Source organism: Peromyscus leucopus, chromosome 4, assembly GCF_004664715.2.
Source record: "Peromyscus leucopus breed LL Stock chromosome 4, UCI_PerLeu_2.1, whole genome shotgun sequence".
NCBI classification, from domain to species: Eukaryota; Metazoa; Chordata; class Mammalia; order Rodentia; family Cricetidae; genus Peromyscus; species Peromyscus leucopus.
In genome coordinates this window covers 113,373,778-113,445,068 of record NC_051066.1, presented here as the reverse complement: position 1 = coordinate 113,445,068, position 71,291 = coordinate 113,373,778, and the positions used below count along the sequence as shown (strand labels likewise).

At 44.9% G+C, this 71,291-nt stretch overlaps 2 protein-coding genes across 4 annotated transcripts in view; one reads left to right on the top strand and one right to left on the bottom strand.

The window, feature by feature from the left end:
* Nucleotides 1-16,677: 16,677 nt before the first annotated feature.
* Nucleotides 16,678-51,994, top strand: Jag1 (jagged canonical Notch ligand 1). Its single transcript, XM_028883592.2, has 26 exons — nt 16,678-17,258; nt 17,685-17,990; nt 26,388-26,439; nt 31,437-31,691; nt 33,235-33,295; nt 36,897-37,027; nt 37,369-37,488; nt 38,317-38,430; nt 39,592-39,705; nt 40,324-40,437; nt 41,103-41,149; nt 41,447-41,620; nt 42,083-42,233; nt 43,120-43,284; nt 43,718-43,831; nt 44,354-44,467; nt 44,561-44,674; nt 44,841-44,957; nt 45,430-45,457; nt 45,908-45,993; nt 47,074-47,187; nt 47,780-47,889; nt 47,980-48,213; nt 48,422-48,553; nt 48,713-48,863; nt 49,729-51,994. The coding sequence occupies exons 1-26, from the start codon at nt 17,178-17,180 to the stop codon at nt 50,184-50,186; spliced, it is 3,657 nt and encodes a 1,218-aa protein (XP_028739425.1). The 5' UTR covers nt 16,678-17,177; the 3' UTR covers nt 50,187-51,994.
* An 11,141-nt stretch (nt 51,995-63,135) lies between these two features.
* LOC114702977 (SLX4 interacting protein) overlaps nt 63,136-71,291 on the bottom strand; it is a 167,319-nt gene continuing 159,163 nt past the window's right edge. For 2 of the 3 annotated variants that reach the window (XM_037205253.1, XM_028883594.2), the window contains 2 exons: nt 67,397-67,497; nt 63,136-65,904 (listed from right to left, as the gene is read on the bottom strand). In XM_037205253.1, the coding sequence (XP_037061148.1) occupies nt 65,160-65,904; nt 67,397-67,497 (846 nt within the window). In that variant the 3' untranslated portion in view covers nt 63,136-65,159. The remainder of the gene's footprint in view (nt 65,905-67,396; nt 67,498-71,291) is intronic. The other variant, XM_028883600.2, reaches the window with a different exon arrangement.

The following is a 71,291-nucleotide window of genomic DNA, read 5'->3' as shown; positions in this document are numbered from 1 at the left end:
AACTTAAGAAAACAATAGGCAGGACCAGGAAGGAATGGGAATTATTTGTCTGTTTTTAATAGAATCCTGCCTTGAAATTGCAGCTTTGTGCTAGGGGAAAAAAAAAAATCACAGTTTTCTTTAAAGTTACACATGAACAGTTTCTGGCTTCAAAAGACAGAGATCAAAATAAACTCCAGCTGTTGCCTAAGAACCGCCCTTCTGTAGGACAGAAGAACCCAATGTAGGTACTGCAGGACTGGTGAGTTCCCAGCGTAGAGCTGGAGAGGTAAGAGCAATGTGCAATTGAGGCTTCTCAGTACCCAAGGACTTGCAAATTCCAATTGGAGCTAAGATGTGCTTGCTTATACCTAACACTGAGCTGCTTTGTTTTCTCCACATGGCCATCCATAGACATAGCCTCCAGTCACCAAAAAGCAACAACCTATCCTTATCTCTCTCCCCTTTGGTAACCAAACCTCAAAAAACTCAACTGCAGAACCTAAAAAGGACAGTGACAAAAGTGGCTTTGTTGGAACAGATCATTCAGATGGCAGGCTGCTCCTTGAAAAGATACCTGTACATGTTTCAAGTTCTATTTTGGGGGCCTATGAGGTGGGTCCCTAACTAAATCCAACAGAATTTCATCTCAGAAGATGGAGGTGGGTCCCTAACTAAATCCAAAAGAATTTCATCTCAGAAAATGGAGAAGAAACAAAGGGATTCCTTGCTTGAAATGTCTGAAGACTCGAACTTCAAAGGAAGATCAACAGTGTGACAACAAGGTTGTCAAGAATGTCAGTAGGAAGGGAATGTCTTTCTTCCAAAATGTCCCCCAGGTACAAAACAACAGCAAAAGCAGAAAAGATGAGGAAAGAAAAAGCTTCACTGTAACATAGACTTTACATTTGCAAAGTCTTAATGATACATCTGACCCTTCATACACGGCTTACCCCTTCGTATCTCATGTACTCAGGTAAGACGTAAGAAGCAGTGGACCTTCTGGAAAGGACATGGACATTATATATTCTATTTCCCACCAAGTTGTCTCTAAAACAATGCTTGAGTCCTATCAAAGGGAAGCTACATCTTAGAATAGGACATCAACTAACATCACCTAGAGAATTTATTAAAGTTTAATCCCCTCCCCCAAAGAGAAACAGTGGTCCATCTTCAAGAATCTACAGCTGAGGGAGCTAGTAGGAAAGGGGAGACTAGGCTGGGACCCTTGAGAGTGAGGACCTCTAAGCAGCAGCAGTGGCGGCGGCGGCGGCAGCGGCGGCGGCGGCGGCGGCGGCCCCAGGATAGGCCTTTTGCCAAGCATATTCCTGGGCCCTACCTAAGATTTGCTGAGTCAGACTCTTTGAGGGTCACCAATCCATGTACCAAATTCTCAAGGTGATTCCTGCTTAAGCTCTAATGCTTTGCAAAAAGATAAAAGGATTTTATGGAACTATCTAGCAGCTCTCTGAGAGACCAGCACTGGAAGGACTTTGTAAATTATAGGAAGACCACTTGAAAGAGGGCTGGTTGAAGAGACTGGGTATCTTGGTCCTCAGAGTGAAATGAGAGGTTAGTAACTGCCTCCTGTGCCTTAGTCTGGAGACAGAAAGCCCACAAGGATGCATGACCTTTGATCTCTGGAAAAACAATGGACTCTTCCTGCCACCCTTTTCATTTTTCCTGTGGCAGTGAAAAGAATGGGCTCAAGGGCCTAAAGCAGGACTCAAGTAAGCAGAGACTCTTCACTGGCCTCCTTGCTGGAGACAATCTCTTGACTTTACCTCAGCTGCCCCCTCATTAGGATCTGCCTCACAACACACATACCAGGGTCCTCTTTCTCCTCATCCAACTCACTTCTGTTTCCTAGGTGCACTCAGTCAAGCCCAGAAATTAATTTTCATTGCCAAATCTAACCCCACCCCCATCCTTTCCCCTGTAGAAGCATGTCTCTGATACTCCTGTTCTAGATACTTCCATTTCAATTCAAAATTAACCCAGTAAATCTTTTCATTGGACAATTATTGTATATATAAAACCTACTGCCCAAGCTTCTGGTTGAACTCTCTATCTATCTATCTATCTATCTATCTATCCATGCCATATATGCAGCAGACTCTTTTCTCCATCAAGAGTCTCAGAGCTCAAATGCACCAATCATTATGAGGTTTATAAGAATTCCTTTTGGTTTATTTTCTTGGCTATTTTTCTGTATTTTCTTAGTTTCTGCCTATGTGCTCTTTGAGGTCAAAGGAGAACATTAGGTGTTCTAGTTTATCTTTCTGCACTTTATCACTTTGAGGCAGGGTCTCTTAATGGAACCCAGAGGTAGGCTGGCAGATGCCAAGCCCCAGTGATTCTCATGTGTCCAGGTCCTACAGCAGTGGGGTTGCAGGCACATCCGGCTACACCCAGCTGTCTGACACAGGTGTTGGGATCTTACCACAGGTCATCAAGCTTTAGAGGTAAACACTCATACAGTGACCTAGCTTTCTAGACCCTATTAACTTCTGTTCATTCTAAATAAACTTCACTCATTTCCCTTAACTGAGATTGATTTATAGGTCTCTATAGCATACTACTAACAACCACCATTAAGCTGATAAGGGGCATCTCAAACATGTAGAGAGCTTATGTGCCAAGAATCAAGTTAAGTTCTTTATTCACATTACTTGGTTTTGCTATCCACCATAAAAGGATGAGACTATCATTGTATCCATTGTGCAGATGGGAAAACAAAGGATAGGGAAATTATGGAGCTAATCAATGGTAGATCTGGAGTTTCCACTCAGGTCCAGTAAAATATTATTCTTGTAGAACAATTGTAAGATGCTTTTGCACATGGAACATGTCCTTCTAAAGTGTCTCTCATTTGTTCTCATACCCCTAATATTCATTCCCATCCTACACATACAAGAATGAGCGAGGCATTTTCTCAGTCCCTATCTTGGTACAATTCCACATCCCAGTGTGTTTATAAGTCCTAAAGCTTCTCTCATCCTACACTCCTGGGTGAGACACATTTTGGAGGGTCCCTTGTGTAAGAGAAGGTGCTGGTAAGGTCATCCTTCTTCTCACTTGTTTTGTGCAGCCAAGTGCCAGGAGTTTCCACTGTGGCTACACATTGAAAGATGTGAAACATCCTCAGTGCTAAGGCTACAACCTGGACCAATTAAATCAGGATCTCTTGGGTGGGGCTGAGGCATCAGCAATTTTTAGAGTTCCCCAGGTGATTTTATTGTGTAGCTAAGGTTGTCTGTGATGACTACAGGTTTAATGTTCCTGGTACAATTCTGATACATTTTTTTACATACCCTATAATTACAAAGTTCACATGGTTTTCTCCATCTGCCTCCTGGGCCATCTAACATAAGGTAGAAGTTTAAAAAATATTACCCACCAAATGATAAAGATTTTTCATGGGGTTCATATAGTAATCTTCCTTATAAGGAACTCACCTTTAATTAGTCACTGGAGACCATTTATTCTCTGAATACTGCTTGGGTCCTGAAACAAGCCAAAAGGAATGTATTTTGTGTATGAAACTTCCTATGGTGTTTTGTTTTGCTGAAACTGTAGGAACTAGGGAACTCTTATAGGGAACTTCTTCCAAGTCTGCAAGGATGTGGCAGGAGAGTCTAAGAATGTGTTGCTAATGACACATATCAGTGATTCTGGAATATAAAGGATATATTTAATGCTAACAGTATCCTATATCCACATTTTCAAAAATTAAAGAGTTCAGGTGGAAGCCAGCATAACAACGAGCTGGTCTGTACTCATAATCCCACTACTCTAGAGACTGAGGCAGGGAGATCTGGAGTTTGAAGTCAGTCTGGATTACATAATGAGTTTGAGATTAACCTGAACTATACATCCAGACCCTGTCCAAATAAAAACAAAAACATCACTAAAACCCTAAAAGAACTCAGTTGCTCACCTATAAGACCTTACCCAGTGGGTAATAGCAAGTTTGAAAGATATGGAGTTCCCCTCAAGCCATCTCCAGTTTACCTCTGCTCCCTGACTCTCTTTTCAGAAATGAATGCACAGAAAAAAAAAATCCCAAGTGTCATTTTTCTCAGAAAACTTTAGCACTGTTGAGCAAGGGTGAGGACTCATAGCTTCTAGATTAGAGAAGACTTGGTATCTTGAATAGAGTGTCAAATCCTGTAACATTTCTCATCTCCTTTCTATAATACACGAATTAAGCCCAGGTTTACCTTGGCAGACAGTACTTCAGGGAGAGAAAGGGAGGGGGGAATAGGAGCATGAGAGGATTTTCATCTGGATTTAATGAAATGAGTAGCTTTCAGGTTGACACAGGGGCTGAGCTGGGACAGGGGACTGTCCCTGCAGCTGTCCAATGAAGGACAGAAGAACGAAATTGCTAGAGCTCTGTTAGTGGTATGTGTGCTGAGGATTGATCTCAAAACATTTCAATCTTTTGGGGTGGGGAAGGAGCTGCTCTCAAAGTCATATTATCTGTCCACAAGAGTGGTGTTTGAGGTGGGAGAGGTGGACTCAAAGCCACCAGCAAGCAAGAGTCCATGCAGACCTCAACAGATAGAGCTAGAAGGGGTCTAGGGAAAGAGCTTTTCTAGCTTTCCTCAAACCTTGACTTCAACATTCTCTTGGGTGGCTCTTGTTCATGGTAAATCCTCACTGAGGTCCCCAAAGTGAAATGTGCCCAGTGGTCAGAGGCCAAAAGAGCTCAGAAATAGCACTAATAATGTTGCTAGGATGAATGCTAAATGGTGTAGCCATTGGGAAAACAGTTTGTCATTTTCTTACATAGGGATCAAATAATTTCACTTCTTGATACTCATCTATGAGAAATAAAAATGTATGTTTAAGCAAAAATATGTGCATAAGTGTTGCTAGCACCTGTATTCATTAAAAATAAAGAATTAAATGCAAAGATTTCCCAATTGGGGATAGACAAACTGTGGTATTAGCATATCATTTAGAAATTTAAAAGGATAAAACTTACTAACAAATGCAAAAAAATATGTGAATCATAAGTACATTCTGCTGAGTCAAATAGTCTGACTCAAAAGACCACCAATTTTGTGTTCTATTCATAGGACAGTCTAGAAAAGGTAGAGCTATAGAATCTAGAGGGCAGGACTGTTACCTAGGAGCAACATGAGGTAATTGGGCATGATGGGAACGTCTTGTGTCTAGACTGCATTTGTCAAAACTCACAGAACACTACACCAAGAATTTCAGATGGGTCTGGTAGCAAAGGACTATTCTAGCAACTTGAGAGGCTGAAGCAGAAGGTCCTGCCTGAAGTACAGTGTGGATTCAAAGCTAGCCTGGGCAGTTTAGTGAGACCTTGTCATAAGAAGTTTTAAAAAAAAGGGACTAGAGAGCAGGATCTAGGTTTATGCAATCAGGTAATGCCATTCCACAGTACTCAAGTTCCATTCCCAGTACCCATGTTGGGTGGCTATAACCAACTGTATCTCCAGCTCACAGACATCTGTCTGGACTCTGAGGGAAACTGCCCTCACATATGTACACACACACACAAACACACACACATTTTAAAGATAACAATTTTTTAAAAGACTTGGAATGTAGCTCAATAGTAAAACACTTGCTTATAGCACACATGAGGCTTTTGGTTCATTCAGCCAAAAGGTTGATTCAGCAGTACAGGAAAAATAACTACAATGGAAAGATTTATAGGCTTTCTTGTTTGTTTGTTTGTTTGGCTGGTTATTTTTTGAGACAAAGTCTCACTATGTATCCCCAACTGGAGTTCTTGAAGGAACACCAAAATAGCCTCCAACTCACCTTGAGCTACATGTATGTGCCTCCTAAGTGTTGCAATTAAAGGCCTTAACCACCAAACCCAGCTCAATGAGGAAAAATATTAACATATAAAATTGGAAAATAAACCAGCAACAGGTTGGAAATTAGAAAAGATATAAAAAAAGAGTTTTAAAGGTTGTAGCCCTTACAGTGTTTTCACTCGAATTCCAGACCCCAGTTTGGTTTTGATGGTAATTAGGAGGATAAAGTAGATTCCTTTTGCATGTCTCTGAAGTGAACAGAGACTCACCTTCTCCCCTTTTCCCTGAAGATCATGATAGCACGTGCACAAGCAGGGTTTCTCACTCTAATGGTCTCAGCTCCATGAAGATTATATGGTCCTGGAGCACCTTTATGAATTCATTCTTTTGATATGAAATCTCTTTCTGTTCCCTGTTCAAACTGAAAAAAAAAAAAAAAAAGAAAGAAAGGCAAATTATCTTGTGTGTGTGATCTGATTAAAGTACTATTTAGGACCTCTGTTTTCTGCCAATGGACATCCAGGGTCTGCACTGGTGCTAATAGGATTGAGAACACCACTTTTACAAGCATGATCTCAGTATCACTGAGGAACTTGTGAAAAATGCAGAATCTAACCTTGAGCCTGCCCTCCTCCCATAGAATAAGAATCTGCATTTTAATAAGGTGTCCACAGGGTTTACCTGCAGATTAGAGTCTAAGAATTCTTGCTCTAGATTTAATTGTCCACTCTAATTGCATAATAATCTACAGCCTTCATAGCTACTATGAAAAAATAAGGCCATTGACTCTCACTCAACCTACCATGACATTTACCCCACTGAGTATTAGCTATGTAACTCTATGGAAGCAAGTAGGTATACAACGGTATGTCCTTTCTGAACCTCAGCTTCCTGTCTGTAACATGGGTATAGTTATAGTGTTGCTGTGGGGTTAAATTAAGCAAGAAAACAACACTATTATACTTCACAACTGACCCAGGGTTACATGCCTCAGTTGTCTCACTTTATTCCTCAATGAACCCAGACTGCTGAAAACTGGTTGGGAGAACACTGAAGCCAAATCCCCAATCAGGTGAGCCATTTGAATGATTTAAATGATCCAGGATGCGCATGGCCAGAGGGAGAGGCAAATGGCCTTGGCAATTGTCCACTTCGGGAATTAGTAGATTGGCAACTTTCAGAGTTTGGTCTTTACAGTAAGACCTTGTTAGCAACGTAAATTCTAGGATGCTACCTCAGACTACTAGAAATTCTGTACTTAAGCTTCATAATCACAAGCTTTCCTGATGACACTTCTACATGCTAGGAGGGCATTATCAATAATGGCAAACCACTGAATTGTCTGCTTTTATTTAAGGTCTTTTAAAAAGAAGCAATACTTAGAAAGATTTACTGAATTCCTAAGCCAGTCCTTCTGCTTCTAGGTTACTGGTTTTAAGTGTCAGTATTAAAACACATTGGTGTGTAAAAACATGTCTACTTTTGTTATGATGTATATTGCCAGCCATCTACAACAGATTCATTCAACAGCTGGTAATCGTGTTTCTGTTATATGTCAGGCACTGGTCCAGACTCCACTAACAGAATAAAACTCACTTAAGTGATACAATCATCACTTGTAATTGGTTTGTTAATCAAAAACACTGGCTAAAAATGGAATCATGAAAGATGATACACAAATGCTTCACTTCAACAGAAAACACGCAAATTGATATTTGTCTGCCCATTTTTTTAAGGTAAGATAATTTTTTTATTTACATTGGTAGGATTGCATGTAGTCACATAGATAACACATCATTTTTTTTAGTATTCGTTCCTTAAATTGCAATGAAAGTTAGACCCATAGAAAACAGTCAGAATGCAAACTCTGATCTCTATTTTTAAGACATTTTCAAGTCAGTTAAAGTTGTCTTGGTCACGTTTATTCAACAAGAATCTACTTTTAGCTACTCATATTTGTTTTCCTCAAGTTATATTTGATTTAGTATGCATGGAAGCAACAGCTCTCTTTTGGCACACTTATTCCATTAGTTTATGTAACATTGCCTGGAATGATGTAATTACAATAACAAGTACAGGTTGGGAACCCACCCAACCGATGATTGGAAAGTTTACCATCCTACCCCTCTTTATAAGTGAATTGCACAAGAACATGAGAACTCAGTCTATTGACTGCAAGAGTTCTCCATGCTGTGGAAGAACACACAGCATGTATTACAGGAAGGACAGAGAGCTTTGGTCAATCACCTGATTAGTTTAAAACTTTGGTTACAAAAAGTTTAAGTCAAGATTTGTTGCAGGGAGGCCTGAAAATAACTTAGAGACACTGAGCAGAGCAAGTCTATAGTAATGACATTTTAACTCTTATTCCAGTTTGCTGAGTCAAGTAGAGGCTGCTGAGCTCAGTTTGGTTACCCTAAGCTGCATGTAGCTCTCAGAGGCTTATTAGTGACAATGATCTTTCTTTGGAAGGTTAAGAGCTGACACTTTGCAGCTCTGCTTGGTTTTGTTTGTTTGTTTCTTTCTTTTTTCAAATTTCACCCACAGAGGAAGGATCTGTTTCCACAGTAATGCTACCCAACAAACCAGCTCTAAACTTAGCTTAAAAGAACCAGTTGTTAATTCTCACAAGAGTATAGGTTGACTGGAAGTTCTGCTGACCAAGATCCATTCAGCTGACCTCAGCTGAGTTTATTCATTTGTCTACAACTATCTTTTAGTTGAGAGAGAGAATGGCTGGTCATGGATGAGCTTTCTGTAGAAAGAGCAGTACAGTCAACCTAATTCTGGACATCTGTGCTCAATGTATGCTAGATTAGGACTTCTTAAACATTAATGTGCATACAAATCACACAAGGATCTTATATAATTGCAGGTTCTGATTTAGAGAGTTCTGGAATAAAGACCTGAGATTTCCAAGATTCTGTGTTGTTGTTGTTGTTGTTGTTTTTGGTTTTGTTTTGTTTTGTTTGTTTGTTTGTTTCAGACAGGGTTAGAAACTAATTAGGTAGCCTGGACTAGCCTTGAACTCTTAATCTCTTTCTTGAGTCCCACAAAGCAGGGATTATAAGTAGATGTCAGGTATATGCCAATAGTGTTGATTCTAAGACTGCATTTAGAGGAGCAAGGATAGAGTATGATAAAGCTTGCTGCTAGATACTCTTTGTCTGTGGACCTGATTCCTGAAATTCCCCAGCACGACCTCCCAGCCACGGAAGAGAATTTCTTGCTCTCCTCTTCTTTTTACAATAGTCCAGAGAAACCTCTGTCTGATTACCTTTGATGGCAAGGACTCACTGTATAGTGGCTGGTTACAGAAACAAATTTTGTCTTTCTATTGAGTTAAAAGTCAAATTCCATGCAACCTCCATCCACCAATCCCAATACGCCATTTGCAGCATTTCAAGTTGTCTCCTTATTTGTCAGTCTGTCTAATATAGTAGGGGGCCTCCTTTCCCCTCTTTCCTAGTTGGACACTTTCCTAAGTCCTACAGCTGCTCTACTTAAAGGTCTTCACATTAGGACCTTATGTTGCCCTTTCCCAGGCATGGCCCAGTAGGTTAGTATTACACTTAGACATGGTATCCAGTATATATCCAAAAGAATTGAAAATGGGGTTAAAATAAAGATACTTTTATACCCCCCCCAAATAGAATTATTCAAAACAGTCAAATTGTAGACACAACTCAATTGTCCATCTCAAGAGAATGCAGCCGGACGATGGTGGCACACACCTTTAAACCCAGCACTCGGAAGGCAGAGCCAGGCGAATCTCTGTGAGTTCAAGGCTAGCCTGGTCTCCAAAGCGAGTTCCAGGAAAGGAGCTAAGCTACACAGAGAAACCTTGTCTTGAAAAACCAAAAAAAAAAAAAAAAAAAAAATGCATTTTTTTTAAAAAAGCATAATTCAAACACGCAATGGAATCAGCATTAAATTATAGAGAACAAGGGCTAGAGAGATGATTCAGTGAGTAAAGTGCAATTATGAGGACCTGAATTCAGAGCCTCATTACCCAGGTAAGGCCTAGATGTAGTGATACATGCCAATAACACCAACACTGTGTAGGAAGACAGAGGAATCCCCAGACATGGAGAAATGGATAGCCAATCTTGTTAAATCATGAATTAACCATTCAGTAAGAGATACTCTGTCTCAAAAATAAACTAGAGAGAGATGTATTAAGGCACCCAATATCAACTCCAGCCTCTGAATGTGTACATATGGGAACATGGAATTGCATGTGTGCTCTCTCTCTCTCTCTCTCTCTCTCTCTCTCTCTCTCTCTCTCTCTCTCTCTCACACACACACACACACACACACACACACACACACACACTTTCTTTTAAAAAATGGAAATTAATTTTTCTTTGTTTTACAATAATTACAAGAATGGAACCCCGTGTCTTTGTGTATGCTAAGCAGACATTCTACTGATGAGCTAGCTACACCCCAGTAGAGGAGAAGAATCCTAACACATACTGCAATGTGCATGGACCTTGGGGACATTTGCTAAGTGAAATCAGAGATAAACGCTGTATGCAGCCACTTTATGTGAAGTACCTAGAGACAGAGAGTTAAATGGTTGTTGCCAGGTGCCCAGGGGAAGAGGAAAGACAAAGGGAGTTATTTAATGGGTTGACTTTCAGTTTTGCAACATGGAAAGCTTTTAGAGATTATTGCACAACATCAATGCTCTAAACACCATCGAACTTAAAAATAGCTCAGTATAGTAAACTTGGTTATGAGTACTTTACTACAGTTTAAAAAACAAAAATCTAGCTCCCAGACCAGAGATGAGTCTTCCAGAAATATTAAAAGGCTAGTAAAAAATATGCAGGTACTATGGGTGTTGCTTGCTTAACTGCCAACCCCCTATATTTTTAGTAATGCAGCTCAGACCGTGGGCAAATTGCACTATTAAAGCATGTTACATGTGTGGTCTAGTAAAAAAAGAAGCCTCTAGTTCCTCTTCACAGAAATAGTTGATTTCTCTAGTTTCTAATTGGCTTTAAGAAAAATATTGTTACTTTAGTGCATAAAATAATAATCTTTTGGAAAGTAATTTCCTTTTCTGTTGTCATTTAATTTTTTTTCTATGCTTTAACTTTATTGACCAAGGAAATAGGAATTTTGCCACTGTCCTGAAATAATTTCTGAATGATACTTATAAAAAAAAATCTATGTATCAGCAAAGCTATATTATGGCTAGCACTGACATAATGACTAGACATTTATAATAGGTCAATATTCCTATGCTTGCTACTATTTGTTTAACCATCCTTAAGCACTCTTGTAATAAAACAACCATAAAAATGATTTACCTTCCAAATGAAAAAATTAAACATAAATGTTACAATCATCCAATTTTGATATTCTTAGTAACTTCTAAATCGGAGCATATATCAGTTAAAGAGACCATTGGCTTGAGAACAGAAGTGTCAAACACAGACACAGAGTTGTAATTTATTGAGAAACATTAACCCAAACATGAAACACTGTGACCATTGGCAGGTGTAATCATTTTTCTTTGACACTCAAATTTACATGTTTTGGAAATTTTCCCAGATAACTCAATATATTCGAGTCTCTTGTTCTCAAGTTCCAACAACTTCCCTCTCTCCCTAACTCCCTTAGATGTCGAGGTAGATTTCATTCTGTACTTCTTTGGGAAAACTGCCTGCAATCAAGGTGAAAACACTCTCCTAGCATGCACTGGGCTATGGCAATGTTCAAATGCTACCTGCTTCTGAAAGTGTAATTTTCTTTAGGTTCCTTTTAGGAAGTGCAAGGTTTGTAAGAGCATTTAAATTGGCAAGTCGCACCTATGGCTCAGTGTGTGAGCAAAGGACTCCAGAATTTCTATGAACCAAGTCGTCGAGTCACTCAGGTGTCATCCACAGTCCAGGCATCTCCTTACATCAGTGCCACCGAGAGGACCAGTGAACATTTCTAGATGTTTTGTGAACATACAACTTGACAGCAACAGGATATTTTCCCCTCAAAGACCCAATTTTAAGAAATAAAAAGTATACTTTATAAGCAGGACCATTTCTCCCCATAGCTCCAAAAGTGATAAACTATCACTAAGAACATTGGGTCCTAAGGAATGAAGTAGAGACACCAGTCCCATGCTGCCTAAGTTTTGCGTCTTAGGTTTAGAGTGATTTTCTGTGATTGGTTTGTTAAAAAAAAAAAATGTGGAAACATAACTCTGTTCACCTTGACAATGAGGGTGAAGTGCAACTAGGCCAGGGCAGGCAAAATTATGATATCCACCTAAAGCCAGACCAAAACAAAGTTTCGAATAGCCTCATACTAAATTAGTCTTGATAATGTAACAGACTTACAGTTTGGGTTTTCAAAAGAAAATTAATTCAGCTTTTTTGTGTATATGAAATGAAGCTTTGGAAAAATATGTTTGTGCTTAATTTATGCTTGAGGGGGTAAGCTCATGGCTTATTTATGATTGCTGTGGAAACTATTTTACTTTAACCTGACTTTTAATATTTCATGTGTGGTCCACCCTTAAGTGGTAGGGGGTTTTCTATGCAGAATTCCTTGTAGTGAGGAAGAATGAGAATAATCCAGGAAGACAATCTTATATGGAGACATTGTACTTACCTGGAGAACTGACTGGAAGAATTTCTAGGAGCCTTGACCAGGAGTCTGAAGCAGTAACCCATTATAGGACAAGAGGATCTTCCAGGACATATAAGTCTTCTTTGTCTCTATTGAAAAGGGACAGAGAGATATTATATCCATAGACTAGGACTTGAAAAGATGCATTGACTTTTCTGCAAACAGAGAGAGAGAGAACCTTGAGAGATAGCTCAGCTGTTAAGATCACTTGTTGCTCTTTCAGAGTACCCGAGTTCAGTTCGTGGAATCCACAGTGTGGCTGACAGACATTCATAACTCTAGTTCCAGGGTATCTGATGCCATTTTATAACCTCTTCAGGCACTAGGCATGCATGTAGTACACACACACACACACAGAGGTTAACCAGACATACACATAAAACTTTTTTTTTTTTTTTTTTTTTTTTTTTTTTTTTGGTTTTTCGAGACAGGGTTTCTCTGTGTAGCTTTGCGCCTTTCCTGGAGCTCACTTGGTAGCCCAGGCTGGCCTCGAACTCACAGAGATCCGCCTGGCTCTGCCTCCCGAGTGCTGGGATTAAAGGTGTGCGCCACCACCGCCCGGCTAATAAAACATATTTTAAAAACAAGATAAAAGATTTTAAAGGGTGCATTATATATTCCTCCTCTTTAATTCGGACTATTTACTGCAATGAAGAAAAGAATTAGAAAGACAAGTAATCAGGGAAAAGAGCCATGGACTTGGGTTACTAACTCCATGTATACCACCTCTAAACCTTGAACATGAATGCTTTGCTCTACTCTGCTGAAGTCCAGGATTTGGGTGGTTTCTGCCATGTTCTTGGAACTTTGGATAACAACAGGTATATCAATAACTATTTCCTCAATGTTTTATAATGGATATTTCAAGGAGAAATTTGGAGGAATTTTACAGTGAACAAGTCTATTCCCTAGATTCATTGGTCCCCTTCTCCCACCCCCTCTCTTTTCATTCTTCTGTCTTGCTGAGATAGAATCTCAGGACATGCTGGCCTTGAACTCAAAGTCATCCTCCTCATTCCCAAGTGCTAGGCTCTAAGACTTTATTACTTTCTTTAGGCAGTATAGCTAGCCACCTAGCCATTCTCTACTTTTTATGCATTTAAAGTTACATTGTAGGTCTCATTTCAAATATCCCTAAATGCTTTTGTACTGATATAAGTAATGGGGGGGGGGACTCTCAATCTTTCAATCTCTCTCTCTCTTTTTTTAAACAAATAATGAATGGCACTGGTTTCAAATGTGCTTGTTAGTGAAAGTTGATAATGCGCACACCTGTGTCACCCAACTCCCTATTAAGACACAGATAGTAGCCTTATCTCACGCCCAGGAAAGCATCAAGCACATCAAATCTCCAACCACCCACCACCCTTCCCATACTTCATTTTTCACCTGAGACTAGTTTTTCCTGTTCTAGAGCTTTGTGTGAAGGAACTCATACATGTTGTACTTGTGGTGCCGGGCTTATTTCCCTTCACGTGTTGTTCTTTAGATCATCCCTGCTGCTGCATGCAACAGTTACTTCTCAATAAATATTGATTAGCTGATTCTTATTAGTGTTGACTAAGGATTTCAGTTGATTAAACGGTTTAAAATACAATCATTATAACTTGAACGTCTCTTGGTAAGTCCTATGGGAAGTCAGTACTCTTCCTTGATGATTCAATAAAGGTGGGGTACATTTTGTGGAACAGAAATTGAGGCATCATCTTTAAAAAATTACAGAAGCTATCCAAACCCATGCAACGGGTCCTAGGGTAACTGGCTCTGAGCCCCTCCTTTCTCTCAGGGGTAAGGGTAATGGCTAAGTGGCATTTTTCATGGGAATGTTTTCTGGACTATTCATTTACAATTGGAAAACAAAGCCCGAAGGCAGGCTATGGCTTGGCAAGGGGAAATGTCCATATCTAAATTCTGTTTAGTAGTAGTTCCCCATTCTCTATGTTGGGGGCGGGTGATCAAGGAACTAGAGGACAAAGCTTCCACCCAGAGTCCATTGCAGTAAACGTAACTAGCTTCTTGGGGGACTCCCGGCTCACTGGAAGAGCCCCAAGTGAAATTTTTCAAAAGAATCCCCTGTAAGTCACAACTGTCTTCCTCAAATATGCCTTCCCAGGCTCAGAAATGACTAGGGGCTCTGTGCTATTTGCTGTGAGAGTTTGGTATTTATTAGTGATTTGACATTCCTGTTAAGTTATATGGGTGCTTTTCACTACTCAAAACTACTCTATTTCCTATTAAAGAAGGGAGCTAAACTCACCAGTGCCCAAGTACTGATCTCAGCTTTCATGAAGCTGAAATTGTTACTAGGAGGACAATTGTAATCCCAGGTAGCTCTTCAATGTAACTCAGGTGGCTGGCTCAAAAATTCTCAAGTAAATGCCTAACTCTACAGCCTCTTTCCAGGTGGCATGGACTATTGGATACAGCTTTAAACTTGAAGACAGCTTTAGACCTTAGAACCTCAAGGACTGTATACTCTAAGACCACTCCAGCCTTTATGGGCTGTGCCACTTTTTTTTCACACCACCAGCCCTTTGCTTTAAAACCATCATTGAGCATCCTAACTTGGTGAATAGAGGTGAAAGTGAGGAGTCGAGTGAGAAGTGGGGACTATTGTTTCTGGAAACTTTAGTTGGTAAAACCTGCATTGGGTTAAGATTGGCAACTGGATGCTTTGCGTTAGTGATAATTGGTGGGAAAGGGGCTGGGGGTATTGAGGAGTGCTCAGCTGGCTGCCGCCTGGGCCAGGTGTTTCTATGACCAGTTGCAAACTCATTCTGATTTTGGCTATGTGCTTCCCAATTATGTATTAAGTTCCCCAGGAATGATCAAGATGGGGCTCACTGCCATTAAGAAATCACCGTTTTCCGGTGATTAAAACGCCCAAGATTGCTAAACTATCTTTGGTAGCCTTGAACCAATGTACTGATCAGCTTTCTTGACCCCACCAAAAGGTATCTGGTACTGTCTATACTGGGCCTCTTTAAATGTAGATCGCCACAAATATCTATTTTTATGTTATCATTAATTCAGCATGTTGGAAAGTATTTTTCCCTTGACCCATCAATGCCCTTTGTCTAACAGGAGGCGGGTTAGAGGGCGAGACTGATCCAGGAAAAGCCACACTTTTCTTCATGGCAGGCCCAATGCAAGGTATGAAACTCCATTCGTCCCTCAAGTCCTTTAATGGAAATCTGTATTCCTAAAGAGTTCCGTTTAGACAGAGCTGGAAAGAGGCTGGCAGAGACTTTAGCCAGACTGCGGGTTCCCTTTGACCTTGATTATGACCAGGAGTGTCGCTGCTAATTGCAAGGCCTAACTCAAGGTGGAAAATGGCATCGGTTTCCTCATCACCCAGGAGAAGCCAAGTTCTGTGGCCCGCGACAGCGGTGAGGTTCTTTTCAGGCGGCTCCTCGCCACCCAGAGAGCAACACGGAGGCCGCCTACAGGTGCAATCCCGCCACTGCGCGGGAACCGGAGGCTGGCACAGCCCTCGGCGACTCTGCAAGCCCTTCCCGAAGCCCGAGCAGAGCCCCCCCGGGTGCCCGCCGCCCTCTCCCCCTGCTTCCCCACGCCTCTGCCCTGGCGCGGTCTGGAAAGGAAGCTGGGAGCCCTCCGAGGCTCCACGGACTGAGATTTGGGAAGGGATGGCGCGCGGCCGAGGCTTTCCCTCGAATTTGCGGCAAGTCTGGCTCCGGGAAAGTTTTTCAAAGTTCCCAGCAGCGTCTGCCTAGGTCGCCTCTGCGGGGCGAGCAGACGGCGACAAGCGAGCCAGTCTCGCCGCCGCCAGCACAGAACTCTGGGCTCGCTCGCTGGGAGCGGCCCGGGTTCCCGGCGGGCAGGCCCTCCTCCCCGGGCGAAAGCCGCAGCTGACGCAGGCGGCTCGGAAGGCGGAAGCCGCCCGCCCCAACTGCTCCGGCCGCACCGCGGCGCCTACACCTGGGGCTTGCCTGGGAGCTCAGGCCGCGCACCGAGGGGGCGGTCTGTCAGAGGCACTCCGGGCGTCCCAGAGCCACCGGCTCCTCCACGTTCCCTCCGGGTCCTTCCTTCCTCTCGGCCCGAGGTCCCCAGGGCAGTGTTTTGCGTGTGGGGTCCCCCGGACGGCAACGCCACCCGGTACATCCCGCAGCCCCCCAACCCCTTCTAAGTTCCTCCCCTCCCCATCAACCGGGAGGAAAGGGGCGTGCCCGCTAGGGGACACGCCCCTTATGAATATTAACAATCGCGCATGCGCCTTGTTCCGCGTGCTGGGTAGAGGTGGCCAGCCTGAGTCGCGGCTCCCAGACGGGCTCTCCGGGTCCCTCTCTCCGAGAGCCAGGCGGGCACGCGTCATTGTGTTACCTGCAGCCGGCCGGCGAGCTAGGCTCAGGTTTTTTTTTTTTTTCCCCTCCCTCCCCCGCGTTCCATGCAGCTGATCTGAAAGGGAATAAAAGGCTGCGCATAATCATAATAATAAAAGAAGGGGAGCGCGAGAGAAGGAAAGAAAGCCGAGAGGTGGAAGAGGAGGGGGAGCGCCTCAAAGAAGCAATCAGAATAATAAAAGGAGGCCAGCCTCTTTGCCTTCTGGAACGCGCTGTTCTTGAAAGGGCTTTTGAAAAGTGGTGTTGTTTTCCAGTCGTGCATGCTCCAATCCACGGAGTATATTAGAGCCGGGACGCGGCGGCCGCGGGGGCAGCGGCGACGGCAGCCTCGGCGGGAGCACCAGCGCTAGCAGCGGCGGCGGCGTCCGGAGTGCCCGCGGCGGGCGGCGCAGCGATGCGGTCCCCACGGACGCGCGGCCGGCCCGGGCGCCCCCTGAGCCTTCTGCTCGCCCTGCTCTGTGCCCTGCGAGCCAAGGTAGGAGTCTCTCTCGCTCTTTTTCCCCGGACTCTTCACCCTTCCCTCGTGGCGTCCTGGACGCGGGCGGCTGTGGCTCCTAGAGCAGGCTCCCGAGTCCTTGGGCACCGGGCTCCCTGACCCTGACTTTTCATCCAAGAGGCTGCAGTGGGTCTGGGAACGCCGGCTCCCCAGATAAACTCCAGGCGGAGTGCGTTCATTACGCTCTTGGCCCCTCGGGGCAGTTCTCCCAGTTTTTTCCCTTCGCACTTAGTTTTTATGCCCCTGAATCAGGTCAAGCCCTGAACCTAGTTTTGGAAAATTATTTTCACTTGCCGCCGAGGAGTCTTCGCGGCTTGGGAGTGGGGGTGGGGGTCGCAGGGAGTCTCCACCTCCACCTCGAGAGAAAAACTTTCTCATGAATTGACCCTCCTTCCTCGCCGGCAGGTGTGCGGGGCCTCGGGTCAGTTTGAGCTGGAGATCCTGTCCATGCAGAACGTGAACGGAGAACTGCAGAATGGGAACTGCTGCGGCGGCGCCCGGAACCCCGGCGACCGCAAGTGCATCCGCGACGAGTGTGACACGTACTTCAAAGTGTGCCTCAAGGAGTATCAGTCCCGCGTCACAGCCGGCGGACCCTGCAGCTTCGGCTCAGGGTCCACTCCTGTCATTGGAGGCAACACCTTCAATCTCAAGGCCAGCCGTGGCAACGACCGTAATCGCATCGTGCTGCCTTTCAGTTTCGCCTGGCCGGTGAGTGAACGACTCCCGGACGGAGTCGAACGCGGGCGGAGCTCTGTATTCCCTTGAGAAGGATTTAATAGCCCCTGGCTTGAAAGTTGGCGCTAAGTGGAGAGGCTTTTGAGGTGGCGAGTCTGAGAGCTCATGCTATAGCCAGACCTTGAACAAGATGGGCCCGGCAGGTCTTCCATCCTCGATGGTGTTTGCTTAGAAGCGTACTGAAGTGGGGACACTGAAGAGGATTGGAAGGAGGGGAATGCCCAAGGATGCTAGTTTTATACTTGCTACTTGCAATAGCCACCCCCAACCAGGAGGTAGTTGTATATGATCTCTTTGCTTAACTAATTAAAACTCAGAGCGCCTGGAAGGCCACTGCGCACAGTCTGCCCTGCGAACGCTGTCCAAGTTGGCACCCTCCCCTTTCCCGTGAGCCGCCCCGAGGGCGGGTGTGTCCTTCCTGCAGGGTGTGGGGGAGCCGGTTTCCCGCGACTTCAGGGGAGATTTTGGTGTGTTGAAGGGCGCTCTCCCAGCCTGGGATGGCGGCTGCAGGGGTGTCTCCGGCTGATGTCCAGGCTTTAGTCTGTGAACCCCCGCCCCCTGCCGGCCCCTTCCTCCCGTCCCAGCTCGGCATAGCCTTGGCTGCCTTGCTCCCAGCGGTTCCCCAGCTCTGGAACAGCTGTGTTTGCAAACTTCTCCGGGAAGGGCGGGAACACACTCGTCAGGAGGGCACACAGCCTCCGCAAACCCTTCCGGGACTGTGGCAAGGCTTAGAAGGGGAGGCCCGCTGGAAGTAGTGTTTTCGGGTGCAAGTCCATGCACCCTCATCTCCCTTCTGGGCCCTCGGAACAGCTTGAGGCCGGCGTATAGCTGGCCGACTCTGTAGCAAAGCCCTTGCAACATCCCAAAATGGGTGGAAGGAAGATGGGTGCGATTGCAGAAGGGGAGGAAAGGGAAATGGTGGGGGTGTGCCCGTTGTCCAGGAGGCGTGACTCGCTGCCAGGACTGGTGCTTGGCCAAGCTTGAGCTCCGAGGGTGGGTGGTAAGAAGGGGGAGCTCTGTGCCCCGGAGGATTGCTTTCCGCCACGTGCTCTGATGGGGTGCGCTCTGCTGCCTCCTATCCGCGGGTTTGGGCTGTGATTTGAAACTCAGAAGAGGGGCGGGAGAGGAGCCTGTCTGGCTCAGTCTGTGTGTGAAGCTGAGCTAACAGGCTCTTAAAGTCTGCGTTTACAGGAGTTGGCCTTTGCTGTGGGTTGCGATAAGACATTTATCAAAAACATGCTATTAAAAGGGTCTTATTTTGGCAGGGGACTGCTGCTGTAGGTGAAGTTCTCTTCAGATCTGCGGGCTGTGTCTGTTGTGGGATTTCACTTTTACAAAGAATGTTTGTCTTGTTTGTTAATCCCCTATTAGGGAGAACTTTAAGCTAAAGAGGTTGGCCACCTCTAAATCTGGCTGGGTCCAAGCTTAGGGTGAATACTGGCTGCCCTTGAACTGTGTTTGGAGTTTAGGAGGAAGGGGCCTGCAGGTGGTTCCACCCTCCCTAGGATCAGTCCGACCCCCTCGCTTTTCACAAGACCATAAAAGGAATCTTATTAGTGATGTGGAAAAAACGGCAGGCCCGGCTGAGGTTTATTTTGGAGAGAGGGGTCAGAGGGAGGATGGCTTGGATGAAAACAGACAGGCTTGTTCCACTGGCTAGCTGGGGAAAAGTGACCTAGACGTGTGGCTGTGCTTTCGACACCTGGCAGAGTCCTTCACAGACAAGAAGCTGAAATGGTGGGAGTGGCTAGCAGGTTGCCGCCACTGACTTGCTAGTATTCTCCGGTGCCTTCAGGCCCCACGGGTCACCAACCGCGAAACAGACCCGGCTTTTCTAGAAAGAGGGAGACCCACTGGGTCAGCACTGAGAATGTGGTTCTTTTGAAGCTGGGCCAAGTGCATGCATCACTCATAAACAAGTCTCCACCCTGCTGCCCCAAAAAAGGCCTCCTGTGAAATACAAGCTTTACTTCCCAAGAGAAACTGAAGTTTGGGTGTATTGTTTTAGTTTATTTCCCTCAGTGTGGTTAGAGAAACGCTGCTGTCTGTAGCTTCCAAGAGTGACTCCAGGGTGAGTGTTAGCTTCAGTGAAAGCCTTAAGCTTCCCAGTGTTAATGGATAGCACAGCTTCCTTCACTTGGGTAATTAACATTGGGAGCTTGTCATCCAAAACTGGTCTCCAGGGCTGGGGGTGTAGCTCTCTGGCAGAGTATATGCCTAGACCCCAGGTTTGACTCCAAGCACCACAAATTATAAAAAAAAAAAAAAAAATCCCTTGGGTAGGTAGAATGTGGTACATAGATAATAGAATTCGAGAGACATACTTAGAGTTTAAAAAGCAAACAGAAACTCCAGGCTTCCTTGGCCTCTTAGCCACATAAGCTGCCAACCCCTAAGCAGGCACAGTTGTCATTTGGGCTAAGTCCTCCTAAATTGGCTTACAAGGGAAGGGAAGCACTGTGGTTGGCAAAGCTAGGCCAGTGAAGAAGGTCATGTAATTCCTGTCTTTTGTTTGGTACTGTGGCCCCCGTTCATGGTCTGTAGAGGAAGAAGAGGAATGATTTGCTCAGCTCTGACACACCATCTACATTCCAGCATGCGAGGCGCTCTGAAGTGGGCCTCCCTGCCAGATCACTATCACATTTGGTTATACCCATCTTGGGCTACATCCCACTTGGTATCAACTGCTCTGGTCTGAGAGTCTTGTAGCTTTGTGCCAGTGGCTTCTGATTGTGTTGTCATCCATGCTGCAAGGGAGCTCAGCTTGCAGCAACTAGCTTGATTTATTATTCTCAATTTTGGGGTACTAGGTGATAAGAACATCATTATGACACATAATTGGGCTTAACAAGAAATGATTTGGGAATAACCATTAATAAATCACTGAAATGGTTAATTTGCACCTCCCCAAATTAGTTCAAAATCCCAGTAGTGCCTGCTCATTAAAAATGCATTACTGTAATTACTTCTGTTTTTGAAGACCTCAGTCATATAGCTGCATTGGTGGCCCTATATTGTAGAGACTAGGGTAAAACAAATGGAGTATCTGGATGTATCATTAAATACTGGTGACCCCATTCAGAACCTTGCTGAGATGAATTATTTTCAGAAAAGCCAATGAAATGTGATTGTAACATAGCAGACGGATTCCAGCTTGAGCCTTTCTCACACTTACAGCCCGGGTAACTAAATAACAAGGGTTAGAGTCAAGTTGCCATCAGGTGGTTAATCACAGGGTATAAATTACCAGTCCTTGGGTATGTTTATGCCCTCTGACATCTTTCCTCTAGATGTGTGTGGACACAGGAGAGACAGAAGAATAAGGTTCTCTTCAAGTTAGCTTTTTCTGTATCTCACCTGCACGCTTACCCTGTGTGCAAACAGCATCCTGTGTATGTGCTCAGCGCAAGGAATGTTCCTTGCATGGAGAGAACAGTCTTTTGCTTTAAGAAATCTGCCCCAAACATGTTTATGTTGCAGCAGTGGGTTTTGGGGGAACACTGAGATAGGGTGGCTTATAAGCACAGTAGAATCGCTGTGACCTGCATGGACTCCTGGCCCCGGGTACTTATTTTGTTTCTAATAGTGTTCCTTCTCTTGCAGGTAGTATAACCCTCTCTGTTTTCTTCCCCCTTGTCTTGTTTCTTAGCAACTTGCTCAAACCTCCAGTATTTACAGGAATTTGCAACCCACCAGCTAGCTCCACATGCATAATTCTATAGGGACTCAGAACATTTGTAGAAAATGGTGAGGCTTTGGGCTCAATGCCTTTGGAAGCTGAATGGGTCAGAATAAGAGACAGCAGCACTGTCGTTAGTCGCATAACTTCACAGAAAGCCTAACATCTTTACAAGTACTGGGACCTTCAGGGACACTGTACAGAGGACAAGTGGGGAATTTAGCATGGAGGGAAACGGCTGTTTGTGAGAAAACAAGGCCAAGGCCAGTCTTCATATTTTACATGTGAAAACAGGAATGCAAGCAGAAGTCTTGACTGGCCAGATTCAAAGCAGCCGCTGTTCCAGTTGAAGAAGGGCCAAACTTGGTCCCAGTGTCAGGCTTTCTGGATTACTTAACAACGTGAGGATGCATAAGCTGTGGGTGTGCGTACAGCTAGCTTGATGATCCATAGTGACACATAGTCCTGAGAATTCTCCTCGGCAAAGTTCTAGAGACATCCCCCTAACCCAAGGTTTTGGGATTCAGGCTCAGAAGTACCATTTGACCCCGGTTTTTAAATATCCTTAAAAAATAATTAGAACAAAGTAGACTTTAACCTTTTCTTCCAAGGGCTGGAGGATGCATTTGGTGGCAGGAAAGTGAAGATTCTGACGTGGTGGGGAGGGAGGTGGGTCTTGGGTTCAGAAAGCTGCTGCTGGCTTCGGATTGCTGCTTGGCCCACAGCAGCTCCTTGGCCCTTATTCATGGTGTCAGTAACATCTCTTATTGGAGCCGCACATGTGTGGGGAAGACATTCCCAGGGTGGCTCCTAGTGGTTAAAGGGGGCATGTAAATAATCAGACTGAATCCTCTACCAGCTCAGCCCAGTTTTTATGCACTTTTGGTAAATAAGTAGAAAGGCTTCTTGTTCGGGCTTGCTCTGTGTGAACTGGATGGTTGTGCTTGGCTGGCTTCTTGGTATTCTATCTATTAACCTCACCACCCTTTTGTAACTGGTGCATTTAATTATCAGTGGGATGCCTTTCAAACAGGTAAGGGTAATGATGGGAAAGGGGCTAGGGGCCTCTCATTGAGAGTCTCAAATCTGGATATGAGCTCTGGGGCCCCTTGGTGAGCCTTTGAGGTGGGCTTTGATGAGAAAATCACCCTTTGTAACCAGATCACACTCTATTGACATGTCAAACCCTGCAGAAATGGTCGCTTTCTATGACTGGAGCCTCAGCTTGCATGCACTAGGGGAGTGATCTTTTCTTCACCCCTCACCTTGCCAAAACCCTAAAAGACAGGAATTGTGTGTGCCCACACATGGGCTCTCTGAAACCTTTTTTGTTTCACATGTTTTGTGACTGGAATATTTTATACTCTGGCCACCCAGACGCAGGCAGGACAATAGGGTTGGCTGGACTGACTGAAGTGAGGATTACGGGGAAGAATGGGGCCTCTCCAGAAATACTGCTAATACAGGACAAGTGACAGGAAGCAACAGTTGAGTCAGCAGAGCGCATGCAGGGCCCCTGACAGACCCGGGGCCAGCAGGCTACCTACAATGGCTGTGTTGGCACTCAGGGCATTCCCAGGATGTGCATGCCTCTGGCGGGCCTGCCTGTCGCAGCGGTCTGGGGTTTTGGACTCCACACGCGTGCTGTTTGGATGGCGGTTTGTTTGTGTCCATCAGCTTGGCAGGAGGGGAGGCAGCCACTGCTTAGGGCTTGGTTTGGCTGCCACTGTTGCCAGGAAAAGGAAGCTCCCAGCTGCCAACACAATCACCTTTGTTTCTTACATCCCCCCCTGCTTAATGTGGCAATTATGTGCTTACTGCTCTGCCCAGTGCCAAGGTAACCGCCATGGAGTAGGGCAGGACAAAGAATGAACCCTAGACCAGCGGCTCTAGGGTAGTGGAGGGTAGGAGGAGGTGCCTGGTGACCGAGCCTTGGTAAGGCAACCTGGTGACTGTGGTATGCCTTGGCGACTTTGATGCCAAGACTCTTCTGTAGGTAAAATGGCACGGAAATCTCCCAAAAGGCCATTCTGAAAGCTGACCAGTCTTTTTTAATGCTTCACAAGAATGGAAGTCAGCTGCTCTGTTGCCAGATGTTCTTGAGCCTGGGGCTGGGAAGGGCCAGATGGAAGATCTGGTAACTATCATGCCTCTTGTCCCCCCCCCCCCAGACTACTGCTCTGGGGGAGACTAGGGACACAAGAAGAAATCCAGGTGACTGACCCCTCAAAGTCTTTTATTGTTTGAGCCCCAGCAAAACTCAGGATTTGCTTTTTGTTTGGTTTTGGGTGTGAAGTTAAGATTGAGTAAAACTTGCCTTTCTATGCCTCTTCCAATCCCAAAGTCCCCCCAGGACTGGCGACTTGGCCTCTGCTGGGTGGGGATGATTTGTAGCAGCCAGTCACATGTGGCTGATTTGCAGCTGGGTGTCTGCTTGAGTGGCAGGAGGTACACATGGTCTAGAATCTCAGGGTCCGGACATATAGTTGGGGATGTACAGAGGTCAAGCGTGGGCCTGGGAAAAAATTACAGCTCCCTAGCAACTAATAATCATTGCCAAATTATCTTGATTGTTGATCTATAGTGTGGGGATGGAGTGGGAGGGAAGAATGCCTCTTAATAAAAGCCTTGGAGGGAATCCTTTCTCTGAAGGCAGGGCACCCATGCCCCAGGAGACCTGGAACTCTAATTCAGGCTCCCAAGAGTGAGTGAAGTCCAGGCTTGACTACTGTCACTGCAAGCCCCTACCCTAATTTCTGGCCCCAAATTCCACCTCCCAAAAGGAAGGCACGTAGTTAAGGGGTCATACCATCAGCCCCACGGGGCTGTGGTACAGTCCTTTCCCCTCTAGCGGGGGTAATGTTGGTCAGCAACTTTTGAATCCAAGATGAACCTGGCAGATGGCTTGATCTCACAAGTTCTTGTGCAAGGTCTAAGGATGCCTTCTGCCTTGAATGTGAAGCTGAGTTAATACTGCTGTGCCAGCTGGTTCTAAGGCACCCTCCTTTGCAGTGGTGTTTGTGCGGTATTATGTGTGTTTAGTGCTTGTGCAAGTCTGTCAAAACTCTCGGTATCAATGCATTTAATCAGAGGATTAATTACAGCAATATTGTTGAAGTGAAGGATGTGGGCCTCAACGTGACCAACAAATGAAGGGCTTAATTATACAGAATCAGCCACACATCTGGCCTCATTTCGACTTGGCTCTCACCATGAATCAGTAGAGAAATATAATTTCTTGCTGCTCTTCGGGACGAGTCCTATAATTTGTAGGAAGTCCTAGGAAACTTAAAGAGGCTGTAAATAAGGTGTAACTTTCACTAATAAAATATTAACGACAATAACAATGTATTTGGACCCACAGCCACCAACAGGAGAGGGCTGGGTATGTGTCCCAGCTTGCCCGGGTTTGCTTGCTTTGTGAGCATTTTCCCACAGTTATCAGTGAACGAAATGGAATCCTGCTGTAAGTATGAAACATATTTCGGCTGAATTCCAAGGCAGGGTCTATCACGAGATATTTTTGTAGTCAGAGCAGACCTGCTGTGTCACTGAGAGAGTAATAAGCTGGCCTTGATTTATGAATGAAACCTCCTGCTTTTCTCCCATGCCTTTACCCTATCGGTGCCATCTCTTCCCCTGGCAGCCCTATTTCTGGTGGCATTGTGGTTATCTGAACAACAGAAGCATTGCATGGGTTCATGGCGGCGGCGGTGGCAGAGCAAGGCTGCATACACACACCCATTCTGTGCCTTTTCTCCACCGTGTGGTTCTGCAGTCCCTAGATAGGCTTTAGCAAGCTTCACCTCAGTGCCTATTGTGAGGGAAAATTTGGGTAAAAGTGGAAATTTGCTAATGGCTTGGGTCTTGGGGAGGAGAGGGGGAATTCAGAGACAAGCTTAGAGGATAACAAGTGCTTCAGTAGACTGGCTGGCATCGGGCCAGTATCCAGCGAATTTGTTTAGTTACCTAACTGATTATTCCAGGAATGTTAGATCTTATTGACAGATACGTTCATCAATAAATATGACCCACGGGCGTGCGGTGGCTTCTCCTTTGTACTTTCTCCCACAGACTGCCGCAACCCACCCCACCACCCAAGCTAGGTTGCTGCCTTTGTCTTAAGTCTTTGAGCCTACCCCTCCTTCTTCCTAGAGTCACCTGATACTTGTGGGAGCTGGGATGGTCTCACACAGACAGGGCTTTCAAAGGGGTTCTGAAAAGGAAAAGGGGGCCTCCCTGGGGACTGCCCTCACCAGGGCCCAAAGCGTAACCCTAGCAGTTCTCTCTCCACACAAATACCTGAGTAGGTTGGCTTGGGATAAATTCTTTGTGTGGGTTTTTTTTTTTTTTCCCCTCACGCACTAGAACTAGGGACTGAATAGTTTTTGGGAAATCTATATGCTGTGTGTTCCCATATAGGGAGGTCCTGTTTTCTGATCAGGTCTTGGGGCTGCTTGCTTGCTTGCTTGATCTGAACCCCAGTGTGCCCCTGCCCGGGTGAACGGAGTTGTCAACCTGGGGTGAGTGCTGAAGAGAAAAGCAGAGGCTGGTCTGGCTTCACATATCCAGCTGCCTTTTTGGCTTTCTATTTTGGGTCGGCAGAACACACAGGGAGGCCCAGAGATTGCAGCAGCCTAGAGTTGACCCCCTCTGTCTCAATCACTGAACTTTGCTTATCTGTCTTGCAGAGGTCCTACACTTTGCTGGTGGAGGCATGGGATTCCAGTAACGACACTGTTCGTAAGTATCTCATCAGGGAATTCTTCTCTTAAATGCTTGCGAAGTGTAGTGTTTGGCAGATCTCCCCGAGGAAAAGTCCCCAGTGCCCCTCCCCCACCCGTTCCACATCCCCACCCTGGCTGAACCTGTCTGTGGAGCCTATTCCTTAACTTCCTAGAACTTTCATCTGAAATATTTAGTAGCCAGAATAGACTCCCAGTTTACTCAGTCCTTGCAAAAAAAAGGGACCTAGATTATCTCTGGATGGAGATCTTAATGGTTTTACAACTTTAAAACCTTGTAGACTGCTAAAGGATCAAAGTAGTGACTTCTGAAAAGTCCATTTAAACTTGAAGTGAGCATTTAATCTCTCATCAGAAAGATAAAGCTGTGGAGGGAGGTGCTGGGCTCTAAAGACCAACCTTAAATTTCACTCGGTGGGCAGGTGAGCCTCAAGCCAGTCTGAGTTTCCCACACTGCTCACCACAAACCTCCCATTGAAGCAGAATTTCAGAGCCCCTGAAGTCATGACCTGCCCTGTCCCTTCTGAAAGATGGCTCTGTTTTCTAGGCAGGTTGCTTTTCAGGCCTGCAAAGGGGTGTGTGGAGGGGTGGTGGGGCAGTGAAGGTGTGCTCTGGTGACAGTGGTCAACTGTAACTTAACGTGTTTTCCCTCACACCAAAATAGACAGTTCCTTTTTTTTTTTTTTTTTTTTTTTTTTTTTTTAATCACCAGAGCTGGGTTTGTCATTGGAAAACCTGATTCTGAAATTTTTTGTTCTGTTCAGGAAGAATCCACATTTTTACATCTGCCCTATGCTCCCAGAATGTCTTGTGCCTTCTGATTCTCTGGCTTACCAGTTATTTCTTTTTCTTTTCTTTCTTTTTTTTTTTCATTACTAACAACATCTCTCTCCCTTGTCAACATCACTGTGCTTTTCGTCTGTAGCTGAAGGTAGTCAGCACCCAGGTGGGCACAGTGATGACTGCATTTAAATTCAGTGGGCAGTTCAGCATGGCTGGATCCTTGGGCCTCTTAGGGTCACAGAATCCTTGCCCAACCCTGATGTGAGGCAGGCTGCCTGTCATTTGGGATGTCCTCTTGCTTTGGCATCCAGCTATTTAGACTGTAGCTCTGCCTAGGAAGGAGCCTCTGGAAGGCCAGGATCTGAGCTATCTTATTGTGAAGGACATTTATACTTTGACAGTGTTGGTAGGGCTCTTTGCTGGTCTTGCTTATGGTTGACGCCAGCCAAGGTCATGCATACCTGTCTGTTCTCCCCTCCCTTCTTCTATCATTCTCCCTTATGTACAATGCAATGCACAGGGGGATAGAAGAATTGGACCTTCTGTACACTGGTGCAGGGAGGGTATTGTACTGGCAGTTCAAATAATCCCATGGATGGATCAATGCCCATCCTTGACCAGGTCAGGTTGTCTGATAGGGCCCTGGGAGAGGATTCCTTCCCCAGCATCTGTGGAACTTCTGCTACGCTGCCTGTCATCGCACACTCCAGAGCTGTGCCTCCAGGGACCTGCAGCACATCCACAGATCCCCACAGTCATCCACATTTCTTGGCAATGGAAATCCCTTCACTTTGGAATTCCTGGATATCTCTTCCTAGGCTAACTAGTCCCTGGACAGGAGACAAGGAAAACTGAGATGAGAACAAAGTGCTTTCCGATCTCACTCTCTAGGAAGAGTGGTTGACATAGTCGCAGATGCCCGTTGCAGTTAAACTTACGTTATGAGTTTGGTGGTTTATTTACTTTCCTGTTCACCCTCTTTATCTTTCGTCCATGTTTCCGAGGTATCACAAATTCAGCGGTCAGAGCCAAATTGGAGGTGTGTCCTCTCTAAGAGCACTCCCCTTTAATGGATCCCTTTCTGGGTGACAAGCACTAGCATTTGGACCATCAGTGCCATAAGCACATCTGGAAGGCCCCTATGTCCTCTTTTATCATCCATATCTGCAGAGCCTCCAACTTCTGAACAGTCTTGTCCTTTTACTGTCGGTAGGAATCCAGCTGCCTCTTGCCATGTCTACTGCTGCTGCCCTGGTCCACTTCGCGGCCTGCTTGTATCCAAGTTAGCATTGGCTCTGGTCAACTTCCAATATCATCCTCATTTTTTTTTTTTTTTAAGTAGACCTTATTTTATTTATTTATTTTTTTATCATCCTCATTCTTGTTCCATATTTATTTTATTTTTCTTGAGCATAACAATTGGCGGTCATCCTAATAGTAAAAGCCAACTGCTTAATGGCTTCTCATGGCTCTTGGGTCAGATCTTGGTGTGCCTTTTCTTCCTTTTCCTGGTGGCTTGTCTTAACACACATGTCTACCGTGTCTATATCCTAGGCATTCTTCATCCATTTTTATCCTTGAGTATATCACATTTCTTTCTTGTCTTGGGACCTTGATGTGTGTACTGTTTGTTCTTCCCAGGATGTTTGGCTCCTTGTTTTCTTTACCCTCTGCCCTTCCAAAGACTTTGAGGATACCAAGGAGCCCAAATGGTGTAGGCTGTCCTTTGGTAGCTCATCAAGTTGCAAACACCCTGGCTTTGGATGTAACTTCTAGGGAGATCCCTAAGTTTGGTGACAGAATTCCTTTTCACATCAGCTCTGCAATTAACCCTAATGAACAGAGTCTAGACCAGATTAAGCTCAGGTGCTTCTGAAGTTCCAAGGCTGGCTCCCACCCTCAGTCTTTCAGTCTTTTCTAATATGAATCAGGACTGTAGAATATAAAGATTCAAGTTTCTCTTATTCTACCTGAGCAAGTGATTTCAGTATATGGTAATGTTTAATTGATTGATGGGTAAGCATAACTAGGAATCCTTGAGACCAAGTTCTGCATACAGCTTAAGACTTCTCAGCTGAGGCCACTATCTAGGCTTACTGGGTGGTCCTTGAGCTGTGTTCTTCGAGTTCCCTCCTCCTTTCTTCTTGGTGTACAAGGACACGTGTATGCTTCATGATGCATCTTTATGCCGCTGAAATGTACTGGGATGTGTGCTAAGATTCCTAAGGCTGGAACTACCCCAGGTGAGCTGTCCCTGGGACTGGTACTTAGTGGCCTAAGCTAATGGGAGAGCTGAGTCAGGGGACAGTGTAGAATCATCCTGCAGTAAACTCAGACTCCATAACTCAGTGTAGAGCATGCCATATACTGCAGCCTCTTGTATCAGTGGGTGTGAAGTTGTTTCCATAGCTTTGTTAGTCTCACTGAGGATTCCAAAGTTATCATCTTCACAGCATTTCCTGAAAGTAGGTAAAAAGTACGCTCAACTACACAGAGTTCAGCATCATTTGGCACCCTGGTCCTGACTTCTATTCTGAATGATTTTGGTATCAGCCCGAGAGAAGCTAAGACACCTTCGTGACTTGGCTACTGTGTTTAACAGTTCCTTCATTAATCTCTTATAACCACACAGTAACAGCCCACTGTGTTGCTGAACAGAACCTGAAAAACCAACAGGCAGTTAATGGAGAGGCGTTTTTGCCACTCTTTGGCTGTGTATATTTGCAAAAACTCAAGTACAGTGTTGCTTGCACGTGATTCTGTGTGTTGTTGGATGTAAGCCTGAAGGTACATGGGCTTGTTTAAGGCCTTTCCTGCCCACACCACAGTCCAGACTGGCTGGGGCTGTGTTGGTTGTATATGGAGCCACCCAAGAGTTCTTCCCCTGGTCACCTGTAGGGCTTGTCTAGCTTTGTCAAGGAGCACAGGCCCAAGGCCTAGAAAAACAGTGGTGTGGGTGTGCAAGAATCACAAAGACATTGCAAGTAGGTCCTAAGTTGCCTCTCCAAGGTGGCCTTGAATTTGACAAGGTGATGACTGGCAGGTTTAAGAAAACAAACATAGCACCAAGCTGAGTGCTGACTTAGAGCCCTGTTGTCTGCTCACATCCTTCTGCACTCCTTGCTCCTGGGGTTTGGAGCTATTTTAGTACCTGTCTCTTCTCTGAGACTAGATTGCAGGTGACCTCAGTGTAGAGGCCAGGTCTTATTGCTTCTGAGAACTGCTTGGACTCTAGACATTTACTTTGCCTAGCAGGCATTTTTAAGGAGCCTAATTTAAAACAGACACAAACATGATGATGCCTCAACCTACCTGTCTGCAGGCCGAATTACTCTCACATCTGCTGGTGTAAGCTTATGAGAAAAGTGAAAGGTTTTTGATGCTGCCAATGGAATGCCAACTTGAGAGAGTTTATGAATGTTTTTGTTTGTTTTTCATGTATTGCAATCCACCCCTTGGCTTTCAGGGGAGAAAATAGAGCTTTTCCAAGAGAAACTTGAAAGTAAAATGGAAATAAAGATCACTAACCTTACCTGGAATGGTAAAATTTCTTTAAAAGTAAAATTTGCTAAGGAACAGCCTTCTGTAACATTTAGGAGTTTTTTCAAATAAGTGTGGCCAGCAATATGTTAGGAAAGTTGGCAAAGGACACAGCAGAGGAACAAATACAAATGGTCACTGTCACCGAAGGCCAGTTAAAACAGACACTGTTTTATCTATTGGGTGGAGATCAGACTATGGTACTGCTGCTGATGCAGTTCTTTGTGCTGGTGGAAGACAGACCCAAAAGGCTTTGCTGGCAGGTAGTTGGGGAATCATCCGTGGATGGACTGTTGTCTGTATACATATTCCGAATCTGCACTAACGGTCTTAGGGTATTTCTTGCTGCTGGCATCCACAGTCATGAGTGGGTACATTCAACATGCTTGTTGCAGCTTTGAATAGTAAGAGTCTAACTTCAATGACTTGAGTGCCTATAGATTAGGGATGAGTTGCATTGATTTAATGGTATTTCCATGCAAGAAAATATATGAAGCATGTGGCAATGAGTTTAAGTGATGAATTGGCATACAGGGAAGAGGGTACAGCTTTTTCTATAACTTTTTTTTTTGTACTGTGTGTGTTTGTTTTTAGTCTGAAAGTAGCCAAAATTGTCAGAGCAGAAGGTGCTAATGTGAACATTAATGAGTTTCATCTCTTTCCTCCCTCTAGAACCTGATAGCATAATTGAAAAGGCCTCTCACTCAGGCATGATAAACCCCAGCCGGCAATGGCAGACACTGAAACAAAATACGGGGATTGCCCACTTTGAGTATCAGATCCGAGTGACCTGTGATGACCACTACTATGGCTTTGGCTGCAATAAGTTCTGTCGGCCTAGAGATGACTTCTTTGGACACTATGCCTGTGACCAGAATGGCAACAAGACCTGCATGGAAGGCTGGATGGGTCCTGAGTGTAACAAAGGTATGTGTGCCTGCCGCTGGGGGCATTGACAAATGCCATTGGCTCGTGTCACTTTTGGTGCCAAGTTCTCACCCTTGCAGCAGTCAGGTGGCAGGGTGGGATGTTACTGTTATCTTGGACCGAAGCATGAAGATGCTGTGTGTAGAAGAGTCTGTTGGTGCCCTGTCAAGATCCCCTCTACCAGCTGGTGTCCCCATCCCCCAGCTGCTGTGACTGTTGGCTGCTAACAGCTCGCAGCTGCTCCTTCTCCAGGGAGTTGTCCTTGGCCAAGCAGGAGCCACTCTCTGCCCCATCCTTGCCTCGAACAGTTACTGAATGACTGACATGGGGAGGGGGGTGGTACAAAGGCCGGCCCCTTTGCTTTAACCCTGTGGAATAAGATTCACACTCCAGGGGTTCCCCTGGGATCTCACTGAAGTCAGACCCCAGCTGAGGCCATATCCTTGCTCAACTCCTCCTTCAGTCTCATCTGCCTCCCCATTCCTCTCTCCTATTACCACATCCCGCCTCAGACTGTTTCTGAGGAGCCTGATGCCAAACAGGAACAGGCTAGGCCAGTGATGGTTGAACAGACAATGCCATGGGGAATGACTGCCCCTGGACTCACGTGTCACTGCTGCAAGTTGTGCTGGGCATCTTTGAGGCTGTAGCACTAAGGTGGAGGAGCGGGGTGTGAGATGGTTACCTTGTACTTTCATATTCCTTACGATTGAACCCGTCCAAAGGAGTCTAGGCCTTTAGAGTCCCTCACTGCCTTTTGTCCCTTATGCTACTAAAATTAAGTAATTCTAATTTCTAGCAAATAGAGTTGGGGATCCCAGGTCATATGCTATGCCCTCACAGACATATAATGTACCTTGCTGATTTGCACAATAATTAAATAAACTCCTTTGTTTATCTTTGAATTGTGAGGGATGGGGCATGAGAGGGCATATGGCCTCTTGGTGGGCAGTATTCCTTTCTTCAGTTTAAAGGATGGCACTTCCGGAATTGATGACAGAAGGAATTGCTCAATATAGTTTCAGTAATTGTATTTTAAAATTAAAAAGCAATTACTTAAATTCTCTAATGTCAGTGTTGTTGTTTTTTTCCCCCTAAGTGTCTGCTTGATTTCTTTCTTTCCCATGAGTGAGTATAGAGTTGCTTTGTGAGGCTACTTGGCCACAAGATTAGCCTGCCTTGTCCTTTAGCCCTGTGGGATTGTTGAAACCAGGCATTTAGTGGGAGGTTCCCCCTGAAGATCCTGTGGTGGGACAGTGTCAAGGTGGGAAGGCAGGATGTCTTTATCTGTCTCTCAGTGAGGGGAACTGGGCCCAGGCAAGGCTCAAGGAATAGACATGAGAAGGGATTTCCCCCACCATCTATCTTCATTTTGTCTCCAAACAGTATTGTACTTTCAGGATCTGCTAACATGGCAGATTGACATTTAAACCTGCCTTTGTTATTTGGTTCCCTGATTTTATGCACTAAGCCATTCTCACGACAGTGGCCCGAAAGGCATAGGCAGTGCTGTGAACTAATGAAACTTTCTGTTTTTTTGCAGCTATCTGCCGACAGGGCTGCAGTCCCAAGCATGGTTCTTGCAAGCTCCCCGGTGACTGCAGGTAAATGACCAACTGATCTTCAGTAATTTCTCCTTTTTTCCTTGTTTTCTTTTGGATGCAACACAGAGACTGACTTCATTGTGAATGTGCCTCTTTTTCTTTGGAGGATGAAAAAGTTGTGTGTGTGGGGTGCACAAAACAGGCACATCCCAAGCTTATTAAATCATACCAGCTGTTTGGTGGAATGCACTTCTCCTTTGGTGCAAAAAAAAAAAAAAAACCCACCACCAAGACTTAATGGGCATAGCTGGCATCTTCCTGTATTAACTGTTTTGTAAATTGATAAGACATGTTTGTAAATCTTCCTTAAGTGCTGATGGACTGGACTGGGATGTAGCTTTGTTTCCTTGTGTCTCCTCCTCCACCCTGGCTTTTCCTCTGTCACCCTCCCCCACTTTTCCCATCAATAGGCGAAAGTCCAGCGTTCTTTAGAATGGGATTAGTACAATCTTCTGGCCCCTTTGCAGGCGGGAGCTGGGCCGGTGCTGAGAGGTTAATGGCTGTGCTGGAATCTGCTCAGTTGAGTCTGATGAATGTAGACTTCGCTGCTGGCCTTTGAAGTCTGTTCTTTATGGTCCGGGACAATACTGAAGCCAAGCGGAAACCTAGCCTGCCTGTTTCCCCTTCCGATGCCGGTTTGGGGGGCTTTTTGAAATGTACATTATGCCAATTTGGAAAGGCTTTGTTTCAGGAAATACCTTTGGTGTCTGTGGCGCTTTGACTGGCCTCACGCTTTATTCTCCCCCAAGCCTTTAAGAATTAGCAAATCCGATGAGACACTAAGTGGACCCCTCAGTCCTGTGGCCTTTGCTCTCGAAGGCTGCTCTGACTTGAGCCAAGGGTGGTTTCTGAACAGGCTCAAGGCACAAACTCATAGCACGAGTTACCCAATGCTCTCACTGAAATGTAGTTCTTGATTTTTGAGGGTGGTTATGTTGTACCCAAACTATAGAATTAACAAAGAACTGTTAGAAGTGTAGATTCCTGGTGCTACCCAACTGCCACTGACTTCCCAGCCCTTAGTTGGGCCTAGGAGTGTGAATTTGACAACCTTACGGAGGGATTTCTCCCTTAGTAAACACCCAGGCTACTGCTCTAACTGGTCACTTATAGGCTTGACCTTGATGACTCTTAACTGTGCCCTGTGTTCTTTTCCTGAGCCATGGGAGGGCTGACTTGAGGCTGAAGAGAGATTCAAGGCATCTGGAAGTAAACTCAGAACAGGTTGTCCAGGAGTTGTTTCTTCCTGCTTTCTGCAAGTCGATTTGCAGGAAGCGTGAACAGGATTTGCCCACTACAGATGTGCCTAGTCGCCGGTGACTGTGGCGTCTGCCTAACAGCCTCTCTGTCCTAGACCAAGCAGAACGCCACCTACAGTGACTCTGCTAATGGAGGTTGTTCTGGAGAAAGTAAGAGTGCCAGATATGCTCAGGCCCTGGAGCCTGCACCCTGCTCAGATGAGTATCAGTGAGCTGACTGAGATGTGTGCTACTGTCATCAGAATAAACACACGGCTGGGCAGGGGAGGTCCCTCCCAGCCAGAACAACAGGCTTTGTTTCCAGAATTGAGCCCTTTCTCTTTCCAAGTCTCACCTCCCACTCCCTGCCCAGACACGCACCAGTGCCCTTATTTACTCAAGGTGCAACTTTCCCACACGCCATTTGCATAGTCTCTCAGGCCAGTTCCTTCTCTCTGCCTTGAAAGAATATCAAAACAGAACCTTCCAGCTAAGGAAGTTCAGGTTGGGTCCTGCTCCAGAAATAGTTGCATGGCGAGTTACCTGTAAGTTGTCTTTTGGATTATGTATTACATGGACTTTTTTTTTTTCCTTGACTTTACTGGTTTTGTTGTGCCCAGTTAGACTCGGGTTGCCCCTTCCTGGGTGTACAGGCTGGTTTAGTGCCAGCCTGCCAAAAATATCAAACTTAATTATGAATCATCATCTCAGGAAAGTCTCTCGGTTTCTCATGAGAATGCTAATCATCTATCATTACACTGGAATAACTTGGTAGATGTCTCTGTTAGGGTCAGGATTTTTATTTGTTTTTGTTTGAAGTCCTCCATGGCCTCCTGTGGTTGCTTTTTTATGCTTGGGCATTGAACCTTCATTAATTAGGAGGTTAGGTTGGGTCCTCAGCTGTCCTGCTTGGTTTTATTAGGCAAACTGAAGAAGCATAACCATCCTTCACTTGGGACATTGAGGGAAGACATCAGTTCTCTTATGTCTTCTAAGTTAAGAATACTGATCTGACAGAATGGCTTCCTACCCTCCTACCTCCCATTAACTTGGGTATCTGCTTCTGAAAATTATTCCCACCAAATGACATACTTTGTTCTTAGGTCAGTCTTTTAAATAGTCACCTGTCATTTCAACTGATGGTCTAGTTTATAGACAGCAGAAGCCTGTGTCTGATTAACTTTAAGCCCCACATTCTGGTGGCTGTCACTGTTTGGGTGTGGATGGCTGTCTTGAGAAGTTAGGAAGTAGTCAGGATTCTCAAGGGTTCAGTGGCTTCTCAGCCTGGGTGATTAGCTAATAGCTAGATTTCTATAATTTTCCCATGACCAGGATTTGCTCTTTGCCTCCAGCTCTCTGGAACTGAAAGCCCTTCCTTCTGGTTGGGGAGGGAGAGAGATCTGACCCTGCATTTCCCTAGGCTCTGCTCTGGGCTGATTGTGCAGGACCTACATTTGCTCCATCTTCATGCTCCGGCTGCTTGCCGGCCCCTGCCTTTCCCCAGCTCCTTTGTTAGAGATTGATTCTGAGAGGGAGGTTCAAGTTGCAGAGGGCTTGGAGACCTTGCCCTCTCCTACCCCAGGTGAAGGTTTATGTTTGCGTTTCTGTTTGGGCATCAAAAGTTCCATGTGACCTCACATGAGTCTGTTGAACAAGGTACTTATAAGGGAAACTCAACTCCCCCAAAACTATATAAACCAAGCTGACCCCCGTCTTCCCCCTCCCCCTCTTGTTTTCTAAAGTGAGAAATAACTATAAATCAGCATGCCTGGCCGGGGTAATGGGTCATGAATTATCTATGGGATTGTTTCCTAGCACTCTTGCCCCCGTCTCCTTCCTACAGAGATGGGTGTAGAGATCTCCGTCTTTGTAATGAGGTCGCTCTCCTTCCTTCCTGTTCGATTCTACAGAACCAGTGAGCTGCTTCCCTGCCACCCTCTTGTCTCACTGAGTTCTGTGCACTGGGGTTGTACGGGGGGTGGAATAGTGCTTCACGTGCAGCATTGCAGAGTTGTATGGCTGTGGTCGCCAGAAGCTCCTTCCTCTTGTACGGTCTGTCCTGACTAGGACCTGGGATTGATTTATGCCAGTCCCTACCCCTTAGTTCATTCCTGGGAGCCTGAGAAGAGAATGGCTTTGTGGAGGGCACCCCATGCTGGCCGCTCCCCAGACAACTCTCCTTTTGTCAGGCTGAGAGGACACCCTTTGTCCCAACTGTGAAAGTGTTCATACAGAACTCCCTGCAAGTCTGAGAAGTCTGCTATCCTGGCCTTCCTGACAAAACAGAAACAGCTGCGTGTTATAATTATGTGCATCGCTGGCTGCTCCGAAGGCTAAGGGTGGGTTATGCTGTCTGTCTACAGGTGCCAGTATGGTTGGCAGGGCCTGTACTGCGATAAGTGCATCCCGCACCCGGGATGTGTCCATGGCACATGCAATGAACCCTGGCAGTGCCTCTGTGAGACCAACTGGGGTGGACAGCTCTGCGACAAAGGTATGACCACTGTGGAGCCCTGGGGGTGGCGTGAGAACTTGACAGCATTTGGGGGAGCTGAGGTTATTCGGTAGAACAACATTAGTACCACTTGTGGGTTTTCTGGTGTTGCTGGAGCTAAACCCAGGGTCATGCGGATGCTAGTGCCCTACTATTATAGGTACACCCCTGGCCCTGTTGAACTCTCTACAAGGCCTCTTATTAGGACTATTTGAATTTAAAGTTGTAGGTTGATTTTTTGGGGGTGAGCCATATCTTTAAAACTTGCATGGCCTAGAACTGGGACCAGTTAGCAGGTTTTTTGTTTTGTTTTGTTTCATAATTTTCGGGCCTTTGGGCAGATCTGAATTACTGTGGAACTCATCAGCCCTGTCTCAACCGGGGAACTTGTAGCAACACTGGTCCTGACAAATACCAATGTTCCTGCCCTGAGGGCTACTCAGGACCCAACTGTGAAATTGGTAAGTGGCCCAAGCTGGGCGGGACCCCTTTGCCTTCATTTTCTGTCCACTTTGTTTGAAAATCAAATAGTTTTTTGTTTTTCATTTTTTTTTTTTTTTTTTTTTTAAAGACACAACATTGGGTAGGTAGGGAAGGGGGTTGGGTAGGGAAGGGAGGGTTGGATTTGGGAGAATTTGGGGGAGGAGGTGAATATAATCAAAAGTATATAATAGGAAATTCTTAAAAAAAATAAAATTTGGAGCTGAGAAGTGGTAGCTTGAGTTGTCAACATTGATGGTCACCAAAGGATTTTGGGGTTATTTGTAGCTAAACTCTGTGACTCAAATGCAGGACAGGGCTAGACAACTGATGAACAGAAGCCAGCTTATTTTGTTTAGAATTAGTTAGGATGGCATTGTTTTGATAATAGCCTTCACACATACTCATGGAGAACCATGACAAATTGAAAAATCCCAAAGAAAAATCAATACACTTAACACACCTGTAAAAAAGATGCAACAGCCCCTATTATCCCAGCCCTTCTATGAGCCTGTGAAAGTCTCCAAATCCCTAATGCTTTGAGGTGGTGTTGACAATGGAGGTTGCGGGACTTGAAATGAACCTCGGCTCTAGCAGGTATTGAAAATCTGACTTGAGACAGCTTAGTTGGAAAGTTTTTGCCCTAGTCACCCCACAGCAGAGTTACATAGTCACAAACTTGCTTTTGTTGTTGTTGTTATCTGCTTAGGCTAATCACCAAGGCAGGAGACTGGATGGTAGCAGGAAGGGAAGGAATAAGGTGTGCCACCTGCTTTACTCCCTCCCTGACCCGCTTTCTCGTTTCACAGCTGAGCACGCTTGCCTCTCGGACCCCTGCCACAACAGAGGCAGCTGCAAGGAGACCGCCTTGGGTTTTGAGTGTGAGTGCTCTCCAGGCTGGACTGGGCCCACCTGTTCCACAAGTAAGTCAGTCCCAGGTTTTGTCACGTGTCTGTTCTGAAAGACTGTGTTAAGAGAGGGTTTGTGGGAGACACCTGGACTTGTCCAATGGACACGTTAGTGGTGGGAGAGGAGTGGGTACATTCAACAGTTTGGTGCGTGGTCCAATAGCACTTGGACAATTCCCAGAATCCCCTTCCTAACCACTAAGGCGGCTAGTGATGTGTCTGTGATGGATAGAATAGATGGATAATGCATGTGAGTTTTGGACTTGTCTCCTCTAGTCCTGTGGTACGAGAATTCAGATCAGCCTTTGAATGTTGTCAGAGGCCTTTGAGAGCAGGAGTTGAGTTGCACCTTGGCTGTGAGGTTCGACCATGTTATCGGGGTGCTTCTCAGTGAAGAGCTCTGGTCACACACAATACTAGAATTAGGCAATCTGTGGTCTTTAATGAGTTCCTGGAGTATGAGGTTCAGCCAAGCCTGAAAACCACTGTCCTTGGCACCTTAGGAGCAGTATGTGGCGTGGTTAAGGATGTGGGTTCTGGAGGTAGTAGGTGCCCCTGCCCTTGCCCTGACTTCTGAAGCCCCAGCACAGTCCTTTCCACCTTTCCTGCGCCCTCTTTAACCGGGGCAGAAGCAGTTCTCCTCTGTGGGGGTTGTCAGGCAGTCTCGGTGAGCAAATTTATAAATCAAGTGTGGCACACATTATAAATGAATGAGATCTCTGATGGGGCCTTTTGCAGCCTCTGTGTATGTGAGTTTTGGGAAAACTTGAAAGCAATGCACAGGAATAAGATTTCCCATGTGTAAGAAGGTTACATTTCCATGCCTCCTCTTTTTGATCTCTGAGCCAAGAAGGAAAGAGTTCTCTTAAAAAGATAAAGCAGATACGAATATCCCTTGTCACCACTAAGTTGATGCTCTGTATGTCTCCAACTACATTTCTTTCCCTCGCTGCTTAGGGACGGATTAACTGAACTAGGGCAGTGGGGGATTTAAAGCTAAAATCAAGGCTTGGGCCTTTTCATTACCTTCCTTACTCATGGCTTTCCTTAGACTTGTAGCAGACGTCCAGTTCCTAGGTGAAGGCTCTTCTTCTGGAGGGTGCTGCTGCATTATCTAATTGCCAAGTGGATAAAATGAAATTAAACTGCTGCCCCTCTCTTGTTCTGGTTGGACAGACATTGATGACTGTTCTCCAAATAACTGTTCCCATGGGGGCACCTGCCAGGATCTGGTGAATGGATTCAAGTGTGTATGCCCGCCCCAGTGGACTGGCAAGACATGTCAGTTAGGTAAGAAAACTCTTGTGACCATAATTCTTAGCCAAGGTTGGCTCTGTTCATTAGAGCTGTGCGGAAAGATGAGCATGTGGCCAGCAGTGAGTGTGTGTGCATTTGCACTCCATCATACTAAGTAATTTATTATCAGGGTCTAATGGGCCTGGGAGAAATAACTTACATGCAAATGGCCTAGCATTTTTAGGTCCTGTGGGAAAGTCCTGGGATTCCTTGAACCATGTCAATCGTCTATCCTAGGAGTGTTCAGCTGGGTTCCCAACAGGGATGACCTCTTGAGGGATAAGCTGTCTGCATTCTCTTTGCCACATTTAAACCCCAGCAATTGCACTGGGTTTTGTCCAGAACTGCCTGGTGACTTTCTGCCATTCTGTTGGGGGCTGGTTGTTAGCCAGCAGCCCAAAGGAAAGTTATCAATTAGCATCCCTTATTGGATAATGGCTGGGGAGAGGGCTCTGATGCTCCAAATAGAGGACACCTACTCTTTCTTATTTAGCTAGCTTGTTAAAATGTCTCCTGTTTCAGACCAGCTCTATGGTGTTTCTTTTCAAGGGGATAGTGGGGGGGGGGGTTGCAAACCCCTGTTTGTCAGTGCTCACCCTTGCTTCTTTTCAGATGCAAATGAATGTGAGGCCAAACCTTGTGTAAATGCCAGATCCTGTAAGAATCTGATTGCCAGCTACTACTGTGATTGCCTGCCTGGCTGGATGGGTCAGAATTGTGACATAAGTGAGTGACTTTGTGTCTGTTTTGATTCTTTTCTTTCTTTCTTTCTTTCTTTCTTTCTTTCTTTCTTTCTTTCTTTCTTTCTTTCTTTCTTTCTTTCTTTCTTCCTCTCTCTCTCTCTCTCTCTCTCTCTCTCTCTCTCTCTCTCTCTCTCTCTCTGAAACTTGGTCGATGGTGTCTCTTATCTATTTATCCCCCTGCCATCCATTTGTCTAACAGAAATTCCCTAGTCAGTAGGGTGCTAGAGGATGTCAGAGGCCTAAGCACTAGAGTAGGGGAGGGATGGAACCCGCCGCTGCCTGCCGTGTACGAGCTGTGTAGGCACTCTCTGGCTGAATAGAAGGAAAACCTTATATTATAGCGGGAAGGGGATGTTTGTGGAGAGGGAGTGGACAGGCTAGCAGAGCAAGGAAAACATACCATTCATCAGGCTTGTTAGCTGCTAAAATTGGGCATATTCTGATAAGGTGATTAAAACAATGATGTGAAGTTTCACTCCCTTGTCTGGGAGGATTAGGGAGGGTCCCCACCCAACGTAAAAACTTTATCTCACCGGAAGCACAGGGAAATCTGATTGAAACTTTTATCAGCCCTGTACTTTTCAGGTAAGCCGATTGAATGTTATGAGCCTCTTTAACATGATGATTTGTTTATTTATTTTTTTTTAGATATTAATGACTGCCTTGGCCAGTGTCAGAATGACGCCTCCTGTCGGGTACGTGAGTCATTGCTTAAATGGGAACAATCTTAAGATTTGTATGTGATACTAGGAGAGCCTTGTCCCTGTAGGATTACAAACGCGGGTGAAGTGCTGAGCTTCTCACCAACCCTGGGCCTTTGAGAGCCATTTAAAGGCGTGAATTCAGAACTGCTAGTCCACACCAGAGCTTAGCATGTGGCCATGTCAGCGAATTGCCAGAGCCACAGCCGTCACGATAAACCACTGATGGTCTGTGTTTTCGAATACATAGAAAAACATGCATGTGTTTCTCTCGCCCTTGTCCTTTTCCAGGATTTGGTTAATGGCTATCGCTGCATCTGTCCACCTGGCTATGCAGGCGATCACTGTGAAAGAGACATTGACGAATGTGCTAGCAACCCCTGTTTGAATGGGGGCCACTGTCAGAACGAAATCAACAGATTCCAGTGCCTGTGTCCCACCGGTTTCTCTGGAAACCTCTGTCAGGTGAGTGGAGGCAAAAACTGCAGATCGCCAAGCTTTAGCGTTGAAACCTTTTCTCCGCCACCCTCCCTTGCCCCCTCCCCACCCTCCCCAGTCCCCTCCCCTACTCTAGTGCTTAGGCTCTGACATCCTCTAGCGCCCTACTGACTAGGGAATTTCTGTTGGACAAATGCGGGTAGATGCGGGTGTTGATGAGTGAGTTTCTTCCTGATGACTGTGGCCTGTGTGCTTGGCTTTGAGTCGCCTTACACATAGCCCTGTTTCTGCTCTGTCACTCTGCCCTGTGATTTCATGATTTTCAGGGACATGGCAGGCCCTGGGGGTCATATAGGTCTGTTGTGTGTAGGGTGCCTCCGTGGAGAAGTGGTTGGTGGGAGGGGGTCAGTTGTTTACTGCCCAGAGACGTGATGGTGACAACCCTTGCTTCCCTTTGACCCTCTCCTTCCTACTCCTGTCCCTCGGCAGCTGGACGTTGATTACTGCGAGCCCAACCCTTGCCAGAACGGTGCCCAATGCTACAATCGTGCCAGTGACTACTTCTGCAAGTGCCCGGAGGACTATGAGGGCAAGAACTGCTCACACCTGAAAGACCACTGTCGCACGACCCCTTGTGAAGGTATCCCCCGTCCCCTGGACCTGTCTGTCTCTAGCCTTACCTCCTGCTTTGTCGGGTCACTTAGGGAAACAAGAACATATGGAGCTAATCTGTCAGGCTGCCAGTTGGGAGACCCACGTGTATGAGTAGCCCAAGGGAGAGAATGTGAAATCCATTTGTCATTCCAGTTCAGAGGTGGCCGAGTTTGTGACAAAAAGAATTACTCCAAGGGGCACAGTCAGCGGCCCTCTGTCGCAGTGGGGAAGTTTTGGGTTTGCATAGGTTACAGTAGCCATGGCAGGGTGTTGGCCGCTGACATTTAGAATGTCACTAGTGCTTGACACTTTTGTGTGTGTGTGTGTATGTAGTTCATTTAAAAATAAGTAGATTGGCCTAGAGCTACTCTATTGGGTAGTATAACTTTAAACTTATGTAGGTTTGTCCTTTGGCTTTGCTTAAGATAGAGAAGGAGAGCCAGGGAGTAGTGTTGCACACTTTTAAGTCCCAGCACTCAGGAGGCAGAGGCAGGTGTTTCAAGGCCAGCCTGGTCTACGTGAGTGAGTTCCAGGACAGCCAGGGCTACGCAGTAAAACCCTGTCTCAGAAAACCAAGAAAGAAAGAAAGATGAAGTGTGAAGGTGGTCTGTCTTCTTTGACAAGCATTTAACAAATCAGATGTTAAGGTGCGATGTACAAGTAACTTTAAAAAATATTCTGTCCACTCGGGAGTCTTAATTTTACCTATCATAGGAACATTGTTGGGTTTTGGTCCCCAAGTACCTCTTGAAATCTTAATTCATTAGCCCAAGAGTGACCCTCTCCAATCAGGCAGGCATGGGCTAAGTCCTCTGCTTAGAAATGCTGTCTGTGGGTGTGCGGTTGGAGTCTGATCCCAAGCTTGTCTTCAGTGATTGACAGCTGCACTGTGGCCATGGCCGCCAACGATACGCCTGAAGGGGTGCGGTATATCTCCTCTAACGTCTGTGGTCCCCATGGGAAGTGCAAGAGCCAGTCGGGAGGCAAATTCACCTGCGACTGTAACAAAGGCTTCACCGGCACCTACTGCCATGAAAGTAAGACTCCACTGGGACCTGGGAGCCCAGTGGGTACCGAGCTTGGGGAGCATTTGTGTTTGAATTGCTTTAGTCAGAAACAAAGGTAGAGGAGACCAGTAAAGGTTTATTTAGGGCTCATATGGCAGTGTAGTAGTCAATTGATAAGACCACCAATAGCCTCTTGAGCTTCCCAAGATGAATCTTACTCATTCGAGTGGTCCCTCTTTTCTGTAGAAGTTTCTTCCTCAGGCAGACCTACCAAATGAGCCAATATGTGAGGGTCTTAAAGAAAATGGGGGAGGTACCTTCTAGAAGTCTCTGGCTGGAAAGGGTGGTGGTGTTTCCAGGTGCATTCTCAGGAGGCAGCTGTGAAGGTCACCAGGTAGTACTGGATGACATCATGATGATGTGCCCTTCCGCTCCTCATTTTCCCTTGTGCTTCCTTTCACAGATATTAACGACTGTGAGAGCAACCCTTGTAAAAATGGTGGCACTTGCATCGATGGCGTTAACTCCTACAAGTGTATCTGCAGTGACGGCTGGGAGGGGGCCTTCTGTGAAACCAGTGAGTTGCTGCTGCCTTGGGGGACAGATGGCTCCAGGGTGAGGGATGAGGGTGGGTGGGGTGGAACGAGGTTACCACTTTCCCTTGGGAAGCCTTTCTTTGCGGTCTTCCTGAGATTTCCATTACGGTGGCTGTAATGGCCTCATCTCATGTATCTCCTTGGCATTTATTAAGGCTTCTGGGCAACAGTGGGGAGGAACCACTGCTGGGGAATGATGAAAACAGATTGGTAGTTAGATTGAGTGCCTGGAAGGAACCTCTCTGATTTGATTGTAATTTCTGTACATCTTGATTTTAATTGCCATGGGCATTCCAGAAGATTGTATCATGTCTTCATAACTTGTATTCATTCTTCCTACCTGGGAACTTCTTGAAAAGGGTGATTATTGAAGTCCTAGGACCAACTCACTTGTTCTTGGGAGCAGCATAGATAGCCAGGGTTGGAGCTGACCATAGGAAAGGTGCCCCTTATTATCACGCATGGACTTGGAATCTTCTTCAGCTGTGTCTCTTTGGTTCTAGACATAAATGATTGCAGCCAGAACCCCTGTCACAATGGGGGTACATGTCGAGACCTGGTCAATGACTTTTACTGTGACTGCAAAAATGGATGGAAAGGAAAGACTTGCCATTCCCGTAAGTGTAGCTGCCAGGGTCCCCCTGTCTGTCTTCTGTGGGAGAGGAGCTCTCCAGCACAGACACTCATGCTCTAAGGTCTTCTTTCTTCAGGTGACAGCCAGTGTGACGAGGCCACATGCAACAATGGCGGTACCTGCTATGATGAAGGGGATGCATTTAAGTGCATGTGTCCTGGTGGCTGGGAAGGAACAACCTGCAACATAGGTAACCTTCTGCCTTAGGTGGGACTTGCTGTGTGCATGGCCATTGTCTGTGCTCACCTGCCACTAGGCTCCTGGGACTCAGTGGTCATGCTCTTGGGTCTGGTTCTTGCCCTCTCAGACCATCTTGGATCCTCAGGAAGGGGTGGTCTTAACCTTTTGTCTTACAGCCAGAAACAGTAGCTGCCTGCCAAGCCCCTGTCATAATGGAGGCACCTGTGTGGTCAACGGCGAGTCCTTCACTTGTGTCTGCAAAGAAGGCTGGGAGGGACCTATTTGTACTCAAAGTGAGTGACCTCCCTTGAATTCCTCCTGGGCTACTGCAGCCTGTCCTTGACACTCATGGGGACTTGGAATCGAAACCAGAAACACTGCTGTTTGATGTCTGCTTCTGTATCACCTGGGTTCTTATTAATGACTTGATGGGATACAGCCCTGACCTGGCCATGAGAAAGTCACCCGTGAGATAAGTGGGGACAGATGGTTTCTCTGTTCCCAGCTCTGGGTCTGACCAGCAGCCTGCCTCCTTCCATTCCACCCCCCGCCCCCTGCCCCCATTCCCTACCAGGGCCTCTTCCTGTGTACATGTATCCCACGGCAAATGAAACTGAGTATGATCCAGGCCTGCTTCCAATTTAGACTAGGTTTTCAACATATCTGACTGGTGTTAAGTGTGACTTCATCATTTGAGTGTTATGGAAATAAGCAAATGTGATTTTTACGGAGACCCCCAAAGTTAAGTTGTTTTTTTCTTTGCAGATACCAATGACTGCAGTCCTCATCCTTGGTAAGTGTGGCAACCTTTTAAGCTAGTACTTGGCTGTAAGGTGATGGTAATCTCCAGGGATGAAGTTGAAAATGTAGGTTCTGATTCAGGAGATCTGTGGTGTGGGGCTGTGTGTTTCTAACAAGCTCCCAGGTGACCCTGTCCTGCTGCTCTGTGGGCCACACTTTAATTATCCAGGTTGTGTCTTCATTCAGAGCAATGATTCTCAACCTTGGGCTGCACACGAGAATTACCAGGGGAGCTTTTAAAAGTCCCAGTGCCTGGGCTGCAACCGAGACCTAGAAAATTAGATTCTCTGGGGGTGGGACCTAGGCATCAGGATCTTTAAGCGCCTCAGTCAGCAGCAGATATGGCCTGGGGTGAAAGCTGATGTCTGGCAGGTATGGCTTCATGTGATGGATGGGTTGTAGACCTGGATGTTGGTAACAAAGGTCACCTTTGATTTCCTAGTTACAACAGCGGGACCTGCGTGGATGGAGACAACTGGTATCGGTGTGAATGTGCCCCGGGTTTTGCTGGGCCGGACTGCAGGATAAGTAAGTACCACTGTGTCTCATTTTCCCATGGCTTTCCTCGTCCATCCTCCTCAGCATTCTAATCTCTCATCTTTAAGGACAATTAAGACCATGGTTCCAATTAATCTCCTTCATCCAGCTTGAATTTAAATACCCCTGGCTGATATCCTCGCCGGTCATTCTCTGGGTGGCACAGCCTGCCTTGTTCTCAGGGAGCATGTCAGCCATAGAATGACAGCTAAGCTATGAGGGGGCCCCGAGGAAAGTGTTTGCTTCCCTCGTGACGAGCATGAAACCATGGTCAAGCTGTTGTCTAGGAAGGCAGCTGGGTCTCTGGCTTCTAGAGACTGTTCTGTAGTCTAGGCCCCAGAGAACCGATTAGAATCAAAAAGTGAGAGAAAAACAGAATTCTGAGGGTTTTTTTTTCTCTACTTTTAAAAACATCTCTCCTCTCCCTACACACACACACACACACACACACACACACACACACAAGTGCAGAACTTGGTTGGCCTTTTCCTCATATTCTTTGAAATTTTAGTGGTATTTGCAGTCCCACAGTCTGAGATGGACTGGACTTCAGCGCTAGATGGATAGGTTGTATCTGCTTTGCCTTCTAAATCAGGCTTTGGCATAGGACGGTCGGGGGGCCACAGTGGTCCCACCTGTTTCTGTAAGTGAAGTTTTACTGGCACTTGGCTGCACTTTTGCTCTTTCTCATTGTCTGTACCTACTTATAGCGTGCCACCAGAGTCCAGTCATTGGGACAGACTCTACGGCCTAATGGAGTTCAGATTCTCATTCTGACCCATGATCAGGGAGCCATTGCCAGACTTGCTTGCTGTGAAGTGTACAGTCAGAAGAGAAAGAACATAAGGAAAAAATGCTGCCTCTCCAAATGTTCTCAGCTTTAGAAGCCAGGACAGGGGTGGTCTTTGGGGGCCAGTGGCTAATAGAGGCTTTATGAGCGATGAGTGATCTGTTTGTTGGTGTATGTGGAAATTCGCCAAGCTTGTACTTAGGATCTGGATGCTTGTCCGTGTTTGTCAAAAATAAAAACCTCTTTCCACTAAAGCCTGAGCTTGAACCCATTTCTCCTAGACATCAATGAATGCCAGTCTTCCCCTTGTGCCTTTGGGGCCACCTGTGTGGATGAGATCAATGGCTACCAGTGCATCTGCCCTCCGGGACACAGTGGTGCCAAATGCCATGAAGGTAGGTGTGCTAGGGTCTGGCTGCCTGTGTGTCTTCTGAGTTGAGTGGGCACTGTGGTCACCATTTGACTGTTCACACTGAGGGCACCATGCTCAAGGAGGAAGGGAAAAGCAGGAAGGTAGCTGTTGATTTCTGTTGCCACAAAATCACTGTGTAGCAAACTTCCTTAAATCCTTAAAACCCAGTGGCTTGCAGTATCCATTTTTGTGGCTTATAGCATGATGAATGAGCAGAGTAATGATTGCAGGTCCAGTTCTGAGTGACTGATCATCAGCTCTCTCTGAGGCATGTACTTTTCACAATAGATGACAAGCATATTGTGGGGAGGGGGGGTAGGAGGCAGTTCAACTTTGAAAGCTCCATTCAGGGGTCTCTCAGGTCACAACTGCTGACACTGCTATGGTCACGTGACCAAAAGTGAGCAGTCAGTGGGGATGGCCAGTGCCCATGCCTGACATTGCAAGAGGAGCTGTCATCATGTGACAAAGGACATGGGTGTAACTATTTCTTAACAGGGAGGGGGTAAAAAGTTCAGAACTATGATCCAGTCTGTGGAAAAGGAAACTCCTCCTCAAGCGTCTCCACCTCTCAGTTTCAGGGAGATCTTGCATCACCATGGGGAGAGTGATACTTGATGGGACCAGGTGGGATGATGACTGTAACACCTGTCAGTGCCTGAATGGACGGATCGCCTGCTCCAAGGTAGGGCAATGGAAGTTGCTATAGTTCTCAAGTGTTAGTCATGGGTAGATATTCCTGCTAAGCCACTGGCTCCTGTTTTCTCCTCCACAGGTCTGGTGTGGCCCTAGACCTTGCCGGCTCCACAAAGGGCACAGCGAATGCCCCAGTGGTCAGAGCTGCATTCCAGTCCTTGATGACCAGTGCTTTGTGCACCCCTGTACTGGTGTGGGCGAATGCCGATCCTCCAGTCTCCAGCCAGTGAGGACCAAGTGCACGTCAGACTCCTATTACCAGGATAACTGTGCAAACATCACTTTCACTTTCAACAAAGAGATGATGTCTCCGGTATGTAACTTCTTTAACCGGGGATGGGAGTGTGTCTGCTTCTTTCAAAGCAGTATGGCAAATGAGGGGGTCCATCTACTTCTCTATAGCCATAAGTTGTCTCTTAGAATGAAGTGAGGCTTGAATCTAGACAGTTGAGGCCATGAGCCTTTTTTCTTCCATTGTTTTACACGAGTGTTTACATGTTTTTGTTTTTTAATCATTGCAGGGTCTTACCACCGAGCACATTTGCAGTGAATTGAGGAATCTGAATATTCTGAAGAATGTTTCTGCTGAATATTCAATCTACATAGCCTGTGAGCCTTCTCTGACAGCAAACAATGAAATACATGTGGCCATTGTGAGTATAAGACCATTTCAGTGCTCATTATTTGATACCAGGGAGTTAAGTTAGGCAATATCAAACAGCAATTGCATTGAAAGCATCAGTTATCCTTGCTGTGGTGTTTTTTTTTTTTGAGTGATGACTGCCATCTAATAATTCACTTTTTTTTTCTAGTCGGCGGAAGACATCCGGGATGATGGGAATCCTATCAAGGAAATTACTGATAAAATAATAGATCTTGTTAGTAAACGTGATGGAAACAGCTCACTTATTGCTGCTGTTGCAGAAGTCAGAGTTCAGAGGCGTCCTATGAAAAACAGAACAGGTGGGTGTCCATTTGGAACGTATCCTTTCCTGGTGGCTGTGAAATTGATCTGACCACACCGTCCAGGAAAGCCATCAGCTAGGAATGATCTGACAGTCAGTCACCTATTGCATCTTAGAAGCCCCCTTTTCTCTACTGAGAAAACTCAGACCCATCAATCTACTTGCCCAAGGTCACAAAACCTATGTTGGTATTGGCTGATGAAGGCAGAGAGATGCACCCGACCCTTCCCTGCCACTAGCATGCTGTATGTTCTCTCTTGTTGGCAAGCTCCCATGAAGAAGGAGTGTGATCCGGATCCACTGCAAAGTCCTGGGGCAGAGCAGTACCTGCCCTGAGCTGTTGATGCTGCTCAAAGGCAGCTTTGGCTTTTTGATTCCAGCACAGCTAGTTGGTCCTGAGCACTTCAGGCACTCGCTGGATGGATGGCTTGATGGTCTGTCAGGATATTCAAATTCCCCTTTTGATGATCTGGAGTGCCACCGTTCAGGATGATCAGAAACCAGGGCTACTGACTCTGGGGGAATTTGCCTTGTTAATGCTTGTATTGGTTTTCTGTTGACTCTGAAATTGGCCTTGATCCTGAGCCACCAAAGTAGCCAGACTCCCTGGGACCAGAAGCAATCCCTGTCCTGTGAAGTTAGGAGGGACCATAGGAGTGCCTCTCTATTTAGCAGGTGCCTCTGCAGACAAATATCTTAGAGGGCTGTGAAGTGGCAGACTGTAGCTGCAGTTGTGAAAAGGGACTTGTCCCCACAGTGCTCCTCTCAGGAACTGAATACAGGAGAACCACTGTTGGTGTTCTTCTGTTCCCATGGTGATAGCTCTTCTTTCTGAGTTCATTGGTCTTTTGCCTATCTTACAGATTTCCTGGTTCCTCTGCTGAGCTCTGTCTTAACAGTGGCTTGGGTCTGTTGCTTGGTGACAGCCTTCTATTGGTGTGTTCGGAAGCGGCGGAAGCCCAACAGCCACACTCATTCTGCCTCCGAGGACAACACCACCAACAACGTGCGGGAACAGCTGAACCAGATCAAAAACCCCATTGAGAAACATGGAGCCAACACAGTCCCCATTAAGGATTACGAGAACAAAAACTCCAAAATGTCCAAAATAAGGACACACAACTCCGAAGTGGAGGAGGATGACATGGATAAACACCAGCAGAAAGTCAGGTTTGCCAAACAGCCAGTGTACACACTGGTAGACAGGGAGGAGAAGGCCCCCAGCGGCACACCAACAAAACACCCGAACTGGACAAACAAACAGGACAACAGAGACTTGGAAAGTGCCCAGAGCTTGAACCGGATGGAGTACATCGTATAGCAGACAGTGGGCTGCCACCATAGGTAGAGTCTGAGGGCACCCCGGGGCTTGTAGTTTCTTTAAACTGTTGTCGTATTCCAGTCTGAGGCTGTTGACGTAGAATCCTGTGTTAATTTAAGTTTCGACAAGCTGGCTTCCACTGGCACTGGTAGTTTCTGTGGTTGGCTGGGAAATCGAGTGCAGCGCTCACGCTATGCAAAAACTAGTGAATGTGCCTGCGTGTACATTCCCCTGCAGCCGACAGACACATCGGGGCTCCCAGGAGCTGCCCAGCCCTAGCCAGGAGCTTCCACTTGTGCCAGCGGTCCTAATGGTGACGCAGCATTAGGATCATAGTTCTATTTATATTTATTGACTCTTGAGTTGTTTTTGTATATTGGTTTTATGATGACGTACAAGTAGTTCTGTATTTGAAAGTGCCTTTTTGCAAGCTCAGAACCACAGCAACTATCACAAATGACTTTATTATTTATTTTTTTTATTGTATTTTTGTTGTTGGGGGAGGGGGGCTTTGATGTCAGCAGTTGCTGGTAAAATGAAGAATTTAAAGAGGAAAAAATGTGTCAAAAGTAGAATTTTTGTATAGTTATGTAAATAATTTTTTTTATTAATCACTGTGTATATTTGATTTATTAACTTAATAATCAAGAGCCTTAAACCATCATTCCTTTTTATTTATACGCAATGTGTTTAGAACTGAAGGTTTTTGATAGTGTTGTAAGAATATGACTTTTTTTTTCCTTTTTGGTGAACTTTTCTCATTACATGTTGCCTGTAAGCCAAAATTAAGGTGTTTTGGAATAGTAGTTTCTCTTGAAAGGATAAGATAGGCTTCTTCACCTGGGAATACTGATGGAATTTTTTCTTTCCGATGTCAGGTGTTCAAACACTTCCTTTAGAGCATCACTTTAAGACGCGTTTTAAGGACTGACTGGGGCAGATTGAGAATTAGTCTAGAACAGGTTTTTTTTTCTTTGTTCTTTTTTTTTTTTTTTTTTTTTTCCTGCTTTAGACTTGAAAAGAGACAGGCAGGTAATCTGCTACCGAGCAGTTTAAGGGAACGAGCTGAGCTATGACTTGCTGTAGCCAGAATGTGAGTGGTTGAATCTCATTCAAAATATCAAATTAATTGTGTGAAGGCGGAAGCACACCAATCTTACTTTGTAAATTCTGATTCCTTTTCACCATTCGTATGTAACGCTGAACCACTTGTAGATTTGATCTCGTTGTTGTCTACTGCATTTAGGGAGTATTCTAATAAGCTAGTTGAATACTTGAACCATAAAATGTCCAGTTAGATCACTGTTTAGATTTACCATAGAGTACACTGCCTGCCTTAAGTGAGGATATCAAAGTGCTATTACCAAGTTCAAGATCAAAAAGGCTTATAAGACAGAGTAATCCTGGTTCACTGTTGAGACTGGGAAGATACTTTGTATTGTCCTATTAGTGTTATATGAACATAAAAAATGCATCTCTGATGTGTTGTTCCTGGCAATAAATTTTGAAAAGTAATATTTATTAAATTTTTTGTATGAAAACATGGAACAGTGTGGCCTCTTCTGAGCTTATGTAGTTCTTACTGGCTTTTCCATCCCACTGTTTGGTGCTGGTCATTCAGTCTGATGGAGCATCTGGAAGGGGCCAGGGTGACGCACTTTTAGAGGCTTTCAAACAGCAAAGCTTATCTGAGTTCTTAAAAAGAAAATCTTGGGGCTGCTGTGAAGGCGGGAGCTGTGGGATCCCTCGATTCCCTGGTTATTTGACAAGTGTGAATACTGCTTGAATAAATACCACTGGATTAATGGCTTGCAGTGTGGAGGTGAATTGTTTGGGAGCACTCATAGGGGATGCCCACTGCACTAACAGGGTTTTAAACAGTTTGGGATTGGTGTGGGATGAAGACAGAGACTTAGTGCTCTCTCGGGGTTTTTTGTTATTTTTTTCTCCTCCTAGCTGTTTGGGTTGGATTAATAATGATACCCTGCTGTCATTATGTAACACACCCTATGGCTTTATGTGTATGCCTATCCCTGGAGGTTCACTTTGCCACACGGTGGGTAGTCTGATGTTTGGGTGCATCTAGTTACCACCTTGACCCAGGGAGTGAGTATTGGGCTGCCTCAATATGCAGACTTTGGGTGATAGATATCTGACTTCCTGAGAATTTCCGTTATCAAACTCTCCTCCATATCTGTAAAGGGCAAGAGCTGAGGCTCCTGGTGGCTCCAGGGGCCTTGTCTGTTCCCACATGGCGGGGTTCAGGAAGCTGGCCTCTGGTTCCTCTTTAGCAAGGGATGAGTTGTGAAAGCCATATGGACACATTCCAGGAGCTGTGCAGAGTCACCAGGAATTCCCTGCTTCTGGTTAGGAAGCCAAAACTTACCTTTCTCAGAACACTCCCCAGCACCTAGCATTCAGGCTTGTCCACAAGCCCCTGAACTGAATGGTATAACACAAACAGGGTTAGCCAACGTTGAAAAGGCATGTTCTGTTTTTGTCCTTGGGAAGTTTTCTCTTTTTCTACCAGACTAGGGATTATTCGCAGGCGAGCAACTCATTTTAGGATGGATGAAGAGTTTTAAGTGTCCCCTGAACCTCTGCATGAACAGAAACCATCAAAAGATTCAGTGTCTCTACCAGCCCTAAGAGTGCCTAACAGTGTTTTGTTTGGGTGCCTCATTGAGGTACTTCAGAAGGACCCAGATAGGGATGAGTTTAGATTCCCACGACATCTTGCCTTGATGAAGCAATACTTTGTCATTAATCTCTGTGGGTAGACAGCTGGTTTCTGCAAGGTGGGGTCAGAAAAAAAGTAGGGACCCTATAAGCCAGAAGACAGTCTTGTTAAACAGCACCAGATTCAAATAGCAGTCTGAAGTAATACCTTGTTCTGGTGGTTTGTAAACTTGGATTCTGCAGGACTCCAGAATTCCTTGGATAGCTGCCAAGTAGTTTTGTGCCAAGAAAAAAAAAATTAATGAGCTTCTGCAGTTCTTCATTCCAGGAGAGAAGTGATCTTGAGATTCATGGGTGTTGCCTTGACGAGCCTTCGGTCCCGACACTGAGTAGTGGGAGGGCATAGGTCAGACTCCTGTGGGCACGGCCTAAAGCCAGGACTGCAGAGAGAAAAGGAAGCAAAGCAGGCCTGGTTATGCTGGGGTCAGGGGTAGAAAAGAGGACTGAGCTTCAGTACTCCCAGAGATGTTCTCAGCCCTCCTTAAAAAAGCATTGGGAGAGAAAAGTTCTAGTACAGAATCTCACTAGCTCGAATCCTAAGGTTAGAATATACCATGAGACACCAGACGAGACTTGCCCTGAAGCGGGTGGCTTTACCTGAGAAACTAGCCCCAGATTCTAGACAACTGCGAAGTAGGAGGCAGGTGGACACTTTACTTAACTAAATGCAGGTGAGACTCTCAAGAAGCATGCCTCCCACTTTCTTCAGTGCAGAACTCCAGGCCCATCCCAAGACCCTGTAGGATCAGAACCCACCAAGGTAGGATCTTAGCAGCTACATTTCCAACAAGCTTCCGCCTCCGTCCCTTCCCCCTTTTGCTTACACACAGTAAAAATTGAGAACAACTCCACTGAAGTACTAAAGTATATGCTCTTCATTAATTACAATGTTTTCCCTCCTTGTTAAATGAAATTAAATAGCCTGGAAGCCAGTTTGTTGCTAAATTACCACCTGACATCATTTTTAAGTAAAATGATTACACTGCCCCTTAAGCAAGTTGTGGTCTATGTGATTCATCTTTATTAGCTGATCTGAGGGTCAGTGAGTCAAAGTTAACTTATTTAGTAATATTGCTTTGGTAGAAAGGAGCCAAAGAAAGCAGAATGTATGGTTCCCACCTCCCTAAATGTTATACCTGCTTGTTTCACAGTGAACAAGTAAGCTGCTAAATATCAGCTGCTTTTAAAGAAAAAACAAAACAAAATCTGTCCTAGAGGCCCTTCGGGGTTTGGACTTCAGCTGAACGAAGCTCCACCACTTCCGTTTTGACTGGGTTGCTTTCTTGTTTCTACTGGGAATAAGAAACAGGAGTTCAGAGGTTCCCGGGCTGGGAAGACATAAGCATGGGGTTATGGGAAGCCTTCTCCTGCTAATGTGTATTTATACTTTGTAAGCTCTGATTCATCCAAGCACTGGAACACAAATCTGCTTCCTGAGGTTCAGTTTTTAAATAGATAGTTTGCAAAAACAACAATTATTTTTCTTAACATTTTTCCCCCACTGCACAAGCAGCTAAACCTCCTGGCTCATACTATGTCAGACTTTAACAAGGCCAACAAATGGCTTGGTTATCTAAGGTAGAATGGGGCCCCCTAGGCAGTTCTTTGAGGTTCTTGTCCCAGAAGCCTTAAAAACAAAGTTTAGAGGTCATTAGGACAATCTTGTTGCATCACTTCAATTTCATGCGATGTTTCTCGGTGTACTAAAGGTAAGGAATTTTCCTTGGTGAGCAATTGCTTTCTGGTGGTCATGGAAAGGGCAAACAAGGTTGGGAGTGGGTGCTTGCAGGACTGTGGCAGTGTGGTCTCCTGGCAGTCAAGGGACCTATATGGCATCCTCTGAGACCGTGTCAAAAGGGTGTGGCCCCCTTGCTTTGGACATAGATTCTAGCTGCACTACTTGCTCTTGCATGCCAGGTACAACCTTTCTGGCATAGAGTGTGTTTCTTTCAAGTCCAAAGCAGCTTTTACAAGTCTCAAATTATGTATCATTATGCACGGGTCCAGTATTAACCTGTGATATGCAAGTCAGGGAAATTATCTTACAGTAAAGGTTCTTAATTCCAGCAAGAACCTTGAATGGAAGTCTGCCCATAGCCTCCGCAACCCACCCCTCTGAAAATACCCACACCAGAGTACTAAGGGTTGAATTCTTTATCTACAGAGCAAAAGCAGACACCAGCAACTTGAAAGATGCAGCTTTGTTTTAAAGTCATGTTGTCCTGGCAGGGCACGTGTGGCTCCTGGTGATTCCAGGGGAGGCACAGGTTTGCAGCTGCCCTTCTAATGACTACTCAGGTAGCCATACTGATTGTCCCCTCTGTGATTAGCATAAGGAGGGTGAAAAGCTTCTTTGCTTCATCCTCACAGAGACATGTGAAAAGTTGAAAAGTCTTCATCACAGAGTTGCCGAACGCTAGTATAAGCAGTGATCTTCCCCATCAAAGGATCCCAGAAGGGCAAACTGAGGCCTCAAGAGGTTTGGGAATTGTTCAGACAGCAACAGCCAGGCCTAGAACTTGGGAGCCCTTCCTTCCCGGGCTGCTCCGTGTTGTGCTTCATCTGGGAACTTACCAGATTTATACCACGATCTAACCTTGGCTGAGATCTCCATGAAGCACTGTGATTTGTGCTAAACAGGAAATAAATACAAAAGCTTATGGAGCCTCCAGGGAGAAGACACCTGTGCCATACTTGAACTGCATTTACCTTGATAGTGGCATCTCCGAGTTGGGGAGAAATAGGTATTTTCTGAATCACAGATGAAGTCCTAGCCCTTTGGGGCTGTTGCTTTGTTCTTGGGAAGTTTTGGACTTCCTCTTTAGGTTCTGTTTCATAGAATTAGAAAATGAATTGCAGGAAAGGGGGTTCAGAAAGGAAACAGACAAGTCTCCATAGGTTTCACCCTTCCCTTGCTTGTGTGCACATGCAGTTCTATACATGTACATACACACACACACACACACACACACCACACACACAGACTCATAAAACTTCATGGGCATTTTCAAAACTGTAGTGTCACTACTGGGTCTGCTTGCTTCCTTGATGCAACCATCTTCTTGGGGCATCTGGTAGTAGTAGTTAATCAAGGCTCATCCCATGTTCCCTAAACATGCCTACATCATTGAGAAGACTCCTTCTATATTATAGTAGAAAAAAATCATCTGATCATTTAAAATTACTAAAATCCAGATTGAATGAATGAGCCAAAAGTGCTTATGTCCACTGGGTATCTGGTCCCTACAGCTAGCTGCTACAGCTATGTCTTCACAACTGTCTGGTCACAGCTCTGCTTTCCCTCACTAAAATGCTACTCACTCCCTGCCTTCTCCCACTCAGGCTGATAAATTAGAATCACCCCCTTGAGTCATCTTTTACCTATCTGTCCCTATTTGCAATGTCAGTGTGGCCAGACCATCCCTCTGTACCAGGTACCCACGAAGGAATGGTTTGGATAAACTCCATCCTGTGGAGAGAAATATAAATCCTCCAAATTCAAGTTGGAACCCTCAAATACTCTCAGTCGGTTCCCTATGGCTTTGTAGTGTTGGAAATAAATTTTAGAAAGTTCATATCACAATGCAGCAGCATAGGGCAAATGTGGATGGCCTTCAGGTTTGAATAAATCTAAGGCAATGTGCCCCTGGGGTAAAGAAAAGGGAGCAGGATGGGATGAGATGGGAAGAGGGTCAGGTCTCATCACGCCCTCCTTTCTCCATCCACACCCAACTATCTCCAGCTTCCTGGGTGTTCTCATTTGAACAACGCTGGCTGTAGTACAGTTACCAGAGAGGTTCTAAAATATTTCTTCCAGCACTTCTGCTTCCACACTGGCCTGGCTCATCATTTGACTGTTACTTTCACCCTCTTGGTGTGCAAGCCAGACCGTATGTATGCTCAAAGACAAGAGCTTTTGGGCCAGACTTCCTTGATTCCAGTAACAGCTCTTCCATCCACATTTCTGGTTTTGGAATTTTTCTCCCACTAGGGCCTTGTTTTTGTGCTTTGGGTTTGGACCAACTTGGAGATTTCCAGAATTCTTTGTGCCTCAATTGCTTTGCCATGCAGTATTGAAAACACTATAGGAAAAAGAAAATAGGCTGCTATTAGTTTTTCAATTGTGATATGATAAGAATCCATTAAAAGATGAAGGTATTCAGTTAGATGGACACTTATCAAAGAAGAGCTACTGACTGGAGGATCTAGTGGTAGGCCAAAATCTGTGATGGCCTTCAAGGATTCCTGGCCCCTTGTTATTGAACAAATACTGGTACTACAGTGATGGATGTTTGTAAATGTAATGTCTCACTTGGGTAGTCATTAAAATATAAATTTCCCAGGGACACCAGATAGTCACAATACCACAATAATGTTTTTTGTTTGTTTTTAGAAGAAAAATGTCTCTGGTCATGAAAGAAGATGTCAGTGAACTCAGTGTATGAGATATTCAAGGCAATGGAGGTGTCTCCATTAATGAGGTGGAGGAGGACTCATGGCCAAGACTTAAGAATGGCTTCTAGGAGATTCTCGGTATAGCCAGCTGGGTGATGGGCACCCTTTACCTGCTGTTGCAAGGAAGGAGGTTGCAGTGCAAGGGAGTTCAGGGATGGACCTTTGCCTGGTTGAGCCTTCAAATGAGGATAAAATGTAACTAACATCCCAATTTCAGTGTTATAAGGCACTGAACAGAGGACCTGGCTAAAGGGTGTCATAAATGGTGAGGTAATTGATTTATACATTGCCAAGTCACTAAATCCATAGCAATTTGTTATACAGCAATGGAAAGCTACAGCCCTCTTATAAAGGGGATTGACCCAGGCTGTGCTCACATCCAGACACTCTGGTGGTGACTATACAAAGGGTTGCCTTTTTCCTTGATCAGTTCAGTGCCTGCTACCAGTATAGCAGAAAGAAAAGCCCATTTAAGATGAGAATGAACTATAAGACTACAAGAAACAAAACAAAACCAAGCAAACATACGAAAAACAACTTGGGGCCCCATTAAAGTCCACACAACTGTGTGTTCTGCATGGATACATTGCTGACTACAGCCTTTGACTAAAGCAGTTCTCCTTTCTCCACCCTCCCACTAAAATCAGTGCCCAGCTCAGGTGCCTGGCTTTGGGACATGGTATTGGATCAGTTTCCTATTGTTGTGAAAGGACCTGACATTTGACTACTTTTAAGCCGTTTTCAGTAGATTGGGCATTCTAGAAATACTTTTTGTAATAGTTCCTCCCCTATAGAGCTTTTCCCAACAATTATGTACACGCCATGCCTGTCACATTGCATAGTGGTCTTCTCCACCCAGCCCCCCACCTCTGGATAGAGAACAGACTAAATGTCAAGACCAACCTTCTCTCTCCCTTGTCTTGCTCTCATGTGCTGGGCAGCTGGTCTAGGCAGACATGCATAGCTGCTAGCAGAGCAGCCAAGGGTTCTTGCAAATTCAGTGGGCATTCCTAAAATATTATAGGAATGTGGGATTAGACCTAACAAACATGTAAAACAAGAGCCTAATTCATGTACAACCAGGGTTCAAGAGAACATCAGATTTGATGAGAAATGTCATCTTCAAGGGAAAGCATGCTGTAGAAAGTTCATAGATGGATGGGGCATATTTGTTCTTGAGTTCTTTCCAATTAGAGACTCTTTAGTTTCACAATAAAACTCTTAACAGTAGATACACTCCTCTGCCCCCTACTCCTTTACACAGAGAGGCCCTGGTTCCAGAGATACTTTTGGATGGACAGAGCCCTTCTCACTGGTGAGCCACTAGAGAAAGCTTTCCCACGTGTTTCTTGTGCATCTCCTACTGTGCAGAATGGCACAAGGAGAAGCTTACCAGGGTAGCATTTTAAGGGGGGAATATGTAAATAAAACCATGCTGCTGTTTCACAAGCTTCTGGCATCCTTAGAGGAAGGCTTTTTCCAGGCTCCTCCTCCTGGGATATGTACCAAACGCCCAGCCCAACTCTGCTTCACCAACTCAACCTTCCTCTGACAAGAATGGATGGATGAGCTGATATGAGCCCTCCCAGGCACCCACAGTGGCTTTGGGAAAGAAACCTGTGTTCTCACCAGACAGGCATGTTAAGGAGTCACTGGGCCTACAAAAATTTCCAGCCATCCCATCATCTGCTTCCTCTGGAGAAGGGGCTGCCAATCTGCCCACTGCTTGGGGGAAGGTGGAGAAAGGGTGTGAGGCATTTAGTAAGAGCTAAGTGTGCTTGTGTGTGTGTGTGTGGCGTGGTGAGTGTGCTGAGCACAGTGACAAGCAGTAACAGAAGAGCAGGCGAAAGGGCGTGGGAGACTGGGGACTCCTTTATAGCAGCTCTTCTGCCCTAAAGCAAGTCAAATCCCTGCTGTGGAGTTGCTTTCTCTTCCTCCCTTTTGAGTCTTCTGTGCTGAAGTGACCTCTTCCCCGTGGAGGTCAGCGCTCTGCTCACCCTGACACAGTCGCCTTCTGGGGCTTGATCGCCTTAGAGCCCCAGGAAAAGATGTCTCCAGCTAGTTTCTGAGAGAAAAGCCGTAGTAAATCTCCTGCAGAAGTTGGTTTTCTTTTTAAAGAAACCACAACACACACACACACACACACACACACACACACACACACGTCTTCTGGGAACTCTACAGAAAGCAACAGACAAATGCAAACTGTACATCATTATAGAAGCCTCTCACAACTTACTTTACCCTCTAATATAAATCAGGCTGGTTAATGAATGAGGTTTTAAGAAATGTAACTGAACTTAAAACACAAGGTCAGTATCTCATCCTAGGTAATCCTTTGCAGGATGGGAAAGTCTCCCGATTTTCCCACAGGGTTATTTCACATGCGCTTTCTGAGCCAAAGTATTTTAAAAGCATTCGTTCTTCCGTTGCTCTGCCAAATGCTAGCTTGAGATTCACATGTGCTTTTAGAGAGCCTATTAATGATATTAATGATCATGGATCAAAGGCAAACCCCAGAGGTTTATGTAGAAATTCCAGACAATTATTTAGGCACTTTGAAAACTCATCTTCCGAATGAGGGTAGCAGTATCCCAATGTGGGGAACGGTGTGTGTGTGTGTGTGTGTGTGTGTGTGTGTGTGTGTGTGTGTGTATGTGTAGGGTCTAACACAAGAGAATAGAGGAGCCTCAGAAGTAAAGGAAATACATCCCTCTGATTAAAATGCATAGCTATTAATTGACACCTTGTCCCTAAAGACTTCTTTGTCTCATTTGTCTGAAAGCAGGTGTACTTTGGATTTGGAGGAAGCCCTCTTTTAAGGGATATTTGTCTCAGTCAACCCTGCCTCTCAACATCCAGGATTTACATACGTACAAATACCCCATTTTGAAAAAGTAGTTCTTAACTATGGCATCACATGAGAATCATTGTTTGAGGGGCTTTAAAAATACAAAAATGCAGGCCCAACCAACCCCAGGGAGTTACACTGAGCTACAAGATACATAGGTGATTCCAACTAGAGTCCACTGTAGGGAAGCCTTTCTGAACAGATGGAGAAATTAACATAAGGTTGTGGTATGCTTATTTCAGTACTTAAACGGCTATGGGCTACACTTAAAATATTAGACAATTTTGACAGATGAAGAAACTGAAGCCTGGAAGGTTAAGTGACTTTTATTAAAACATATATAAAACCTATTAATGGCAATGTAGCTCCTGGATCCAGGGTTTGCAGCTTGTAGTGCCTTGCTATTACATGGTTTCAGCTCTCCAGTCCAGGTTCCACGCCCAGGACAGGCTATCTTTTGTGTGGGTTTTGCCACACAGTGTACCAAGATGACCAAAACACTAAGAAATGGGATTACCCATTCAGTCATTCTTTACATTTCACATACAGCTCTCATTACTTCCCCCAAAGTGACGCTGAAACGCGTGTGGAGGGACTGGTATAGGGGCCACCAGAGAACTCTATTTCCAAGTGACCAGAGGCCCAAGGGACTGAACGTCAAGGTGATGCAGAGAAAGAGGTGGTGCAGAACTTCAATCAGTCCTGAATAAGGACCAGATGCTCATGCAACATGTGAATGAGTTCACTTGGGAGCGGGACAGAGTTCTCTGAGAAGGTGTCAAGATCATGGAAAGCCCTTCCTAACAGGTCCATTGAAACCCAGTGGGAACAGACTCATACTGTTAAGACAGCTCAGAACCTTAAGGGTCAATTTAATCTTAATGATTCTCACCAGGTTTCCTAAACCTAAATCTTTAAGGCTAGTGGTTCAAATGGTTCCTTTAACTTAACAAGTTTTCCAAAACCCAAGAAATGCTCCTGGGAGGAAAGACATTCTTACAAGCAGAACATAATTGAAGAATAACATGTTCAGAAAAGGGTGCTTTGGATATGCATTCTTTGAGCTTAATTCACTTGTTTTTGAACAGCATATCTCTCTCTCTCTCTCTCTCTCTCTCTCTCTCTCTCTCTCTCTCTCTCTCTCTCTCTCTCTCTCTCTCAGCAGAGGCAGGACCCAGACTTTGAGGTCAGTGGGAGCTACGTAGTGAGTTTGAACAAGGGGATATATAGTGAGACCTGCCCCCGCCTCCTGCCCAAAGTAAGCAATTTGGAAGACAACACAAAACCCAAGTATTTATTCATAAAACAGGTACATTTTCACTATATAAGTGGTTTCAATCTCAGGACAGACTATTTAAGCTACTTAACTGAGAGGTCCAGGGTTCTCCTGGAGATTTGGCAGTGTCTAATTCCCCCTGGAAACTCATCCTGCGAATCTGTCAAATTACCACCTGTTAGCACCCACCAGCTGCTGTGGGGAGCCAAATGCATAGTTTGACTGAGTTTTGCTTCAATAAACTACAATTCACAATATCTGGTAAGAATGGTGATGGAAACATTGATGTAGCATGGTGATACTCTGCTGCTATTGAAACTTACCTGGCTGGCTGTACTTGAAGACCAGTCTGAATGAGTCCACATGATAAGGAAAATTTCATCCACGCAAGGCCCCGTAATGCTACATATTGACATACATTTGCTCCTTGTCACGTTAAATATATATATAGAAATCAAATTAGAGGAGATTCTGCAGATTTCTGAGAATTTAATTATACCCTGGAACTGCAAGACTGGTGATATATATGATTAGATTTCTGTACTTGAGTTAACTTCATTTTATAATGCTTAATTTATTTTGTACTGTGGAAAGCTTTAAGCTATTTAAGAGGAACCAGTTTAATTTTGACTCTTTTTTTTTTTTTTTAAACTTGCTCTAACATGTTTCAATTCATCACTGTTTCAATACTGGGGAATGAACTCTCTTGTCTTGACAAACCAAATGCAGTGATTTCCTCATAAGAGAAAAGAAGAAATTAAAACAATTTCCATATTCCAGTCTCAGCATGCTGCACAGCGAGGTTTTTGGCTCTTGAGAAGTTGCTTGTGATTCAGAGGGCCATTCACTACCGTTTTGTGGAAATATTACAGTAAAGTCTGCCAAGGAGCTTAAGGAAACACAAATGCCGCCACTGATCCTAGGCCATTCTCTTGGGCATAGACGTTTCCTTCCCTATGTGTCTGCCCCAATTGGGCTCTTTCTGAAGCCAAAGGCACAATCTCTGCTGGAATCCAAATAGGCCCTAAAACACAAAACAGTTATACTGAGACCCCATCATCATCTCCAAGATACACTTTGAGAAGGTTCATCCAGAGATAAACTATATTCTCCAGGAATCAAACTACATAGTTTTTGTGACTTTTTCCTTCTTATTGGTATCTTAGGGATCAAATCCAGAGTTCTGCACATGCAAAGCACCCACTTCATTAAGAGCCCATGAGTCTTGTTTTTTAAAGAAGGAAATGCATTTCCATATTTCTTTAGCATGCAACAAGGGAGCAAAACCCTGTAGCTATTCCTCTATTCCCAGTGCCAAGTGACCCTTTACACTTAACGAGTCATATGCCTATCTGGGTGAGTTAACCTCCAGTGGCAAATAAAAGCAATTGTGCAAGAAAAATATCAGATTATTTCCACACGTTTTTTGTTTGTTTGTTTCTTTTGAGATAGGGTCTCACTATGTAGTTCTGGCTTTCCAGGAACTTACTATGTAGATGAGGCTGGCCTTGAACTCAGTTTTCTGCCTGCCTCCCAAGTGCTAGGATAGAACCCAGCCCAGCCTTTCCCACAGGATTTTAAATTGCCCCCCCCCCCCCGGAAGGAAGAAAGAAAAAAAAAAACAAAAAGACCTAACCAACTGTCATTTATTAGAATGTCATTTGAAAGTACATAGAGGTGGCTTAGAATCCCAGATACTGAGAAAGTTCTTTAGTTATAATAACATCAATAGAATTGGATGGACATCTCCTGTAAGTGTCAGACTCACAGGGACCTGAATATAAATTTATTTTGAAGTATCAAGGGATTGAAGAACTTGTTTTTGACTATCAACACTGACAGGGTCTCAGACTTTCAAATGCCAAGTTATTACGATTGTTAAGAATATAAAAACTCATATCATTCCCAACAGTAGAAAATATTTAATAACCCACCTGATAAGTAACAAAACACTTGGGATTACTTTTCCCTTTGTACATATACGCATAAAGAATTGTAAAACCACTCAAGAAACAAGAGATGCATATGTGTTTCATATACACTGAAGAAAAATGCTTAAAGGCAAAATTCCTTAAACATATGCCACAGTGTGGGAGCCCAGAGTCATTCCCTACTAATCCTTTTAAAATCCATTGTGCATGAAGGCTGTGAAAAAGACCACATCTATGTACAACCCAAATACACTATTTTTTTCTCCCCAGTCACAATAATCATTATTTCCTACAACAGAACAGATTTGAAAAACAAAACATTTCTTGAAAGCAAATCTTTCATTTAAGTACAAATAAGTACTGAGTATGACCTTAATCATTAAACAATTAAAACCCTGTTTATTCCAGGTCAGAATATCTTGATTCTGGAGTGAGAAGCACCCATTATTTCATAAGACTGGCTTTGACTTTAGGATCTTTCTGAGTGATCTGCTTCTTGGTACATAATGGGGGCTGCTCATGCTTCCACTGAGGATTCAAACTGCTGGAAATCGGCTCTCAAGAAAAAAGCTGGGGGAAAGGAAAGGAACACCAGCAAGCAGTTTCTGGTCCTTTGAGGCTGGCATGGTCAGATGAAGCTTCCAGGTTGACAACTTAGGGCTTCTTGTCTTTCTTGAGAGCAGGCTATACAACCAAAGAGAATATTTTAATGCCCTCTGAATTTTTCCAAATTGGGAACTGGAATGGGCACTGAGCTCCCATGGGGTTCTGGTCTGTCCTAACTGTAACTGCAATACTGGAGGCATGAACACGGACAAGGGCAGGCCTGGACCACACAGAACACACCTCTTCCATGTCTTCGCCTAAGGCTGAGATGTACATTTCTGGCAATGACAGCTCTCACAGCTCCCTAGGTGCTGTGTCCATCCTATAGGAGAACCTGGGAACTAAGTGACTCACACACCAAACCCAATCTAAATGGTTCACAAGCCCAAGGGAGCACAGGGGTGTACATGTCCACGTGTGGCCCCGGTTGATGGAAGCCATGGTAGCCAGTCTGGAGGAAATAATTCCGAGGGAATCATCTTCAACGTTAGTGTTATTTCAGAATCACAGCTCCTCTCAAACTCCAATACTTGCATTTTGCACAGAACCACATACTGAGAAACACAAATGTATTCTCATTGTCAGGTACGCAGTTTGAGGAGCAGGTGGCCTGCAGCACACGGCACTGTCCCTCTGTATTCTATCAGGAGTTCTTCACAGTGATGGGGTGAGAATACTGCTCCATGGGGTCCTATATACATGGTTTTCTCCTTGACAGGTGACTATCTGTCAATACAATATTTTCTGGAGACAGTTATAAACATGATGAGAAAGTAACAAGCCTACTAGAAAAACAGCCTCTAGGAGGTGACTGTGAAGTCTAATCCCAACACAAACAGTTTTTTAAAAAGACTTATTTCATGTGTATGTGTGTTTTGCCTGCTTGTATGTATACATACCATGTGTATGCCTGATGTACATGGGGGCCAAAAGTGGGTGTTGTGTCTCCAGGATCTGGGGTTCCTGATGGTTGTGAGTCACCTTGTGGATCCTTGAAACCCAACCTGGGTCCTCTGCAGGAGCCACAAATGCTCTTAAAAGATGAGACATCCCTCTAGCCTCTAAATATGTGTTTATTTAGAGTAATTACCCCAATTCTTTTCAAATCCCAGGAACTAGACACTCAAGCTTTTCTTGCCACTACATCCTCTGCTAGAACTTTGCAATTTCTTTCTCTTTTTGCTCGGGCCTCCTTGAACTGTAGCTAATCTTTCATCAGTTGCAGCTGAGACCGTTTGCTGCGCCTGCCCTGGGCTGTTTGTCATGAGGTGTCTGGAGGAGAGATTTTCCAAAGCATGCAGCTTGTCTTTAGCTGTGGCTTCTGCCAGATCCTGATTCAAAAGCAGCCCTGGATCTGACAGCTCTAACGCTGGCAAAACACCGACAGCTGTGCTCTTTTCCACCAGCACGTCTCCTGGGACGAACCCATCACTTCCAAGAGAAACTCTCCTGCGGTGGTCAGAGTCTTCGGCAGAGCCACAGTTCCTGCCTTTCTGTTGTGTCTTGGCTGCTCGTGGACTTTGCTTTGGACCTGGTGGTGCTGACTCATAGCTACACAGAGGGCTCCTGCTTAGAAGCCCCGACTTTAACCACTCCCCGGGATGAGGTTGTTGCCGGCTGCTAGTGTCTTCTGGCTGAATCTGAGAAACATTTTCCAGCTCTTGAACAGGAAGCCCCTGGTGGCACTTGGCTGCTTTTATGTCATCCTGTGCTTGACCCGTGGATTCTGACGGGAGAACGGCTGAGGTATCCCTCCTCCTTGGTACCACGGTAATGACTGAGTCACTAGATGTTCCAACAGGGTCCTTGCTGCTCTGTGATTTGCTCCCAGCACTGCTTTTTGCTTCAGTTCTTCTCACACTAAAAGAGACAATAATGACTGTATGGCATGTGAGATTCACAATGACATGAATTCCTCCAAACCTGTACCCCTTGGTTGTTACACCTGAGAACAAGGCAGGTGCCAGCCGGATTCTCAATACCCCAGCATATCTAGGAAATCCCCAAAGTGTTTGTTGAATATAGACTGGATTAAGTAATAACCTCCACATTTTCCACTAAACTAGGGTATGTTCTAAGTTTTCATTGCTGGTTCAAAGGAATCATGATGGAATCACTTTAAAATGGAATCATTTTAACCAAAGCAAACAGGTATGCATTTTCAGATGTCAGAAGCAAATACTCCCTGGGGTTGATATACTGACTTTTACTAACAGGGAATGCTTAGATAACATTCAAAGCACAGGATGTGTGTGCACATCCACACATATTCACAAATATGCACACACACAGTTTATATTTGTGAGTAAATACTAATCTGAAAATTCCCTCATGACATGACATTTTAAGGTATTTCTCAGAAGGTGTCAGGTTTATTCATCAACCATATGGGAATAAGCCTCAGTTAAATGGACTTGGACAGTCCAGGAAAATATTCAGACAACTAACATTAAATAAAGTACAACCACGACAAGCAGTATATCTACCCGATCTGTCTATCTATAGATCTGTCTGTCTGTCTATCATCTATTTATGTATATATCTATCATGGATCTATCTATTATCTATCTATCTATCTATCTATCTATCTATCTATCTATCTATCTATCTATCATCTATTTATCTATCATCTAACTATCATCAATCTACTTTTATTATTTATATATTATCTAACTATCCCATATCTATCTATCTATCTATCTATCTATCTATCTATCTATCATCTATCTCCCTATCTCCCTCTTCTACAGGATACATAATAGACAAGACAAATTTTAACTATAAAACAAACTTCCAGGGCAGGACAGAAACTTCATAGGAAATTGAGAGACTAAAGCCCTTAATTTTGGCAAGGAGTTGACAACAGTACATTTACAAAGAGCAAGAAACTTCTTCAGCCACTAAATTTAAGCATTGAAGCTGGATTATTTACTTTGGCTAAGCTTTGTGGAAAAAAACCCATAAATATGTTGCAGTAAGGGGCCCAAAGACTGCCATAATTACATGAAAGTCAGCAAGCATCTCACAAAGGGAATGTAGTTTTTAGGTCTGTCTGCAGTTACCTCAAGAGCTGTGTGAAACACACCAGCAGCAGGTGCTTTTCATCTTCAAAGAGCTTGTAATTAATCACTCCTTGCGACACACACACCTGTGAAGCAAGGAGTCTATTCCCACTGTCCAGAAAACAAGAGCAACAGGAAGGTGGGAAGGACGTGTATTAATATATGGCTGTGGGCCAGACCAATGGCAGAGGGGCTTCTTGATTAGGTTCCATACACTCTCATTAAGTTAGAGACTTCTGGTGTCTACATAGGCAGTCAGAAAATGAGAAAAGGAGACATGCTGGACTTACAGTTCTTGTAGAGCGTTTCTCTTGAGCTTTGTACCAGGTGAAGGCGAACTCTCTGCACACTCAGTAAAATAGTCAGATACTCCGTGGAGGGTTCTTTTTGTCTACTCCAAAAGATAACGAAGGTTAAACAGGAGTCTGTCAGCTGAACACCAGAGAAAACAGTTACAGGAGGAATGCTTCACTCCTGTCAATACTAGGTAAAACAGACTACTATTTTAGGCCCTTTCAACTGCTTTCAGTTGGGATTTTCTGGTGTCACACTGGTTTTGTATTCTTCTCTACACAATTCATGCATTAGTATAGACCACAAACATACAAATCCATAATGTGAAACATTCGGATCCCAAGCTATCTAGAACAATACCTGGTTTCTCTGTGGCTCCAAAGGGCAGAATCCTTGAGCCAGCAGCGCATGCTTATGAGAAGACAGTAGCCAGTATCCTGACACTCCTGAGATTTCCTCCACATTCCCCTTAACTTTAACAATATAGTCTTTATTAGCCTTAAAACAGTATCATTAAACCTTTCAATATTGGTATTTTAAAAAATGGAGTTTTTCAATCTTGGTTACTAAAAACAACAACAACAACAACAACAACAACAAAAACCAAATGAACAATAACCAAAAACCCTGGAGTCTCTGTCTTCTTATAGTAGTCATCGCCATGATTTTATACACACATTATCTACCTTTAAAAAACATACCCACAAAGCTTCATAAAGAGATAATTACAAAATTTAAAATTCTGCCAACCTTTGCCAGAGCTGACCCATGTCATGTTTTTGGAATTTCTTCCCTTAGGTTGGAAGCTGATAGTCTAGATAAGGTGTTATCTGTTCTTGTTTCCTGGGATACCAGGTATTCTTCCCCACCAGATTCCTATAAAATGCTGTGACCACGTGGAAGTTTGGGACCTATCCATAGGTCTTTCTTTTATGTAGGCTTGCTCAGGACCGAACAGTGCTAGTGCTTGAGCCACTAGTAGATTCCACGGCATCTCTGACAGCTTGATCTAATCGGTGCACACAACACTAAGTCAGGAGAGTTACTGAGCTCTGGCCCATGCCTATGCTTCAGACCTGGGCCAAGCTCTTTCAAAGACATGTCCATTTGTAACCTGAATTGGTTTTAATTGTCAGTCAACATAGTATAACTGGCTATTCTTGGTTATATGGCATTGTAATGTGTCATTCTTTTAGTTTGCTGTTCCCTAAAATTAATTTTTGGAAAAGGAATACTTCAAGTTAAATCAGAGGGGGGAAGCAAAAGAGGGTAGGCTGAGAGAGATTGGGAGCGATGGAGATTTATGTGTGAAACACTTCTAAACATGTCCTGCATGCCCTGTAAATACAGTTGATTTTCCCCTCACAGCCACACCCTGTAAGTGCTGTATTTTCAGAGCTGAACAATTAACGTAAGGAGCATGAGTCAGGCTTTGAACAACTCTGTGGGAACCAGAAAGCCTTTTGCTATTAGGAATGATGTAAATTCCCCAAGGCTGGAAGAAGTCCACAATGGAAGGCAGACAGGGTCATAAATAACAACAATGGGCTCCGCACACACTGTATAAAGTATGATACGGTGATAGTGACAAGCTCTTCAAATCTCAATCGCAGCGTGGATTCAGCCACGGACTTAGTTATGCTTTAAAACCACATGTACTTCCTCCGAGAACTTCAAAAACGTCTTTAAGAGATACAGCAGTCTATTCTTGTCTTAAAGCCCTCTGACAACGGGGTCAGGGATGTCTCTGGAAGAAAAGTGACAGGGGGAAATGTCCAGTTCAAAAAGTATAAAACCTGCAAATTCACAAAAGAAAGGGGCAGAAAAGGAGGGGGAGGGAAGAAGGGGATGAGATGGGGTGAGGAAGGGGGGAGACAGACACAGAGAGAGAGCACACAGACATAGACACACAGACACACACACACACACACACACACACACACACACACACACACACACATACACACACTCCTGAGGGGACATTCAGCAAGTCTGGTCTCTAGCTTATAAATTAAAACCACATTCAGCAACTTGTTGAAAGAGACATATTTACATTTGTATGAAGACTGGGTGGGCAGGGAAAAAAAAGATTAGTCTGCTTCAGTCCTTGAACTGTCAGGACTCATTAGATGTCTCTTGTTCATGCATTTCTAGGGTCAGTTCACATCCCTTTGTTACCAAATCACAGCTCATGGTCTCTAGTGCTATGCCTCCACCTCACCTCAAAAATCCTAAAGCAGCAGCTATCACCTGGAAATAGGGTTTTCCGAAGGGATTTTCCCCTGATTACCGATTTTCTTATCTGGCATAAAAATGAAACCTGCCGCTTATCCAGAGACAAAACTCCTAAATGTAAATACATGGAGCACACTAGTAGGGACACACAGGGATGATACCACTACTTTAGATTTCATGTGAGAAATGAGCTGACCTTCTTCAAGAACACAAACAAATCTACCATCTTCAAAGTGGCTAGCATTTAACTGTTTTGTTTTGTTTTTGTTTGTTTGTTTGTTTGTTTGTTTTTGAGACAGGGCTTTTTGTATAGTTTTGGTGCCTGTCCTTGATCTCACTCTGTAGACCAGGCTGGCCTTGAACTCACAGAGATCTGCCTGGCTCTGCCTCCCAAGTGCTGGGATCAAAGGTGTGCACCACCACCACCTGGCCTAGCATTTAACTCTTAAGTCCACAGTAAGCATGCTATGGAGGTCAGGTACTCAGGAAGTAGACTAACCAGGAGGTGGCTATTCTTTATAACCTGGAAGCTTGCTGTCCGTCTAGGCCAAGGATAAAGTTCTGTGAATATCATTTCTTGGCATACTCTGTTCTTAACCATTTGACCAATCCCTACCACTTCATTTTGTTTCAATTTTTGGTAATATTTTAAGGGTTCTGGTTTAAAGAGGTCTACCTGAGAAAGTACTAAAACAGAACTGGAACAAGGCTATTGACCCCAGAAGTCTAACCTAAGGGGATACCTTGTCTTCAGTAACTTGTGTAGCCCAGGTAGGCCCCAGGGCAAAGGGGTCAGGCCTTCCACTATCTCTCTGGAGACCAGTGAATACACTTGAAGCTTGAAGCCAGTCCAAGCATGTCCCCTTCTGTGGATCCAAGGGGAAGGTTGAGCTGGAGAACTGGACAAACACAATGAGTAAGGACAGTATGCCATGTTGTCTGCTCTGACCTGGGGAACATTAAATTCCTGGACAGAAATCGGGATGACAGAGGCATCCCCACCAAAACAAGATAGGCAGCCATGCCACACTTATTGCCTCCAATCAGAGAACACACAGGTTTAAGTGTGTGGCCAACATTCAGGCTGCAAAGGCACCTGGCAACTGTGACTACCCTCGGAGTTCATCCTACAGTGACTTGAGTTATAAAGCAGCAGTCTCGAACATTGTGGGACAGATGAAGGGACGGGTTTAAAATGACAAAGAAAACACCCACTTGCTCTTGAGTTAGGACTTCCTCATGGAGTCTGTAAGAACAAATGGGATTCTCAAAGGCCAGCAGAAGACTGCCTGCCTGCAGCAGGGGGACCAGGGGCAGTTTTTTTTTTTTTTTTAAATAAATTCCTAGGACTCATGGTGGAAGTTCTGATTCACAAGGTCTGAGGTGGGGCTAGGAGATCTATATTTAGGTTCCCAGGTGATTCACACTCTGCTGATATACAAGAAACAACACTCAAGATGGAAAGCCATAGAGAAAGAAATTAACCTGGTACAACGAGACAATGAGACAAAACTTTGCAAAGTGGGCTTGTATTATCCAGCAACATCACCGTGGGAGCTTGTTAAGAAATGGGACAGATTCCACCCAGAATCTACTGCATTTGTTCCCTAGGGGCTGGGGTCAGGACAGGTATTATTTTAGGCAAGCTCCCCAGTA

Coding starts and splice junctions, on each gene's coding strand:
- Jag1 (XM_028883592.2), top strand. CDS start 17,178: ATGCGGTCCCCACGGACGCGCGGCCGGCCCGGGCGCCCCCTGAGCCTT. Junction 17,259..17,684: donor TCTGTGCCCTGCGAGCCAAG/GTAGGAGTCTCT, acceptor CCTCGCCGGCAG/GTGTGCGGGGCCTCGGGTCA. Junction 43,832..44,353: donor GGGGGCCTTCTGTGAAACCA/GTGAGTTGCTGC, acceptor CTTTGGTTCTAG/ACATAAATGATTGCAGCCAG.